This window comes from Canis lupus, chromosome 7, assembly GCF_003254725.2.
Source record: "Canis lupus dingo isolate Sandy chromosome 7, ASM325472v2, whole genome shotgun sequence".
Classification (NCBI taxonomy): domain Eukaryota; kingdom Metazoa; phylum Chordata; class Mammalia; order Carnivora; family Canidae; genus Canis; species Canis lupus.
Genome location: NC_064249.1, coordinates 41,093,591 through 41,162,847, shown reverse-complemented (window position 1 = coordinate 41,162,847; position 69,257 = coordinate 41,093,591). Strand labels below are relative to the sequence as shown.

The 69,257-nt window shown below is 55.6% G+C and overlaps 1 protein-coding gene and 2 long non-coding RNA genes across 7 annotated transcripts in view; all 3 read right to left on the bottom strand.

The window, feature by feature from the left end:
• LOC125755440 (uncharacterized) overlaps positions 1–5,806 on the bottom strand; it is a 7,033-nt gene extending 1,227 nt beyond the window's left edge. Inside the window, exons 1-2 of the long non-coding RNA XR_007412021.1 lie at positions 5,522–5,806; positions 3,155–3,226 (exon numbers count right to left, since the gene is read on the bottom strand). This is a non-coding gene — a long non-coding RNA (uncharacterized LOC125755440). The remainder of the gene's footprint in view (positions 1–3,154; positions 3,227–5,521) is intronic.
• Positions 5,807–30,593: 24,787 nt separating this feature from the next.
• LOC112648893 (uncharacterized) lies at positions 30,594–32,123 on the bottom strand. Its single transcript, XR_003129386.3, has 2 exons — positions 31,671–32,123; positions 30,594–30,975 (listed from the first exon to the last, which is right to left on the bottom strand). It is a non-coding gene; the product is annotated as an uncharacterized LOC112648893 (long non-coding RNA).
• A 2,153-nt stretch (positions 32,124–34,276) lies between these two features.
• MEF2D (myocyte enhancer factor 2D) lies at positions 34,277–65,115 on the bottom strand. 5 transcript variants are annotated; one of them, XM_025430830.3, is made up of 12 exons: positions 64,696–65,115; positions 49,274–49,465; positions 48,497–48,700; positions 46,874–47,008; positions 45,901–46,111; positions 45,657–45,713; positions 44,042–44,232; positions 43,649–43,669; positions 42,411–42,540; positions 38,835–39,078; positions 38,146–38,452; positions 34,277–37,898 (listed from the first exon to the last, which is right to left on the bottom strand). In XM_025430830.3, the coding sequence occupies exons 2-12, from the start codon at positions 49,325–49,327 to the stop codon at positions 37,887–37,889; spliced, it is 1,566 nt and encodes a 521-aa protein (XP_025286615.1). In that variant the 5' UTR covers positions 49,328–49,465; positions 64,696–65,115; the 3' UTR covers positions 34,277–37,886. The 5 variants fall into 5 exon arrangements, with proteins under 5 accessions (XP_025286615.1, XP_025286612.1, XP_025286614.1 ...); XM_025430827.3 differs by lacking the exon at positions 46,874–47,008 and adding an exon at positions 47,056–47,193 and having other exon boundaries at positions 64,696–65,108; XM_025430829.3 differs by lacking the exons at positions 46,874–47,008; positions 64,696–65,115 and adding exons at positions 47,056–47,193; positions 52,055–52,203.
• Positions 65,116–69,257: the final 4,142 nt, after the last annotated feature.

The following is a 69,257-nucleotide window of genomic DNA, read 5'->3' as shown; positions in this document are numbered from 1 at the left end:
GGGCATTCTCAGGGCTGTGCTTGGCACAGTTTTTCCACCTCTGTCAGCCTCCAGAGGGTCTCAGGACCCAAGGAAAGCCCAAGGGAAAGTCTTTCTAGAAGGTTCCACAGCATCAATTCTTTACCCTCTCAGAACTAGGAGCATGTCAGGCAGAAGTGGAGAAAGAAAGAGACAAAGTGTCCACTGCCTACTTCCTTCCCTCCCTCTCCCAGGTGCTCCTACAGCTCAGAATGGAGCACTGGGGGAGCACTGGGGCCTCTGTTGCCTTAGTAGTAGCAGAAAACTAGAATTCTCCCCCAACACTCTCACAGCTAGACCTACCCTACTGGTATGCTGCCAAATGCATTCCCTAAGGCATCCTCCATACCAGGCCCTGGAGAAACTATAGGCTCCTTCAGTCTTTCAGCTTCCTGCCTACAAACCTCCTCAAATAATTCCAGGTACATGACCTCACACCCCAATACTCTCTAGATATTCCAGCCACCCTAGATTGTGCCAACACTTCACATATACCACCCACTTCCCCTACAAATATTCTCCAATTTGTCCCCCACAAGATCCCTTAAAAGCACCTAAAGCATGCTTTCTTCCCTTCCTTCTCCCCTCACCCAGTGCCTGTGAGGCTGGGGCCAGCATGTGAGAAAGAGCTGACCATCCTGTTAGCCAAAACCATCCTCTTTTTTCTGTCACCAATTCCAACCAGGTCCCCTGTCCTCATGGGCCCCAGTTTATCTCCACAATCCCTTACTCTGGAGTTACCCAGTGAGCACAGCAAGAGGCAGCAGGACCAGCGTAATCCCTCCTCTTTCAGCCACAGCTGTATTTTTGCTGGGGATGAGGTGGGGGTTAGACTCAAAAAGGCTTCTTTGCCCCATGGAGACACTCTCTTCTCCACCCCTATTGGCCAAAATCAGACTCTGCTGGACCTTCTAAAAAACTGAGATCTGGAAAGAAATGGGTACATTTCCAAATTCCTCCCAAATACCTAGATAAGGAGCTAGATCCTCCACCTCTTGCTGTGGTTTTGGGTTCTGCAGAAGAATCTTGGCCTAAGCAGTGGCCCCCACAGAAGAAAATGGAGATTAGTTTAGATTGGAATCACCCTCTCCGGCCAGGTTCCTGATAAAGCAATTTTTTGTCTGGTTTGGTTTTGTCTGGACTTGACAACCTGACCCTCCAGGGTTCCTGCTCACAGGGGAGTAGGGTCTCTGTCTCCATTCCAACAGGGATGGAGCTATAAGCCCTGAAAGAAGCAAACTCCCCACCATCATGTTCACTGGGCTTGCTTTGTATAGGAAACCATGTTACAGTTGGTTTCCAAAAGGACACTACGTGGAGGGAAGCAAATGAGACAGCCCTCCAGGGCAGAGCAGCGTCATACAGACTCGGTCTAGAGGGTCTAATGCTACACCTAAAGCAGTGCCCAGGAAAGAGTGAGTTAACAAGGGGATGTGTGTGTGCCCTCCTGTGGACCTAGTGTCCTATAAGTGGAAAGGGAGGGTGTTGACAAAGCATGTCCAGCATGGGATCTGCGTGGGTGGGGGGGGGGGAGAGGCAGGGCGACCATGTTGTGTTTTAGTGACTATTCGGCAGGTCCTTTGACCACCAGAGACCTTTCTACTATCTAGAACTGGATACAGCAGGCCTGAGAGAGGCTGCCAGCTGGAGCAAAATGGGTGCATTTTGTCCCCCTCCTGCTTGGCCTGCCAGCCTCAGTCTCCCCAGGAAGGCCTCCGCTGGAGCCCACAGCACTCTCTGTTGAGGTGGAGGTTCTACAGAGCTGTGGCCTGCAGATCCCACCGGAGTTCTTCCAGGGAAATTCTGAGGTACTGTGGGGAGAGCCCCCCAAGTCCCTGGCATTGATGTGAGCTTGTAAGTGTCTCCATCAGCTTACAGCCTGCATTCTTTGCCTGTGCCTGTCCCCACCCCCATCCCTACAGTCCTGGTGCGCACCCATTGTCTGTGCCTGAAGAGCCCTATGTACGGAAAAACATGGCCTGAATTATGCTCTCAGGACGCAGCTTTTGGACAGCTTTTTATAATTTGGGTCCAAAATACATTTTGGCATTAAGCCACTCTCTTGAAACATTCAGGTAATTAAATAAAAAGCATAATTTTTCTTTGTTTCAATTATCAGATTAATTTGCCTTGAAGACACAGATGAAAGCTGCATGTGGAGGAGGGTAGGTTCAGGTATTTATTTTTGCCTTATAAATGCATCATTTTTATGAACATTATCACACATTATTCTTTGGCTATAGAATATTTGCATTGTCTGTGGGATGGTGACACATAAAAGCAAGAACGGGAAATTAAAAAAATGCTGAAGCTGTGAAAAAAAAATCTATCTCCATATGGACAGAGGAGGTTAGAGGGCATGGGGACAACTTGGAAGATTTTGTCCCTGGGGGTGTCACCCTTCCCTCCCCATGAGAGTGTTTTTCTCCTGCTGAGAGGCCAGCCTGAGAATTCCTCAGGCCTCTCTAAGCACTGCCTCCCTGCCTGCCCTCAGTTCTTAAACCCATAACTGAGCTGAGCGCAGGCCTCAAAGCCCTATGGAGTCAGGGAGGTAAGGACGAGGTGACAGAGACTGTAGAAGGTCCACCACCAGTGAGTGGTCTCCTTGAGGGACAAAAGCATGAGCGTGTAAGGGTGCACACACACACACACACACACACACGTGCAAACACAAACCTATGTACTAAGACAAATGCCACCACATTTCCATGGCACTCCCAGCAAGAGCCTCTGAAGCTTCCAGGGGCAGGGTCCGCACATACCTTTGCGGTGTGCATGCTTCCCAGACCTCCACTCACTACAACCCACACTGCTCTCCTTTCTCACCTCTGTCACCCAGGTACAGACATCTGCATCCCCACCCCAGGGTCAAAGGGCTGCCCACGCCCCCAGGAAGCTCTGAGAGAAGAGGAAGAGTCCCTGACTCCCCAGTGCCTCTCCTCCCTCTCACAGAACTGGGGTCTTCCATTCCCATCATCAATGACTCCACAGGTCTTACTACCATCAGAGGGGAGTACAGGCCTGGCCCCACAACTAGAGGAGGCAAGGTGGGGAGAATAGGGGAACACAGAGGTGGTGCAGGGCCAGCTCCTCCCGCCCCCCCCCATTGAAAACAAACAAATAAGAAAATAAATACCCTAAAAGCCAAGGTGGCCACCCACGATGACACCAGAACCGGGGCTGCCTGCTGCTTCTTGGATGCCCGGCCCTGTCAAGGAAGAGAATGTGAAGGTTAAAGTGGCTCCAGTTCTCTCCCTTGCATTCCACCACCTCTCTGCCATCCTCTGTGGCCCAGCACTGAGCTTCGGGGCAGGTGGGGGGGGGTGTCAGCGGGGAGCAGCCTTGCCATGCAGGAGGGCAGCCCCCCCCCCACCCGCCGCCTGGCCAGCCCCAGTCTGGGTGGACAGCGATAACTCATCCCCCCCCACCCCACTCACAACCTGCTCTGCCTCCATCTGAACCTAAGGCTCCGGCTTGGCGATCCTGGCTCCAGCCAGTCCTGCTAACTTGAACCTGCAAAGAATAGTCCCTTGCCCAGTGGACACTCTCTCCTCCCAGCTCCCCGCTGCTTGGGGCAGAATGGAGGATCTGGGGGCAAGGAGACATTTCTGTGTGTCCAGCTCCAACTGCACAGCAAACTGTAAAGTGCTCTACACTGAAGATACAGCCAGTCACGCTCCGCCTCTAGCTTTCTCACCCTTCCATCCATAAGAGCAGATCCTGGAGCTGTCAAGTCCTCCCCTGTCTCACATACACAAAAGGTGAGAATACAAAGCAGCTTTTTAAATTTTAATGTTGGGTATGGAACCTAGTCTCAATATTTTTATAGTCTCATTTTTCCCGGTATTTTGCTTTCAGGCTAAATTTTGATTTAGGGGAATGATGTGGGTGATCCAGCCCCTGATAGACTAAGAGAAGTGCATTCACATGTGTGTGCGTGCATGCGGGTGTATGCGTGTGTGTGTGTGCACATGTGTGTGTTGGGGTAAGTTGGTGAATCCTCCTGCCTCAAACTCAATCCACAACTATTCACCTTCTTTTTTTAATTAGGAAGATAATCTATCTTAATGCAGAGGAAATCATAAAAAGGAAAGGCTACGGAGTGGGAGTAAGTAAATCTTCCATCGAAGCCTGATTTCTAGGAGCCGTGCTTTGAGTGCCCCCTGCCCACCTCTCACGGCCACAAATGCCCACCAGTCCCACAGCTGCAGCTCAACCAGCCTGTTCATTCATAAAGGGATCTCTCCATCTGAAATGATCCTCACACTAGAGGGGCCAACACCCCCACACACACTGCAACTTGCAGACTGGCTAGAAAATATTTGGGGAGTCTCCAGCTCCTTCTTCCACCCTCGTCAAAAAGAGGCGTGGGGTCCCTGTAGCAGCAGCACCTATCTCTGCTGAGCCCTGCCCTGCACCCCGTGCCTCGGGGGGGGGGGGGGGAACACGGTGACAAGGACCGCACCCCAGGAGACATGGAACATGTGTGTGCATGTTCAGGCAGCCTCAGCCTCTCCCAGAAATCTGGTCTCTGGAGAACCAGAAATAGTCTGCAGGCCTCCAAGCCCCCACTGCCTCCACAGGAGTCCCAGCCTGTCTCCCAGAAAGCCTCGTGTGGGTAGGGACAGGACTGAAAATTGTGCCTTCTCTCTACATCTCCTGGCCCTTCTTAAAAATTAAGAAATAAAAGCCAGCCTCAGATGGGGCTGGTGAAGGCTGGCAGAGCTTGAGCACCTGGCCCCAACCCCACGCTGGCCTTTCAGCTCCCTGAACCCTCCTCCCACCTGCCAGCTCATGGGAAAAGCAGAGAGGAAGGTAGAATGAAAGTCATCTAAATTCTATAAAAATGCTTTTGGGTTTTTTTCTGATTCTAGCCCCCACTTGTTTGGGAATGTGGCTCCTCCCCAGCCCCCAGCCCCACTCCCCCAGCTCCTCAGACTTTGTCCCCACGCGCAGAGAGGACCGGAGCCGGAGAGGAAAGAGGTCAGGAGTCCAAATACAGAACTGTCTTTCTCCTCCCTCCCGGCCTGGCTAGTCTTCCTTCCTGCCCCTCCTCTGGTATAAGCATTAAGATGTTGGCCGTCTGGTGGAAAGAGGGAGGGGTGGATTAATAGGATCAGTAGCACCGTGACCCTAAAGCCCCCCCAATCCCATTGACAAACTTGGTGAGCTGTCTGCCTTCAGCTGGGCGGGGAAGGAGGGGACCAGGAGGCGCTCTGGCGAGGGGCAGGGCCGCTGCCTGAGCCCAGGGCCACCCTGGAAGCCCCCGGAGCAGGGAGCAGGAGTGAGCAGAGACCCCACTCTGCCAGCCCCTGCTCCGCACACATGCTCCACTCTGTGGGTCACCCCCTAAATCTTTTATCAGCCGTTCCTTCTTGTGATTGCTGTGCCTGTCTCCATTAGCGGGTGAGCAAAGTAGGGCGCCCGGACTTAATTCAGGGGTCCCACCCCAGCCCAGCCCAGATGTCCAAGGGAGCAAGGACCCTCCCGAATGGCCACTCACCTGGCTTCTGTGAGGAGGAGAGCCGGCTTGGTGGCCCCTGCCGATGGACTGCCTCTCTCCAGCTCCTGCCTCCTGAGGCGGGGCGGGGTGGGGGGGCAGGAGGGGAGATGCAGCTCCGGTGACGTAGCATCTGTCTGTCCATTCAGGAATTCCGCTCGCCTCTCTCTCTCTCTCTCTCTCCCTTCATCCTGGAAGGCAGCGAAGAGGGGGTGCTGCCCCTGTCTGGAGACACCACAACCACCAAAATGACAGCCGGCCGGGAAGCCCTCCTTCCTCTCCGAGGCCTCGGTGGGAAGGGATCTATGGCACAGCCCCTGGCCCCCACCCCCTCCTCTTGCCTTTTTCAACCTGAGGCAGGAAGAAGGGGCTAAGGAAAGCTATTGTTCCTCCAGGCCAATCTCATCCCCCGAGGAAGCAAGACAGAGGGTGTGACAGACACACACCGTCCCCAGGTTCTTGCCAGGTCCAGCCGAAATTTTCCAACTTGAGTGCGTGGCTGGATGACTGGCGTGCAGTGGGGGGAGCCGAGCTGGACAGGAGTGACAGCAAGAGGACACTCTGCTGTCTGCTGGGGTCCCTGGGCCCTCCTACCCAGCCTCCCGCAGGCCCGGGCCCAGTTAGCTCCAGGAGTCCCAAATCCATGTCCTCCTTGCGGAGGAGAAAGTGACTTGGGAGATGCCAGCGACCGAGGGGGGCCAAGGTGGGGGCTGCGGAGGCCAGCGTTTGGACGTCTAGACGGGAGACCGGAGGGGTGTGACCACGGATTCAAAGTGGGAGATAAATCATCTCATTCTCAGAGGAGGGAGAGCCATTGGGGGCTGGTTTCCAGGGCTGGGGTCCCGATGTTTGCTGGATGCCGGGGGCCCAGGACGGCACAATGGCCGGGTCTTCCCAGTCACCCCCAGCCGCCCCGCCCGCTCTTCCTCGGCCGGCCTGGGAACTTAGTCTGAGCTCGCCGACGTGACAGACAGCAGGCCTGCATGCTAATGAAGTTTGTCTCAAGTTCATTGTCAAAGCCCCCCCCTCCCCTCCTCTCTCATACACAAATCTCCCTCCAACTTTTGTCCCACAGACCTGGAGGCCACTTGAGTCCCTGCCGGCTCCCTCTCCCCTCCCCCACTGTGTTCAGTGTCCCCCGCATTACCTCCCTTAGCTGGGGGGTGGGCTCTCCCCTCTCCCCGTGCCTTCCCAGCCACCTTCCGGCCTTCATCCCCAAGCTCTGAAAGGGGGATTCTGAGGGCTTAGGTCAGAGTCCTAGGCCTAGAGCTTCCTTCCGCACCCCAGAGTGGGGAGACCAAGGGGGGGGCAGGCTGCCCCCCCAGCTCCCCTCCCCTCATTCCTCCCATTATTATTATTTTGCTCTCCCCTTGATTACATCTGCTTCACTAGCTCAGAAATAAAGATCCTTTGAGACTAATTTTGCGCCCCCAGCTCCCCACCCCTTCCCTCCTCCTTCCCTCTAGGCCTGGGCTCCCTTCAGCTCCTTTCTCACCGGCTGGAAGACATTGAGCTCCTTGTCTGGGGGCTGGGGGGCTGATGGGAGGGGTGCCAGTGGCATGGAGGGGGTCTCTCCAACTCTGGGACGTGTCCAGCAATCCAAACCTGTCCTCCCTTTGTTCCTGCAAATCTCTTCACACTGTCCCCACCCTCTCTAGTCTGCCTTTCTCCCAGTAACCAGGGGCTAGGGGAGGAGGGGAGGAGGACCCTGAACTCACTCCACCCCTCAATTCTGGGGAAGTGGGGGAGAAAAGGGAGAAAAAAAAACCCCGAATCCCCCCCTCATTAGCCAGAAAGGAATCAAAAGGGGATAATTATAATTAAAGGCAGACAGCTGTGGATGGAGTCTTTTATGTTCCTCCGGGCCTCCTCCCACCTCTGCCACCATCCCCCAAACATCTGCAGGGCTCCAGGAGCACCTTCTCCCTGTTGTGGTCCTGAGAGCGAGTGAGTGAAGGGGGGTGGGCCCGAGCCTGGAGTCCGAGGTGTGGGTGCAGCTCTGGGAAAGGGGACCCCAGAGCCAAGACTTTCTCACACATCTCAGCAGTCCCAGGGCCAGGAGGCGCCCTCTTGCCGTGCTGCAGTCTACACCCCGAAGTGTGGGCCTGGAGGTGGTGAGAGCATTCCGGTAACAATAACTAATTCAATGGTTTGGGGAAAATTTTTTATTTTCCTAAAGCCAGTAATAATTTATTCATGATCATCTCAATACTAAACATTACATATAACCCAGAATATTTCCGCATTCAGGCCCCCTCTTTCCGAACACAGGAGGGGTAGCCGAAAGCCGGAAGAGCGAGGGTCTCTGAGGGCTGTGTTGTAACAAAGAGAGGCTCACAGATTTAGGGTACACGTAAATGCACACACACACATACTTTATAATTTGGGGTGGTGTTGCTAGGCCTCGCTCTGCTATCCATGTATTTATAGAACTTGATCATAGGCCAGAACAGCAGGGTAATTATAGCATTATTAGCATATATGCAAATCAAATAACCTATATATGCTGAATGGAAGCAAATTATTATTTATTTCTCTCCCCATCTCCTTCCCTGGTATCAGCTCTGGTTCCTCAGAGCGGCACACCAGCAATTATCTGACACGGGGAGAGGGGACTGCCGTAGGGGAGGAGGGGGCCAAGGGAGTAGGACATTTTACTCTGTGTTATTCTGGGAAGAGTGGGGAGGGGCTCTGTGAGAAGTCTTTGAATTAACAAAGAGGGGGTGGGGTGAGTGTGAAGAGACAGAGACCCTGGGCAGAGACAGCCAAAGCCAGCGAAGCTGTGAAGAGTGTCAGAGAGGGACGAGGAGACAGACCCTCAGTTCAAGGAGCAGAAAAGCAGAGACAAGAGTGGCAAAGGCACACAGAGAGGGGCACAGAGAATCCATGGCACCTGGAGAGAAAACCCCGGGCCTGTTTCTCTGGAGGGCGGGCCTGAACTCTCTGGGTTCACTCAATCCTGGGACGTGGGGCGTAGGGCCCCAGGCGCTGTCCTTCTGTCACTGGAGCATGCCCCCTTCCCACCCCCTCCACCTTGTTTGTACCACCTGGTAAATAGTCAGAGGATCCAAGCAGAAGCTGTTGGCCCTTGTGTCATCATAGCTGCCTGCTGGCTGGGTGACCACACAGCGGGGTGGACAGGGTGGGACTCCAGCTCCTCCCCTCCCCCCAGCACATCCTGGCGCTGTCAGGCTCTCCTCCCAGATGTCCCTAGGTGCCTCGGGCTCTAAGGAGTCCCCAGCTCCCTCCTTATATCTTGCCTTTTCTTACTCTGATGTTATATTTTTACCACATCTGAGACTGGGAAGCAGGACCTCTCAGGGTTTATTGCTTTTCCTTCATATTGTTCCCAGGACTTGCCCAACTGACCTGGGGACCTCTTCCCCTCCTGGCCAGGTGGGATTCCACTGGCCCACGGCCTCACCAATGTCCTTCCCTCTAGTCCATCCCCTGAGTGGAATAAAGTAGTGTCTCTGTGTGGCTCCTTACATCCCTAGAGATACTTGCATCTCCACCACATTGCCAACACAACCCCCCAGGCACTGCTAGCAATGTGGCCATCTCGCTAACTCTGTGTCAGTAAAGCCATTGCCCACCTGAGGCAAACTTCAAAGAAGGCAATATTGTGGGGGGGAGGGTATCAAAACTGCAGCAGAGGAGTCCGAGGGCCCAATTGTTCTTGAGTGGCATAATGAAGAAGGGGAAGGGTCCTTGAAAGAAACAGACAGAGACACCCAGAGAGACAGCTGCTGAAAGACTGCAAGAAAACAAACTTTTGAGGCCATACTTAGATTTTTACACAAACATGAAAACGTGCTATCACATAACTATACAAAGACCAGCAAGATGGATGGGCTTTATCACCAATGACCTCCCATTTACGAAATGCATTCGTATTTTTATCTGCTCCTGGATCTGGTTGTGTTTCTTTGTGGCCACATAATACAGAACAGTCAAAGCGCTGAAGAAGCAATGAAAGGAAGGCCGACAAATGGAGCAGAGAGAGAAACTGAGAGAGGCAAAGACCAAGACCAAGAAAGGCACCCTGAAGCCAGTCAAAGACAGGGCAACCAGAGAGGGTGACAGCTGGCCAGCCCCAGGGGCCAAGCCTGCCCTTCTCTATCCCACGCTAGAGACCTCAGACATGGCCCTTACTTTTGCCTGTTTCTCCTCCAGACTCAGTCCTGACTTTGGTGAACCGATCTGCAGCTTCTTCTGGCATTCGCCCGGATCCATCTGAAGTCGTCTGAACAAGGGCCACACCCTTCCCAGAGCTGCCCAGAAGACATCTGGCTTCAAGCAGGAACTCTGGCATTTCTCTTTCAAGCTCTGTGCTTCTCTACTTCTATGGTTCTCGCCTAGAATAACTGAGCTCCAAACCTATGGAGTTCTGCGTGTGCACATAAATAGCTCTTAGCCCATCTTCTCTCCTACAAGATCAATGTCCCCAGTAGACTGACTGGACTTCTGTAACCACACCTTGCCTGCCTCTTGCCCCGGTAAGGTTGTCAGGACCTAGTGGAGCAGGTCCATATATGGCATGAACGGATTTATGTTTTCATCCAGCATGGTCTGTGCACATCGACACCTGCCTGCAGCCAGGCTCCACCATCCACCAGGCATATCTGGCCACCATGTGTGCTGCTGTACCTGGGGGCACCTTCCAGACCCAGGACTTTTGGGGCATGCTCCAGAGGGTCTTTTACCTCAGAGGTTATCCCCAAAGCTGTCAGAAAAAAAATCTTGTTTTTGTAATTTGATGATAGATCTGATACATACAGTTTCCCCACAATCCAGCTTTTCACTGCAGAGCTCCCATGGCACCAATCACATCTGCCCTGGGAAGGACACCAGACTTCGCCACAGAGGTTCTGGCTGGCATGCCAGCTTGATCCCAATGCCCATGAGCTGGAGAGGGCTGTTCTACTCTACACCTTCCTAGGTGTGTTTTGGTAACTATATTTATATACAGATGTTACTTTTATTCCTAGAACCGCATATATCTTTTCTGCTCCTTTTCAGAAAAATAATAGTCTCTATGTAGGCACCTGGCTCAACCCCAGCACCATGTGTGATACATGTAGCTCAGAATACACACTGGCACACAGATCGCCTGCCTGATACTCTAACAGAGTGCCATTTTCTTGGTGCAGTGCTGGCTTCTGCCTGCTTCGCAGACGTTTCTCCAGGGCTGATGCTCATTTCTGAGGCTCAGGCTCCCAGATTTGGGCTGGATCACTCAGCTAAACAAGCAGCCAGTATTCCCCACCTTTGGAACCCCTGCAACCCTAGTGGAGGCAGAGGTGCTGAAACTTGATGGCTGTGTATCTGGCCACGGCTGTGCCTGTGGTGACACCAGGTGGGTTCCCTTCCCACTGTCCTGCTGGGAGGGTCACACTGTGATGGTTTGAGTTAGCGTTGAAATCCCTCTGAGCTGCTGAGTGTGTGCAAGTAGGTTTATGTGTCTGAGTCATGTCTATTTGCAGCACACAATGATGTGTGTGCGAGTTGGTGTGCATATACTGTGATCACTTATGTGTCCATCATGGCCCCGCTCTGCAAGTGTGGTGTGTTCTTGTGGTTTGAGGCTACGCATGGGACATTTGTTGATCTCCGTGTTTGCTGGTGCGTGTCTAGGGGCCCCTCAGTCCAGCGGAGTGAGGCGTGGGCCTGTCCCTCTGCCCACCTTGGCGCCAGGCCACGCCTGTGGAACATGCCAGTGCCTCTGCTCCAGCGGCGCTCTCCCAGCGCCAGCAGCAGCTCGGCTCCCGCTTCCCACCAAATTCTGGCCTGGGGTGCTCCAGGCGGGCGGGGGTGTGTGGGGACAAGATGGGGCGTCGCTCCCTCTTGGGGCATACTGGAGCCTCTGGCACCTGGGAGGACGGGACAGCCATGAGCGGCAACCCTGAGCAGAGAAAGACAGGAGGGACTCGGAAACAGAGAAAGGAGAGAACAAAATCCATTTGAAAAGGAATCAAATGTTAAAACAAAAGGGATAAAATAACGTTAAATGAAATAAAAGGGAAACAGCAAAGATCTTAAAAACGTTAAATTAAATGATAAGAAGGGCAAGATGACAAAATGGAAAAGAAAAGTCTCCAAGGCGCCCGAGGGGAGGAGCCAAGACCGAGCGCTGTGGAGTTGGAGTTGGGGGGAGCTGTGGGAAACGGGGACCACAGGATGGGGGGCTGCAGGAAGTGGCAGGGTGGGAAACGGGGAGGTGCAGAGTCTGGAGGCTTCAGAATCCCGGGGGCGCGGGAAGCAGGGAGCTGCGGCAATCCGCGACTCGGGAATTTGGGGGTTGCAGGAAGCCAGGGGTCGCGGGAAGCGGGGGTGGGGGAGTTGGGGTGGTGGTGGAGGTGGTGGTGGTGGTGTGTACCGGATCCGGGTGGGGGCCACGGAAGCTAGGAGACTGCAAGAACCGGGAGGGGAGAGGGGTGCTCAGGATGCAGAGGGGATGCCGGGGTCAGAATCTAGGGGCACGAGAAGCCGGGTGGATGCGGGATTGGGGGCTGCAGAATTCAGGGCACTGGGGGAAGGAGGAGGCGCGGGATCTGAGGCGCTTCGGGAACCGGGGGGATGGGGTCCCCGAGCCGTGGGAAGCGGGGGCCGCGGTGTCTCCTCCGGTGGCCGCTCACTCTCCTGACCCGTGTCAGGCGAAAAGCCCGCTGGAGGCTGTGCGGGTGTCCCCTCCTTCCCCCCCACCCCCCATCTCTGACGCCAAGCCCATCCCGGGGGAAATAAAGCCAGGAACCACCTCTCTCTTCCACAGCCATCCCCCAGGCTCAGCCGTCTCCCGAGTTCGAGTTTTTGGCCGCCAGGCCCTTGTAGACGCTGTCTCCGGATTCCCGGCGCCAAGCAGTGGACCGAGAAGCGGGGACCTCTGAGGACGGGAGGGGGGTTGGGCGGGGGGCAGGCGTCGAGGGCTGCCACGGCCCCACTCCCCCGCTTCGGCCCCGCTGGCTGCCAGCCCCAGGTGGGAGGGTCCGGCCGAGAGCGCCGGGCGGGGGAGCTGAGGAATCAGTAATCGGAGAAGCTGGGGCATAGGGAAGCCTGGAGACCTAGGGCAAGGAAGACCAGACCGACAGAGCCAGGAGCCAGGGGAGGAAGAGAGGACGGGAGAAGGAGATCCCGGGAAATGCGGAGGAGAGAGGACACCCGGACCAGAGGGGTGGAAGGACGGTGGGCCCCTCTGGGAGTCTGGCCAGAGGCCTTGAGACCCTCCCTTCCTCCAGTGGGCTGGGGGCCCTTCCCTTATTTCTCTGAAGCTGCCCAGTTCTACCCTTAGACCTAGGTTTCCAGGGGCTGAGGGAGCCAGGCTCCAAAGAATCAGGGCCCTGTAGAGCATGTGGACCCTGTCTGTGGCTCCCCCAAGCAGGGAAGGGGATGGAGAAGTCAGGGAAGCTCAGTGTTCCAGGGCCCAGAGCAGGAACCTAAGTGGGCAGCCAGCCCAGGAGCCCTGGGCCTAGGACCTAGGTGTAGGGCGTTCACCTAGGTGAACTGAGAGACCACCTCAGTCCAGAGCTTAGCATCTTAGCTAAGTCCCAGCTGACTTCAGTGTCAGGTGGCCTTTCTTTCGCTCTCAGAACACCTCAACAAATACCTCCCAGCAGGCTCCTCCACCTCCAATGTCTGTGGGCTGGGAATGGGGGCAAGGGTGCAATGACCAGCCTAGCCGCCTTGGCCACACCCTTACTTCCACCCCTCTCCTCCTCCATGAAGGGAGGGAATATGACCAACCCAGATCTGGTGGGTCAATCCTACCCCAGAATATTTTGGACTTGATCAGTAAATGTATTGTGTCTTAATTGGGGGCAGAGGATGAGCTAACCGGAGAGAAAACCCTTACCGGTGGGGGTAGGTGAGGAGTGGAGTGCTTCCATGGGAGAAATCCAGGGAAACAGGGATCAGGAAGGTGTCCTGGGAGAGTCCTTGCCCCGAGGTGAATATCCAGGCACAGGCATTCCTGGGTAGAGGATCAATAAGAAAGTTAGGAAGCCTGGTGGAGGGGTGCATGGGTATTAGGAAGAGCGCAGTCTGCAATGGCAGCCCCACCACTTAACTGACAGTGTGACTCTGAGCCAGTTCCCTAAACTCTCTGAGCTTCTCTTCCATACAGGTAAAATGGAGGAGAGAAAACCTACTTCCCTGGGCTGTGAATTCAGTGAATGAACGAACGTGCCCAGTGTATGCTGACTAGGCTCTTCACGGACACTCAAGAAATTTAGACTTCGTCCAATTCAGGATTGTCCTGTCAACTTTGTGATTTTTGTATTAGAGGGAGAGGAGTAGAGAGGGTGGTAGGGACGGGGTGGCTGTAGCTTTGCTGCCTCTCCACTTTGCCTTCTTGTTTTAGCCAGTCTGCAAATCCCTGTGTCAGCTCAAGTTATCTCAAAAAACATAAATAAATAAAATCATACATTAAGGGTCCCTAGCTGGCTCAGATGGTAGAGCACGTGACTCTTGATCTCAGGGTCGTGAGTTCAAGCTCCCTGTTGGTTAGACAACTTAAAAAATAAAGTTTCAAATGCATACATTACAAAGTATGCATCTGTAAAAACTGCTAAAATGAAGTAAAATGTCTTAATATATTGAAGTATCCTGAAATAAAATATTGCACAAGTCGAATTTCTCCTGGACTCACCCTTTCCCATCCACCCCCAAGTCACCTGCTCAGTCTCTTACTCAGCGGGGTTAGAATTTCTTTTTTTTGGGGGGGGGGTTAGAATTTCTGTTTGCAGTTGAGTGAGTCCAGCTACCCTCCTTCCCTACTGCAGCTTCCCTCACTTACGTACTTACTTTCAAAGAATTTATTTATTTATTTTTACAAAATCCTTTTTAAAAGATTTTATTTATTTATTCATGAGAGACAAAGAGAAAGAAAGACAGAGACACAGGCAGAAGAATTGCGGTTTCTGTGTATGGAAAAATGCATATCTTGATAATTTGTGTTTGGGCTTTTAATTCCCCCCAATTAAATCTGTGAATTGATTACAATCAGATACTTGTTCAAAAATGACTTACAGTTCTGACAGGAGTTAAATGTTGAAATGAATACACAAGGTATGCAGTAGTTCAGAGAAGTACTTCACAGCGTGCGTGATCCCCGCTGTTGAGCTTCATTCCCTCCTCGGTCGCAGGTCGCACTAACCTGGGGGCCTCAGCAAGTCTCCAGCCCTGTCTAGACCTGCTTCCCGAGTTTTCTGATGCCCCCCTCATTCGGTTGTTCGAGATCCAAAACACATTCTGAACATCCAAGTTTCTTTATACACTGCAGTGTACCATGGGGATGAAGATGAGATACAAGGCGGGCAGCCTCCATGACCTGACTTGCTGCACCACCCCTCACACTGACTGGGGCTCCCATATGCCCCCACCTCCGCGGCCCAGATTCTCCAGATGCAGGGGCTCCTAGGCCTGGCAGCGCTTGGGTTCTGAGGTATAGAGGTGAGTGAGGAGGGTGAAGGGCTGGGCAGAGTGGTTCATTATCACCCTATCTCCTCTTTCACAGTTCTCCTCGCCCAGCCCCTGCTCCCCGTGGCGGCTGCCCTGCCCCCTCCCCCTGGCCTAGGCTCCGGCTTCTCCCCAGTGTGTGGAGCGGAGGGTCCTCCCCGAGCTGCGGGGCTGGGGCTGGGCAACAGATTGGAAGTCTAGTGGGAGGGATACAATTTGGATCCTAAGGAGAATTTCCTGACCTTTCCAAGGCGGGGGATCCGATAGCATTCTCTCCTCGAGGAAGAGTCAGTCCCCCGAAAGCCCTGAAAGAGTGGAAAGGATGGGGTGCAGGGGGCGGTAGCTAAGACCCCTCAGCAGTCCAGAGTGGGGGGGGGGGTAGGGGGCAGAGAAGGAGGAGGGAGCCGGGAGTAAGGAGCTCTGAGAGGACACAGGGGCAGTTCTGATTTCTGTGCTCTCTCAAGGGCTGGCGTCAACGGCGCAGCTAACGAACTCCTTCCCGAATTCTCTGTTCGGGATTGGGCTGCTCCCAGAGGGGGGTCCTTTCTAACAAGTTGCCCCTAGGCCCTGCCCCTCCCTCCACAGGAGTGGGAGCCGCCAAAGGTTCGGGGAATATAATGGATCATTTTCCAATTTACCAGGGTCTTAGAGATTACGCCGCTAATCCCATCAAAGACCATCTGCTTACATTGTCCCTCCTGAGCCAAAATAAATAGATCCTTTACTCCCTCCACTTCAACTCCTCTGGGGTATTGTCGCGGGAGAAAGTTCGACAAGGCCCATCCCATTTCCCCCTCCCTCCTGCTGCGGGATGGACAGAAAAGGAGAAAACAAACTTAGCTTGTCTGAGGGGTGAAAGGTCACTTATGCTCTGGCGCTGCATTCTTCTCGGGAGGCTGCGACGCTGGGAATCCAGGAGGGTGGTGGCCGGCCGGGGCCTCCCGGGATCAGCCCCCGCAGGGTGTGAGGACTCTGCCCGATCGGCTACTCCCCTCCCCCCCCGCAGCATCGGCCCATTTGGAGTCTCTCCCACCTGGGACTGCTGGGGAATAGTTAACTTGGATCCAGGCTTCACCCCTCCTGGCCAGAACTGTGGGACAGGACAGGGAAATGCACAGAGACACTAGTTCGATTCCATCTAAAAGTTATTTATTCTATTGGCTTTGCACACTTATTCTCTTGTTTGTTATTACTCTGTCGCCGAAAGGGGCTTTATAAATGGGGGAGAGAGGCTTCAGGGGAGCCTGGTAGGGAGCCCAGACTGGAACCCGGAGGGTCGGATGCAGGCAAATCTGGCTCCAGGCATCACTTACAGAAGAAGACACTGCCAGAGACAATAAATGAGATACAAAACGGGGTGAGAGAACGAGGGTCGGGCCTCCCCCATCCCCAGAAAGGAGGCATCTAAGCAAAGACTTACAGGTGAGAGGGTTATTCAAGAGAGGATGGGGAGAAAGAGTCCCACACACAAGGAACGCAGCATCTTCCATGGGTCCCTCTGCCATGGCCACTTCTACTCCATACTGTCCCTCAGATTCCACTTTTAGCTGCTTTGTAACCAGCTCAAAAACCTGAAAGGGGGAATCTCTGGGTGGCTCAGCGGTTTAGCACCGCCCTCAGCCCAGGGCCTGATCCTGGAGTCTTGGGATCAAGTCCCACGTCGGGCTCCCTGTGTGGAGCCTGCTTCTCCCTCTGCCTGTATCTCTGCCTCTCTCTGTGTGTGTTTCTCATGAATAAATAAATAAAATCTTAAAAAAAAAAAAAAAACCTGAGGGGATCTCTGGGTTCCTCAGGGGTTTGGTACCTGCTTTCAGCCCAGGGTGTGATCCTGGAGTCCCAGGATCGAGTCCCGCATCGGGCTCCCTGCATGGAGCCTGCTTCTCCCTCTGCCTGTGTCTCTCTCCGTGTCTCTCAGGAATAAATAAAAAAATAAAATAAAATAAAATAAAACTGATTTCCCCTTTTATTTATGTTTTGATTTCCCCTTTAAAAAAAAAAACCTGAAAGGGCTATTACTTAAAAAAACAAAACAAAACAAAACAAAAAAACCCCAGTCTTCTCTCCTATTTGGGGGCACCTTGCTGGCTCCATCAATAGAGTACATGACTCTTGATCTTGGGGTCTTGAGTTTAAGCCCCATGTTGAGCGCAGAGCTTACTTTAAAAAAAAAAAAAAAAAAAGGAAAGATAAAAAAAAGAACCTAATGCGCTCCCAACAGCCTGTGCTAACCTCTGCAGGACAGTGTGCAGGTCTCTCCAGCTTTGCCAACAGCTGCCTGTTTGGGGCAACTGCCCCAGACACACTTGGTAACCAGAAGGGCACATGTTTTGCTGTTAAAAAGCAGCAGAATGGCAGAAACAACACAGTCATGAGTCAGTGCCAGCTCTGATGAGTGATCCTGGGTCTGGACCCTCCATTCCCTCATGTGTAAAACAGATAATGCCCACTTCATAGGACTACTACAAACATTCAGTGAGACAGCTCACAGTTCTTGGCAGGTGCTCCATACAAAACTATGTGTGACACAGACTGGGACTGAGCCCCAGTACCGCAGGAAAGTTAAGATTTGCTCAAGAAATGTTACTGCGATGTGTAAGGTATTCATACGTGTAGAGACAAATTATGAATTTCCTAGTTGTAAGATTTGCTCATTTGGCAAATGTTTGCTGGATACCTGTATGTCCAAAGCACTACAGAACACGAAAGGGAATGAGGAATCTGCACTAATTAAAGAGTGCAGACAAGGATACAAATTGCTGGCATGCGTAGTGGGACATGATATGTGCCCAGAAAATAAGAGAAATTCTGTGCAGAGAGAAAAAGATAATGTTTAGTTAGGGTGATGGGAAATCAAGAAAGGTTTCTCTTTTTTAAAGATTTTATTTATTTATTCATCACACACACACACACACACACACAAGCAGAAACACAGGCAGAGGGAGAAGCAGGCCCCATGCAGGGAGTCCGATGTGGAACTCCATCCTGGATCTCTAGGATCAGGCCCTGGCCTGAAGGCAGCACTAAACTGCTGAGCTACCTGGGCTGCCCAAGAAAGGTTTCATTAAAGAGGTGGCATGGGGTGGTGATCCCTGAAGGATACATAGGCCCCAACATGCAGAATGTAGGGGAAAGCAGAGCATGGGAGTGGCCACTCCCGAGGAGAATGTGTACCAGTAAGACTTGAACGTTTGTGTAAATACAAGTTCATTATGAGCCAGTAACATTGTAGAACTGCTAAAAGCTAATGCCATCTTTGGCTGCATTAGGGAGAATCACCTCCAGATCAAGAAAGATGAAGAATGTCACTAGACTTTGCACTGAGCTCATCTTAGTGAGCTAGTGGTGTGTAACAGCCTTGAGAAGAAGATCAGCCAAAAACAGCCATGGGGCTCTGCCCTGTGCAAGGCTGCAACCGAGGGAGGCTTTCTCCTCAGCAAAGTGCAGGAGATAATTACTGCACAGCCAGTGAGCGCACCCAAGCTGGTATGAAAACATCTGCCCAATGGGAGATACCCTGAAATCATTCTTGAAAAAGAGCAACTAACTCTTCAAAAGCAAAGCTTTGTGAAGAAGCCATGGGGACAAGCGGTGGCCTCTTACCATTGGCAGGTGTGATACCCAAGGGGGGCCGGCTCAGTTAGCAGCTCAGGAGGAGAACCAGGAGTTGCAGGTAAGGAAATGTACTACGTTTGGTGTGAGGAAGAATATTCCAATGGCCAGAAGAGACCAAATAGAATGTTTGGTCAAGAATGGTCACCCATTGGGAATCCCTGGGTGGCTCAGTGGTTTGGTGCCTGCCTTCGGCCAGGGGCGTGATCCTGGAGTCCTTGGATAGAGTCCCACATCGGGCTCCCTGCATGGAGCCTGCTTCTCTCTCTGCCTGTGTCTCTGCCTCTCTCTCTCTCTCTCACACACACACACAAATATTCTTTAGAAAAAAAAAGAATTAGACAATGCAGGTAAAAGTTCTTATAAACTATAAAATATGGCAGATAGCAATAGCAATGATAGACATTGACCGAATTGTATTTCTGTGTTTCAAGCGCTTTATATGCATTGTATAACGACAGTAAGTGTTACAGCAGTTCAGTCAAAGAGAAAGATGGGAAGAAGTGAGGTCTGGAGGAAGCAGGAGGACCAAGGAGGACCAGGGAGTCCCAGCTCACAGACAGAGAAGACAGGATGAAGGTAGTGGTCTTCAATCTATTGTGCTAAAGGAAACTGGGCAGGGCATCACTTGGCTGCATGTCCATGATGGCTCTACTCAAACAAGAGGTTGAGCTGAGCAATAGGAGGAGTAGAAATGGCCCAGAATGGGGATCTCATCTTGGAGTTACAAAAGCAACCAGAGTGAGGCCAAAAAGAAGGCGGCCTCTTCCACTGGAACCATGTCTATCACCCAGAACATTTGCACTGCGATGGCACAGAAGCATTTTAGGGTGTCCTGGCTGAGATGGGGTTTTCTCAATGGCCCCTGGCTTTTGGTAGAGCTTTCTTTCCTGTAGCAAAGAACCAATACTTGATGGAAGCATAAAATGAAGAGTGTCCATTAGCTACATGCCTGATTTCTGCTTTGCTGAGAAACGTTCCAGGCTTTCTATATATGAGTGATCTGGAGGAGAGATGTCTGACGGATTCTGGGGCAGGAATGGGTGAGGTAGTAACATCCTCAGGGTACCATTATTTTATTTAAAAAAAAAAAAAAAAGATTTGCAACCGGTTCTTTTCCTGATCAATCTGAGTTGGGGAGTCCTATCCAGATGCCCCCTTACCCTAATCCAGATTTCTCATACAGTGTTCCAAACTTCCCCTTTTTTGTACCCTTTTCAAAGCTGGAAAACTAATCCTAGGGGCTCTTTGAAAATAACCCTAGAGAGTATCCATTTGGCTCCCGGCCAGGTCTCTTCCCCCCAGCCCGCCTGGTGCCTTTACCAGGAGAGAGGGTGGGAAGGGGAAGCAGTGGCTAAAGTCGGGGGATGCTGATGGGGTGCCCCAAGGGTTCCCAGCAGCTGGGAAGTCATGCGCCCCATGGTTTGTTGCCTTGTGCTGCCACCTAGTGTCCTCAAATCTTAAAATACCTTACCCTCGGGAGGGATGTTTCATTCACTTGCTCACCCATGCAGATTCACATATACATTCATGCTTGTATGAACTTCGTCTTTTAGCAAAAATGCACTAAGCCTTCCTTGTAGCCCAGCTGTGGAGCAGGTCGGCCCCCCTCCAATTTGTTTCTGGGCTTCTCTCTCCCTCTGCCCCTTTCTCCCGGTTAACAGAGGCTCCAGCTTTTCTCCAGATATTCCAGGTAACGTTACTTCCAATCCCTCTCGCTACACTCAGGCTCATTTCTTTTCCTGAGCAGGAGTGGTTTTCTTGCTGACAGTGAGTTTCCAACCTAAGGCCCAAGGTCGTGGGAGTGAAGAGCATTCACTGAAAAGACAATGGGAGCAAGAAATGATACACTATGAGATCAGACACAGGTATGATCTTGGGGCATCTTGTAGTTGGTAAATGGCTTCGATTTACTTTAGGCTGTTTCACATTTATAGCAGCCTACGCAGGCTTGCAAGGCCGGGATCAGGAGCCCCCTTTCACAGGTGAGGACAGTTGAGCTGTTAGCTAATTGGTGGCAAAGCTGGGGCGGGGGTCCTGGGCCTCTTGGCTCCCATTCAGGGTCCGTTCCTCTGGAGAGGGGGCCGTCTGCTAGAGGAGCTCGGAAACAGCGAGCCCCCGAGCCCGGTGCATGCCCAGAGGGGGAGCGACAGGGACCTGGCAGTGGCGGCATCACAAGACAGCAATGTGCTATTACAGAGCGTGGACCCCTCGCTGGCGTGTCTGCGGCCGCGGGGGTCACCGGCCCAGGTTCGGCTCAGGTTCACTCCTGCGCGAGCGCTGGAACTCCTATGGCATAAGTGCTCCTCCTGGTGGCCAGGGCGGGCACCGTCCTCCTCCACGGGGAGAGCGAGGAGAGGGGCGGAAGGAGCGGTAGGAGGGGCTGGGCAGGGCAGGGCCAGGCGGGAGGCTAGAAGTGATGTTATTGCACACTGATGTGCATTTCCAGGAAAGCTGACACATTCATAAGAAAATGTAAACAGATAAAACCCATTTTGAATGTATTTGATGTATTTCTACCGTTGGTATGACACCTAACATTGACTGAGCTCTGAATCTTTGCCAGGCACTGTTCCGCTGCTGTAATGCTTTCCCGGCCAGCCGGCCAGCCATATAGGAGTTCTCACAACTCTGGGGGCGTGTGCTGAGCCATCCTTCTAAGTGGTGGGGCTGGGCTGGAACCAGACCCATCTGGCTCCAGGCCTGAAACACCACTTCCCTCTACTCAACAACACTCACCATACAACTGACCATGAAAGCAGGAGAACCATAGTTATGGCAGAAGTCAGTGGGAAAGAGTAGTCTCTCCTCTTAGGGGTATCTCTGATCTCTTCCAGCTTCCAGGAATGACCATCCCTGAAGGCAATTTAGTTGAGAAACAGCTCACCTGATGGCCTGGAATGTGGAAGTTGAAGGGTTTACAAGAATGGGCCAGATGTTTTTACTGGTTCCAATCAGCCAAACTAAAATTTACACACAATACACGCCTCCTCTGGACGCTGCCTGGTAGTAGGGGGTAGTATGGAAGAGACAAGGAGAGCCGAGCAATAGTTTGTTTCCTCTGAGAATGTAAGAGACTAGTCAAGGAGACAAACATTTACAAAAATAGCCCTGAGACAAGGAAAAATATGATAAAAGCGAAAAATACTAAGAGTTGGGGTTGGAAGACGTAAAACTGATACGTCTTTGGAGGATGTGAAGGTTTATGGAGAAGTGGCATCTGAACGGGGTGGGGGGTTGGTTAACAGAAGTATGTGATCAGGATTAGGTAAGGAAGAGGGCATGAGGAGAGGGAAGCAAGAGGAAGGACAGATGCGGTGGGGGGAGTGCAGGTGTGGCCAGGGCTCAGACACACGAAGGGCACTGGGAGAACGAAAGGCTGGTGTCGGAGGGGAGCTTTGAGATCAAGCTAATGGGGTAGAAAGAACCCTGTCCAACACCAACAGCCTTTTAGGCTCTTTACTTGCAAGCAGTGGTTTGCTTGAAACTGTGCTTAAAAATAAAATCTGCCTTTCTCTGTGTCTCTCATGAATAAATAAATAAAATCTTAAAAAAATAAAATCTGTGTGATAGTTGATGAGGGCTTGCTCACTTCCAGGCAAATGGAACAAAAGCTGACTGAAGGCGTTGGTGGGCACATAGAGGGATGGACACACCTTGAACAGGCAGAGATTCGGGGGGACTGGAGACTTGCTGGAGGTGGCACAGGGGAATAGTAAGAGATGACATGGTGAAACACCACACCGAGGGTTTAGCACAACTACTCATTGAATGCTACCATTCTCTACTAGTCTCCTCATAATAGGACAGTAAACCAGCCTCAAGTGATCATTGTGAGAGGACCAGATTTGGTTATGTATGGAAGGCACTCAGCATATTGCGGGTCTGTGCTACACAACAGCTCTTGGATTGTGGTGTTGGCATTGACAGAAATGGGAAACATGGCAGGGGAGCAGGCTCCCTTGTGTGTGGGGTGGGAGGGGGCCTTGGCTAACTTGTGGGATCTGAGTGATCGCATCCAGTAGAGATGTCTAGCAGGCAACTATAAAGCTAGGTCTGGCATCCGGGAGAGTCTGAATCATTGGTGTAAAGGAGAGCACTGGTACCACAGAAGCAGGTAAGAAAACCCACAAGAGAGGGAGAGTGAGAGGGGAGGCCAAGGTTAAGGCATGCAGAGCTCTAGAGGGCACGCAGAATCACAGGTGTCTCCCAAGGGGAGAGAGCAAGGAGAGGGCAAAACCATGCTGCCAGGACACAGCCTCTCCAGAGCAGCAAGGGCACGGCCTGTGTCACAAGCTATTTACTGACTGAAGGGAGGGGGAGAGACTCAGCCTTCCAACTAGCTTTGAGATTGCTTGGGCCCCTGAAGACTGGTTTCAGGATAGAAGGGCCTAGAACCCACAGAGGCAACTGGGATCAAAAGACACTTCCTGATTACTCCTGGAAGAAATTTGATGACGAAGGAAGGAGAAAAGAAGGCTGTAGTTTGAGAGGGTAAGAGGGGTGACAGGACTCTTTCTTTCCTACATAGGATAAATTTGCGTATGTTTGCTTGCTTGTTGGAAAGGGAAGACAGTACTGGTGTTCTTGGCAGCTGATGCTGACAGAACACAAAGGTTCCAGTGTGGGGGGTACCACAGCAGTGCTCCTGGAGGGTCAGCCCTAACAAGTGGGGAGAAAAAACTCCCCAGGCAGGGAGTTATGAAAAGAGGGAGATTAGGGAAGATACTGAAGAGTCACCAGAAAGAAAGTCTGTGCACAAGAGCAGTAAAAGTGGGACAGAGCCAAGGCAAAGTGTGGAAGACTGAGAATTGTCCCTATGGGAAATCTGGTGTCACCTTCCCTTCCACCTTCCAAGTGAGTTGTGTACCTAGGGAAGCCAGGGGAGTTGTGGGACTATCCCGAAGGAAGTGTGGGGGATTGGGGAGAAAGATGGGGGCTGAGAGTTGGAGACTCAGATATAATGTATTAAATTAGCAAATAATAATAATAATAATAATATCCAGTGCTAGCAAAGATATAGGCAATGACTGGACCGTGTACTGCTTGGACAATTTTCTAGAAGGCCAATTTGACAATATTAAAAGCTTTTAAAATGCCGGACTCCTTGGCCTTCTTTTCAGTTTTAAGTGTTAAATCTAAGGAAATAGAAGATATGTATAGATACGTTCAGCGCTATGTGTAATATAAAAAACCATTTTTTAAAAATTTTTATTTATTTATGATAGTCACAGAGAGAGAGAGAGAGAGGCAGAGACATAGGCAGAGGGAGAAGCAGGCTCCATGCACCGGGAGCCCGATGTGGGATTTGATCCCGGGTCTCCAGGATCGCGCCCTGGGCCAAAGGCAGGCGCCAAACCGCTGCGCCACCCAGGGATCCCTAAAAAACCATTTTTAAAAAATGTTTTATTTATTCATTCATGAGAGACACACAGTGGCAGAGACACAGGCAGAGGGAGAAGCAGGCTCCATGCAGGGAGCCTGATGCAGGACTCAATCCCAGGACTGTGGGATCACGCCCTGAGCCAAAGGCAGATGTTCAACCACTGAACCACCCAGGCGTCCCTAAAAAACAATTTTCAACAAGGCAGGAGACTTTAGTACATGTGCAAGAAATAATACTAGGCAGCCGGGATCCCTGGGTGGCTCAGCGGTTTAGCGCCTGCCTTTAGCCCAGGGCATGATCCTGGAGTCCCCAGATCAAGTCCCGCATCCGGCTCCCTGCATAGAGCCTGCTTCTCCCTCTACCTCTCTCTCTCTTTCTGTCTGTCTCTCATGAATAAATAAATAAAACCTTTAAAAAAAAATACTAGGCAGCCACTAAAAATGTTAAAAAGCATCTATTGACATGGTAAAATGATCATGACAGTAAGTAAAAAAGGAAACCTAGTACACAAAATACATATCCTTATTCTTTTAAATATTTATTTATACACACAAGCGCGTGCACACATGCACATGGGCATGCTGTGGGTGGGGAAGAGAGGGGGAGGGAGGGTGATGGGGGAGAGGGGAAGAGAGGGGGAGAGATGGAGGGAGGGAAGTGAAAACATGTATCTGGCTTGGACAACTGCAAAATTGTGACCACCAGCTGGGATGAAGAATTAAGGAGAAATGACAGGTTTCAGCCATAAAACTACGGAGCTACCAGTGAAGTACACTGGACACACAGATGGGAGGCTCAGGGGAGACATTTTGGTCACAGACATAGAATTAAAGTCACTAGCTTGGAGGTGGCATCTTAAATCTCAGGCACAGACACTTCCCTGACAAGGAGTAAAGGAGGGAGGGCACCCAAGACAGAGCCCCCAGCAAACAACACAGTGAGCAAAAGGAGCACAGCCAGGGAAGAGCAAGAGCTCAAAGACGGCCCACAGCCCTGGTTCTGCTACACAACCCCACACCTGCACACGAGCTTGCCTCCATCTCATCACTGCAATGCACGGGCTTCCCTGCACCAGTGCTGTCCACTGTGAGAAGTCTGGAGACAATTAGCCCTTCTGACACTTCCTGTCCAGGCGGACCTATCCCTTCAACTGGCTGAGTTGTCTGTTCTCTCCCAAGGCCCCTGATCTCAGGTATTCCCTTTCTCAAGCATGTTTGGTACATCTCGTGCTGCAGGTTTGGCCACTTGGCCTGCACACATGTGAGGGCTTTCTTAATCTCAAGGACTGTTAAGTGGTGCTAATGTTTCCAACAGCTCCTGCTCCACACCCCTTCCCTACCGTGCTAAGCTTCTCTAGGGCGTGATCTGTAAAGTGTGTGCATGTAATCTCTCTGTGTGACCCCCACCACCACTGCACAACTCTCTTCCTCAGGAACTACAGCAACAGACCTTCCAGTTCTCTCTGCTCAAACTACCCTCTCAGAAGCTGCTAGCAATCTCCTTTTCTTAAAATCCAGTGGGCTTCATTTTGGCCAACACAGACTTTGATCTCTCTGCAAATTGGATGAGGCTGACTGTCCTTCTTTCTTGAGAACACTTTCCTGTTTCAATAAACACTGATGGAATACTTCTCAGTCAGGTAATAAAATTTGAAAAAGGCCAATACTTGATCTCCGAGTGTGAGGAGTTTAGCCTAGTTGGAGCAGTTCCATGAATTTAGCAACAGAGACCTCTTCCCTGGTCAGAAAAGCTTCAGTGAGATGGTGGAGGCTGACTTTAAACTGCGCTGAGCAGAGGTGCAAAGCCAACTTATAATAGGAAGAGAGGGAGCAGAATGCAACAGAGTCTGTTAAGATGTCTGTTAGAAGAGGAAAAGAAAGAACTTTCTAGAAAGTCCCTTCCAAGGAGAATGGAGCAGGATTTTCAGGATGTGAAAAGACTTGACATACTGCTAGAGTGAAGGAGATGCAAGCAGAAAGGGAGGTACTGAAAGCAGAAGACATTGTGGGGATTAGTGATGCATCCAAGTCCTAGACGACCAGGAAGGATTGGCACTGTCATCAGAGCACTGGTGTGGATGACAGAACACTTCCAGCTGCATGGATTGGAGACAGGAAGAGCTCCTCCTGGGTCCCAGGGCAGAGGGGCAAGGACCTCTGGCCAGCAGGTGTGGAGTGGTTGTTTTTTTTTTTTTTTTTAAGATTTTATTTATTTATTCATGAGACACACACAGAGAGAGGCAGAGACACAGGCAGAGAGAGAACCAGGCTCCATGTGGGAAGCCCGATGTGGGACTTGATCCTGGAACTCCAATATCACGCCCTGGGCCAAAGGCAGACACTCAACTGCTGAGCCACCCAGGCATCCCTGTGGAGTGTTTTTTTACCTGCACGGAGTCTGAAAATAATCTGAATTGGTTGTTGAATCATGAGCTTTCAAATAAAAATCTGGGTTTCTAGCTTCATTCCTAGAACTAGCCATCAGGTCTCCTAACCCAAACTCCAGGGAAAGCTCTTTCCCTTCCATGGCAGTGTGCCTTGGGCCCTGTCTGGTCCTGAGCACTCTCTATTGCCAACTACCTGCTAGGCTATCCGTCTATCTTGTTTTACTCGGTCAGCAGCTCTGCCATATTCTTCCAGCTGGGATGGATCAGCCCATGCTGTAGCCACATGCAATGACATGCAACAATACACACAACAACACAGCTTCCACATATTTTGGCAACAGGTCCTACTAACTTTCTCTTCAGAATGTGTCTTATCCAGGCTTTCCTCAGGTGACTGCCTCCACTGCTGCGGTGGAGAACCTTCTTGTCTTTATACAGTTTTGTCTTCAGCATCTGACGAACTCACAGAGCCTTAGAAGAGAGTTGTATCCAAACTTCACCCAGAGAGAAAGTTCCTTCTCCGGTACTCCTGACACTGCCAGTGATCAGCCGGCTGCTGTGTGGGTGCCTGCCTGCCTTCAGGGCAGCTCCTTTCACTGCGGGACACCCATGTAATTACAGAGTTCAGTCACTTGTCCACTCAGCAGGTGCTTACTGACCAAGTTCTCTGTCCCAGGCACAGCGCTTGGCACACTGGAGATGTGTTAACTGTAGGGGGCTCCCTAGTGGCCCTCTGCCCACTCACCTTTCCTTTGTCCTGCTGGCCTCAGGCAACTTTGGGTTTCCTGTTTTCCTTTTTCCTGTGGAAATAATATCAGCTGATATAAGGAGTAGAAATGTTCTGGAAACCAAGCATAATATAGGTAAGGCTTCCTACTTTCCTCCAACTATGTTTATTTTTGGAGGGGGGGGGTGATGCCAGTCTCATTTTTTTTTTTTTTAAAGATTTGAGAGAGAAAATCCCAAAGGACTCTGAGCTGCCCACCAGCCGATGGGCTCCATCTCATGACCCTGACATCATGACCTGAGCAGATACCAAGAGTCCATCATTTAGCCAACTGAGCTGTCCAGGCGACACCAGGCTCCCTTTAAATCATATTCCGGGGCAGCCGGGGCAGCTCAGCGGTTTAGCACCGCCTTCAGCCCAGGGCGTGATCCTGGAGACCCAGGATCGAGTCCCAGGTCAGGCTCCCTGCATGGAGCCTGCTTCTCCCTCTGCCTGTGTCTCTGCCTCTCTCTGTCTCTCATGAATAAATAATCTAAAAAAAAAAAAAATCACATTCCGCACATACGGACGAGGACCATCGATGTATGATTCACTAACCACGGTGAAATGCCTGGAAATCTACTCCGTGACCCCGGTACTAGAGGTCCCCAACAGCACCCGCCCCAACCTCCCTCCCCGGTAAAATCACCACTGAACTTCCTCTGACGTTTTTTTTTTTATTTATTTATTTATTTATTTATTTATTTATTTATTTATTTATTTATTTATTTTCTTCCGACGCTTTAAAGCGTTTTACCACATCTACCTTATTTATTTATTTATTTATTTATTTATTTATTTATTTATTTATTTATTTTCTTCCGACGCTTTAAAGCGTTTTACCACATCTACCTAAACGCTATATCGCTTAATTTTGCCTAATGTTGAAGATTGTACAAATGGTTGCGGACATCTGCAGCGCTCCGCTGTTCCTCCGCTCGTTCGTCCGGGGCGCGGGCGGACCGGCACGTGACCGCGGCTTCTGCGCCCGGAGCCGGCTGGGGTTCCTCCCCGCGGGGCCGGCTGCCGGTACCCCGGCTCGGCCGAGCTGCACGCCGAGGGCTCCGCCGCAGGGCCCCGAGGCGCTACTTCCGCTCCGGTGGCTCCGGGAGGGGCGGCGCCGAGATCACGCATGCGCACCCCGAGAGCCAGACACCGCGGCGCGCTCGCTGCGCCCCCCAGCTAGGGCTCAAGTATTTGTGTACGCAGGAGTCTTGTCCGGGCCGCGGTTGGCTGATGACCCCGTCCGTCATTGGCGTAGCCAACGGGGTGAGCCTTAAGATCCACTTCCCGCCCCACGTGGGAGCGCGGGGCGGGGCTTTGGGTCTTTGTCTGCGCCCGGGCTGCTGGGGGCTCGCCCTCCGCTTGACGGTTAGCGGTCGCTTCCGTGGCCGGCCGGGCTAGTTGGCTGGTGGCGGGCACGGGGTGAGGGCCCTGGCCGCAGTGACCACGGGGCAGCTGCCAGTCGGCCATTTATTGACCACCTGCTGTGTGCCCGGCGCCGCCCCGCGCGGCTTGTGGCCCCCTCCGCCTTAGGGGAGGTGCCGGCCGGCCGGGCCGGGGTCGCGAGCGGCAGGCCTGGCGGGCGCGTGACCTCCCGCTGGGCCGGCCTGGCGCGGCCGCGTCACCGGCTTCCGGGGGCACGTGGCGGGGCCGGACGGGGAGCGCCCTGCGGGGAGGCCGACCTGCGCCGGGCGGGGCCTGTGAGCACCGGACAGCGAGAACGCGGCCCGGGCTTGGGGGATTGCAGATCCGTGGGTCTGGCTGTGGTCAGCCCGGGCCCCCGCCCCGCCGGCCCTGCGCCCCCCCCCCCCCGCCCCGGGAGCTGCCCGAGGGGCAGTGGACCCCAGCGCACAGCCGCCTGTGTCTTCGGGCTCGGGCTGCCCAGCTGCGAGGAGTTGGTTGACGTCTGCCAACAGAAACAAGCAGGCTGTACCCGCTCCGGCAGGAGCCACTTTGGATCCTGGGGTGAGGTCACCTCTGCCCTCCTCACATCCGCTCGCTGTTCCTGAACCGTTTCCACAGTCACAAGGCTGGAGAAGTTACTCCTCCCCATGGGACTGAGGAATGAGTCAGAAGAACTGGCTGGGAGAATGGGATACCACCCTCGGCTTCCCGCCTCCCAGGAGCCACGACTCTGCGGAGAGGAGCCCCTGGGTGCTAGCCCTCCGGTGGACCGGTAGCTAAGCGCAGGAAGGGAATCCGCATCTCCTTAGCCTCGGGGATTAGGTGCTCCGCCAGGAGCTGCAAAGTGGAGGAGAAGCTGCAGAGTCACCACACCCTGAAAAAACAAACCCTTCAGGTTTGTAGCACTCCACGGTTTACAAAGAGCACGTTTGGTTAGTCTGGCTGCACACATACTGTGTGCCAGGCGCTGAGCCAGACAGACACATGGATGAGGCAGTGCTTTTTTTAGAAGGAGCTTTCAGTAGGATGGGTAGGGCAAAGTGGGAACTATAAAGTATAAAGGGGTCAGATTCCCAAGACAGGGCTCACAGCGGTGGGGAAGGGGGGGCAGGCAGGGAAGTCAGGAAAAGCTTTATGGAGGGAAAGTTATTGGAGTGGGGATCTTGAACAGCAGGACAGGTTTGTAGAGCAGTTTGGGTCCACAGACCTTAACTAAGCCATCCCTTCTTGTGTCTTTGACAAGTAGCTAACGCTTACCCAGCACTTCCTACAGGTTGGGAATGGTTTTCGTTCCTCTGGAGTATCCTTCAGGTACCTAGCTGAAAAGTGTCCTCTTCCCTTGTCAAAAAAAAAAACAGCCTTGGGCAGCCTGGGTGGCTCAGCAGTTTAGCGCTGCCTTCAGCACAGGGTGTGATCCTGGAGACCTGGGATCGAGTCCTGCGTTGGGCTCCCTGCATGGATCCTGCTTCTCCCTCTGCCTGTGTCTCTGCCTCTCTCTGTGTCTCATGAATGAATAAAGTCTTTAAAAAAAAAAAAAGAAAGAAAGAAACAGCCTCTGAGGTTGCACGGAGTGTCTCTGTGAAGGAGCACTTGGGCCTTTAGAACCAGATCTTCCTTAGGTTCCCATGCCTCTGACCCTGGTGCCTGCCCCGGGGAGCTAGAGTACCTGTGTCCCTCTCCCCACCCCTTGATGCCCCAAAGAATGCACCAATGAGTATTCCCTTGTTGAAGACTGGCACAAGACTAGGGGCACCTGGCTGGCTCAGTCGGCTGAGTGTGTCACTGTGGACCTCAGGCTCGTAAGCTGGAACCCTGAGTTGGGTATAGAGATTTCTAAAAAAAAAAAAAAAAAAAAAAATTAAAGATTAGCATAGGGGCGCCTGGGTGGCTCAGCGGTTGAGCATCTGCCTTCCACTGAGGGCGTCATCCCAGAGTCTCAGGATCGAGTCCCACATCGGGTTCCTTGCATGGAGCCTGCCTGCTTCTCCTCCCTCTGCCTAGGTCTCTGACTCTCTCTTTGTCTCATGAATAAATAAAATCTTTAAAAAGATAAAGATTAGCATAAGGCTAGTGAGACAACCAAGGCTTTAATAAAGGTAGGAGATCACAGATGAGAATTACATTTCTGGCCCATCTCACCACACAGCACGGCTCCCCATGTGCACCTCAGGGCTGACATGGCTCTCTCGCCTGGCCCCCAGCCTCCCTTCATGGTTCTTGGAGTTTGGTGTCCTGAGGTTGACGTCATGGGTGACCAGCACCAGGAATGGCTTCCCTCTTCAGAAACCTCTCCGTAGGGCAGTCCCGGTGGCTCAGCGGTTTGGCCCTGCCGTTAGTCCAGGGCGTGATCCTGGAGATCCAGGATCGAGTCCCACGTCGGGCTCCCTGCAAGGAGCTCCCTCTGCCTTGTGTCTCTGCCTCTCTCTCTCTCATGAATAAATAAATAAAATCTTTAAAAAAAAAAAAAAGAAACCTCTCTGTACCCACAGGGTGATCTACCCCACAGGCCTGAGCAGGATAACTGCCAGTGCTCTGCAGTGGCTTCCGTGTTGCCTCTCACTCAGTTCTTCCGAAACAAAACTTATCTTCTCCAGACATACCTGGGGCTGCAGCCCCACCACCCTGTCAGAATTCCAGCATGAATTTGGGAACCGCTGACCCTCCTCCCTTACCTTCCTCTTCTGTCTTCACCAGGGATTTCTCTGAGTCCTGTTATTCTACCTCTTTAATCTTTGCTAAGGGGGCCTGGCTGGCTCCATCAGGGTAGTGTGTAACTCTTGATCGCAGGGTTATGGATTGGGAGTTCGAGCCCCACATTGGTGGGATTAGAGATTACTTAAAATCTTTAAATAATAATATCTGCTAAATTCATCCTCTCACTTGTAAAGGAGCCTGACTGGGCCCCGATTCTGCATTCCCTCCACTGGTCCTCAGCACTACAGTGGGAAGGAGCTGTGCTGGCAGGAGCTTTCTGAAATGCATGTCTGACCAAGTCCCTCTTCTACATAAAACCCTTTGATGATCAAACACACCTGCAGAACAAAGTCCAAACTATGGCAGTGAGGCCCTTCACAGTGAGGCTCCCGCCTGCCTCTTCTTTCTTCCCCGTTCCTCCCCATTCCCTTGACCCGGACCACAGTCTTACATTTCTTGAGCACACCATTCTCTTTCCCAGCCCACATGCTCTTCCTGCCAGCAGGAGTGTCTCCCCTGTCCGTGTTTGCCTGGGAACGCCTCATGTCTTAGCGCCCTGCTGGAACACCCCTACCAAGCCTCCCATGATCTCTCCTGGCTTGGATTTGGGTGCGCCTCAAGTCTGATCCCACAGCCCACTCATATCCTTCCTTTGTGACATTTACTACAGACTGCTGACTCAATTGTTAACTGTTGCTTCACTTGGCTCTTGTCTAAACTGAGCTGTCTGGGTGGCTCAGCAGTTGGGCATCTGCCTTCGGCTCAGGGTGTGATTCGGGGGTCCTGGGATTGAATCCCACGTTGAGCTCCCTGTAGGGAGCCTGCTTCTCCCTCTGCCTATGTCTCTGCCTCTCTCTGTGTATCTCTCATGAATAATAAAATCTTAAAAAAAAAAATAAAACTGAGCTACCTGGAGGCAGGAGCTGTCTGGTCCCGCTGTCCACCTCCGGGGCCTCACAAAGGGGTTCACACAGAGTAGGTACTTAATACACATTGCATTTCAGACGGAAAGAGAGCAGGAGCAGAGATACCAATGATCTGTCAAGGCACGGAATGGGCTGCCTGGCTAGCCTAGGGTCCCAGGGACACACAGCAAGACACACGGACGGAGCCTGGGTGGTTGTGTTGGCTCTTTGAGGGCGCTGGGAGCCAAGCCAGGGAGTTTGGATCCTTATATGGTGGGCAGCAGAGTCCCCTGCGATGTCAGATGAGCAGAGCTGCCCCAGAGAGGGGAGGGTGGGGCCCAAGGACAGGCAGCTATGAGCTCCATGTCATAGCTGATACAAGAGCAGCCTGCAGACTGACCGCCCACAGCCACAGCTGTGAAGTGCTAGAACTGGCAGGCAAACCCCTTCTGGACTATGTCAAGCTCAGAGATCTCTGTGCAACACCCCTCAGCAGGGGGCACTGCAGTAAATAGGGCTTCAGGGCTGTTCAGGTATGAGCAGACACGCCTACATCAGGAGAGGGAGGCTATGTTGCAGACCCGATACTGAATCTGTTCACAAAGTCCACCGTGGTGCTGGACGACGCCTGGAGGCAGCATAGCATAGCGACTGGGCCTCTCTGATGGCTTCCGCCACTCCCACAGCAGGGACAGAGCACTGGGACAATCACCACCAATTTGATCTCAGGAGTGATGTGCCTGACTTGCCATTATAGTCCGCGGGCCAGTTGTGTGCGTCCAGGAAGGGGAAGAGAATGAAGTGTCTATGACACAGTAAGGCCCACCCAGGACATTGGGTGGCCATTCCCGTGGAGGAGGAGGGGCAGGCCACAGAGTCTGGGGAACAGAGATACCAAGGAGAGGGGTTCTGCTCAGGATTTGGGTGTCGCTTTAGGTTGCCTCACGGGCATTGGCATGTACATGGTGCTGGTGGGTGTCCCCTGTAGCAGTGCCTGGGGAAGCCAGAACCTGTCTCAAAGGCTGCCACCTGGGCCTCTCCTCAGAGCTGCCTCAGTGCCCACAACATGGCACCCGGGTCCCCGAGGTAGGGTGATGAGAGGAAGAGAGGTGGTAGCCACGACCCAGCCTCAGGGATCTCCTGCCTCCTGCTCTGCCAGCTGCACGGCATTGGGCACACATGCCCGCCGCGAGGCCACAAGGGCCAGGCTGGGGAACTCAAGGCCTTCAGGGAGGGGCCGGTGCGGAACTGCACCCGGGATGGCAGAAGCCTTCCTGCTGCTCCTCTCTCTCTGCCGCAGCGGAGGGAGAAGCTGCCTTCCGCAGCAGCCCCGGGAGGGAGGCAGAACAGTACAGAGCGCTGCATTTTACACATGAAGAAGCCCGGCTTGAGCACTGGGACTGACCAAGTCTGTGGCGAGCAGAGCACCGACCCCACAATGTGGACTTCGGGCACTTGTAGCCACACCGAGCCTGGGCCATACACACCCCACTGGGGGTGAGCTGGACCCAGCATCTGCCCCCCAGCAGGGCGGCACCAGGCTGGGTGGCTCCTAGGGATGCCTTCGGAGAGCAGGGGGAGGCTCCCTGGCACGTGTAAGCACCCCGGATGGACAAGAGGGCGGAGGTCCCTGCGGGCCAGTTCCTGCTGCAGAAAGCACCTCTGGGGGATCCCTGGGTGGCGCAGCGGTTTGGCGCCTGCCTTTGGCCCAGGGCACGGTCCTGGAGACCCGGGATCGAGTCCCATGTTGGGCTCCCGGTGCATGGAGCTTGCTTCTCCCTCTGCCTGTGTCTCTGCCTCTCTCTCTCTCTGTGTGACTATCATAAATAAATAAAAATTAAAAAAAAAAAAAAAAAAGCGCCTCTGATGGTCGAAGCCCTGCCGCCCTGCCCCCCCCACTCCCACTTGTTCCTGACCTGGCCTCGGAGCTGCTTCTGTGCTTCCTGGGTCCCAGGATCACTCGAACGGCTTCCCACGGGACAACTGTCTCTGTGCTGGGCCGCCTCTGCTTCTGAACCTAGAGGACACTCTCACCCGAGATCTGAAAGCACCCCCGCCCCCAGCTGAGGTGACACTTGGGCCTCTGCAGTGGCAGGCCACACAGGCCTCTCCTCCGCTAACCGCGCCAAAGAAACCAGAACCCAAGCCCAAGTATCAGAAATGTGTATTCTTTTTCTTTTAATAGTAAACCTCTTTACAACAAATATAGTGAAAGAGTTTTCAAACAAAACTCATAAGAATCCCGAGAACTTTTGTCTTCTTATTGTGTAGAATACTAAGAAAGCATCACCATACAGCACGGAAAGAAATATTGAAAACAAATCAACAGCCACACACTTGGACTCGCCCTGCCCAGGACCCAGGAGCAGCCCCAGGAGTGTGGGTGATTGTCAGGTTTGGGGGGCACCTCCATGCCTCCCCTCCCTCCCCCTTCCCTCTGGGACTTGAACGGGGAAGACAAAGAGAATCCAGATTCTCCATAGAACATTGCAGCCCCCTGCCCCCACACAAATGCCACGCCCTCCACCATTGCTTAGTGGGTGGAAAGAGGTGGCAGAGGAGAGGACAGGAGGTCCCAGGCTCCAGGTCTCTCCTCTGCCACGATAGCCTAAATTTACCCCCACCCCACCCCAGGGGATTCCAAAGAGTCAGTTAAAAATATATAGATATAGATATTTCTAGATACACTTTTACATCATTTCTCTCTCTCCAAACAAATAAATAATCATCAAGAGAAGGTGCATTACTTCCTTCCTGTCTAAGGTGGGGAGGGCTGGGTAGAGGTCAGGGGTCAGTCTTGCTGCACAGAGTGCTCTGCCACTACCCTGGAGGGAGGGTGGTGCATCCCGGGGGAATGGGAAGGTCCTCTTGCCCACAGTCCCTGAGAGCTGTGGGATGGCTGCGAGGGGAGGGGCGTGGGATGACTCCAGTGATGACTTTGGCAAACGCCCAGTTCTTAGGAGGAAGGAGTAGGTGGAGGCAAATTTGGCTTTGTGAGAGGAAGAAATAAAGCCCCCTTGAGGTCTGGGTTCTCAGGGACCCATGCGTCTGGCCAGCCAGGAGCCCCTACCCCCAAGCGAAACCCTGGGATACTACATTGCAGATATGTCACATATTCATTCACAGACCCATCCCCACCCCCGGGGAGAGAGGACACACACACACACAAACACACACACACAGTCATCAAAAGCCAGGTTTGCCGTTACAAGGCAGAGGGCAAAACTGGTGAATATTGCACCGTGAACTGCAGAGGCTCTCGTCCCCACCGCGTGTCTAGTGGTGGCCAAGCCCAGCTTACAGAGGTGGGCGGACTGCTGGCAGGAATAGCTAGGAAGGGAAAACCAGTCACTCAAGCTCCATCGAGCACCTATCACTCACCCATTCACCCATTCAGCATTTACTGCACACCAACTACACGCCAGACACTGGGCAAGGCTCTGGGGATGCACGCGCGCGCACACACACACACACACACACACACGACTACACCCTGGCATATTTCAAGGCCCTGATCAAATCTCATCGACTCTTGAAACTCCCTCTAGGAACCCATGGAGTAGGTTGGGACATGCTGTGTACCCAGTCGGCAGGTGGGGGGTTGAACTCTGAGTAAGGAGGGATCTTGGACCAAAGAAGCAGCTTCAAGAAGGAAGAGGAACATGAGTGGCACCCTGAAAGCAGGACTGGGGTGGGGGAAGAGCGGGAAAGGGAGCCACTTGTGCGTGGAACCCAGGAGAGGCAGGGCCCCAGGGAGAAGCAAATGGGCAGCTGCCAGATCCCCCCAACTGCAGCCCAAACCAGTCAAGGCTGAGGGTAGAACAGGGCAGGGGCAGGGATGGCAGGAGGGTTGAGCTGGAGGAGGGTGGAGCTGGGAGCCGGGGTTGTGCAGCACGGAAGCCCCTGTCCCACTGCCAAAACCCAGGCACATGCACACAGGCCCTCAGAGTTCGATTCACACACAGATTCACGTATAGTCCCAGATGGGCTCACAGACACACACGCACAAACACACACGCACACACACACGCACACCAATGTCCTCACAGACACGCTCAGGTCCACATGCGGTCACATACACCCCTGCTTCTGGTTCCTTCCCTGTGTCAAGTGTTGGAATACTGCAAGCGGCTGGGTCACAGAGGCAAGTCTGGACAGTCCCCTACCACTCAGCTGGGCCTGGCCTACCGTCCGCTGTCCCACTGGGATGAAACCCCCAGGCAGCGCTGCGTCCTGGGGCAGAGGAGCAGACACAGGTGAAGGGCTGGGGCACATTGCCACCCGCCACCTCGGGTCAGGCCACTTAGGATGGTCTGGGCGCCTGCCCCTCCAGTTTGATCTGTGATCCAGGACCCCTTGGGGTGGCAGCAGAGGTGGGGCGGGGGCAGGGAGGGCGGCGGGAACAACAGCAGAAGAGTCTCATCTGTACAGTACGGGCCGCGTGAGTCATTATTATTACAATATACTTTGACAAAAATAGAATCTCATTTCATATCAATACAACAACAACAAAAAAAAAACAGTTTCCTGGACTGTTACACTGCTAACGTTTTCCAAAGGTTGCTATTTACAATTACAGTAGCCAAGAGGGAAGGTGGGCTGCGGCCTGGGGGTGGTGGGACAGGAGGTAGCTGACCAGGAGGACGCCCAGAGCAGGGAGGTGGGGTCATGGGATCAGGAGCAGAGGAGCTAATAAGAGGGGCTGGGAGGGTCCAGGAGGAAAGGGGGAGGTGGGCCTCCTCCCACCCTCACGGCCACCCCAGCATCCCTCCTGCAAGGAAGAGTGAGCCCCCACTCACACCTGCCCCTGGATGCCAGGGTGCCGGTCCTGCTGGGCCACCTCACTGGAGCTTCCCCACATCTCCATACCCCCTGCACGTTGTGGCCAGCTCTCTGGGGCTGGGGTCAGCTGAGGGACGGGGAGCTATTGCACTGCATATCTTAGAGAAACTGCCAGGGAAGGAAGGGGCCCCAATTCACCCACAGCCCAGCTCTCGGCCCCCGCTCACAGCTCTCCATCTTTCTCTCGAAATGTGCTTCTGAGGGGCCCCCGCCTTAAAACCTGCCTCCAGCCTGATTCCCAGGCAGCCTTCCCAGCCTAAAAGCTCGGCCAGCATCCCACACCTTGGGGGTATAGCTCACGCAGAAATCCATGAGAGTGTGTGGTGTGTGTGCAGGGGCATGTGGGGGCCAGGCCTGCATATGCCCGTGGCCACAGAACAGCCCAGAAGCAGAGATCCTTTTCAGAAGCTGTGCCTCACTTCCCCCCAAAACACAAACCCACCCATCAAGCCGACTTTGGGGTTTCAGTCTATTGTAAGGGGTTTTGTTGTTTGGTAGGTTTTTTGGTTATTTCCCTCTATCTGGGGGATGGGGTGGGAGGGCTCCGCATGCAGGGCTCGACACCTGTCCTGTCCCAAAGGCCTATAGGGCTCCCCACCCCCTCCTGCAGCATATGTGTACAACGTGCAAAGTGTCCCCCCCTTCCCGCAAAAAACAGCCCCCCCCAGCCAGTAAAATGGTAGGGGGTGCAAAAAGAGGGATGGGAACATCCCCCTCTCCAAAGCCAGAATCCAAATTAAAAAAAATATAATAATAATAATAATATAATAATAATAATTATACACAAATGTAACCGTCAACAGGACATGGAGCACAAAAGGAAGTGGGGGTCGAGCGGGAGGAGCCCAGGGTGGGGAGGGGTGGGCGGTGAGATTGTCAACTCTTCGTCAGGGAGGCTGAGAGGAGGGGAGTGGGAATCGTCACTTTAATGTCTGCGGAGAGAGGAGAGAGATGGAGAACGGGGTGTCAGGGCCCCGGCCGCCAGCTAGGCGCCCCCTGTTTCCCTCTCCCCGCAGGGCCAGGACCCTGGGGGCAGGCCAGCTCTGAGGGTGCCTGAAGGGCAGACTGGCCTGCGGTGGGGCAGAGGCAGCCAGGAGGCCTCCCGGGTGGGGGCATGGGGTGGGGGCAGTCCCGGGGTGCAGCAGACACTGGCAGGCGGGAGGGGTGGCACTACAGTACCCAGGTGTCGAGCCGCATCCTCTTCACCGCGGGGCCCTCAGCCTCAGGCTCCGGGGCTGGACGCAGCAGGCCCAGCGTGGGCCCGAAGTCCCCCCGTCCGTCGTCCCGGTCCCCGGTCTCATAGGAGCTGCTGGCAGGGCTGCTGAGGCCATCTCCGGGCTCCGGGCGGGTGGCCGGGAACACGGCTGGCGGGGGCGGTGCAGGGCTCCGCTCCCGGCTGGGTGACACCGGCTCCGATTTGATGCTGATGTGGGGATGGGTGGTGACCGTGAGGGCGGCCCCCACGTGGGGCAGAGGGCTGCCCGGGCTGGGCACGAGGATGGAGCAGGGTAGGTACAGGACACAGAGGGGACGGGGTGTGGGGACGGGGGGTGGGGTGGGGAAGCGGCAGGGAGGGACAAGCACACAGAGGAGAGTCCAGGAGAGGGACCAAGTGCCGGAAGAGGGGAAAGAAGAGAAAGCCACGTTAGTTCTTTCTGTCCCGGGTGACTGGCATCCTGGTGCTCCTGGCTGGCTGGGGAGGGGCTCCGGGGGCAGGGATCTCCAGGCTGTGCTCAGTGTCCCATATCCTGTGGTCCCAGTGGGTGACAGAGCACTCCAGCCCCCAGCCCCGCTGAGCGAGGAGCCTACTCTTACTGCCCTCACCTCTGCCTCTCCCCACCCCCACCCCCCAGTGCCCCAGGACTCACATCAGGCTGCTGAGAGACACGGGGACCAAGTGGGGCTGTGGCTGTGGCTGCTGCTGCTGCTGCTGCGGTGGCTGGGGCGGCTGGGGTGGCTGCTGCGGCGGCTGGGGAGGCTGGGGCGGCTGGGGCTGGGGCGGCTGTGGCTGCTGCGCAGGCTGCGGCCAGGCGGTGACACCGCCTAGCGACAGCCCCCCGGGGGAGCTGAAGGTTGGGAGGGAGGAGAGCTCAGCGCTGCTCAGCTGGTAATCTGCAGGGGTGGGGGGAGAGGAGGGAAGCACTCAGCAGGCCCCCCAGCAGGGACTGCAGCTAAGGAAGCGGCAGGTGCCGTTCTCAGCAGGATAGAGGGGTGTTTTTTTAAAACACTGTTCACTCTTTTTTCCAGGTATAGGTAGCATTCTCAGAATGTCAACTCAAAAACAGAAGGGGAAAGAAGTCCAGAAGGTCTAACATACGTCTAATGGTCGTTTCTTCAACTGCCAAGTCTTCAGGAACCCTTCAGAGACAGAGTGGTAGTGAGGATGCCAGGGGACTGGCGCATTGAAGCGCACTGTCACCACCCTTCCACTCACGGCCATGGCCAGATCTTGGGACTGTCAACACGTAAGAGGAGGAGTGGCAAGGGTTTGAGCCATTGTGCGCACATCAACCCAGAGGACACACCTCTGGCCCTGGGGCCCTGAGGGGTAAAGGGGTGGCGAGGGGAACCTGCCCTCAGCACACTCGGCCAGGCTTCTGACACATTCCTCGTCAGGGGGTGCTCCTCACTTTCTACCATTTCTGTCTGAAGAACCTGATGTTTGCATGGCTGACACGGCGTGAAGTGTTCCCTGCTGCTGCCTGTCTGGGACAGTTTAGTAAAGATCCCCCCAAGAAGCCCAGGGTGGTGGCACTGTGGGGGCACACAGGCATACTCCACGTGGTACCCCTGCCACACCACCATGCTCTTACTCAAGGGGTCACGGGCCATGGCCCCATCTTTATGCAGGAAGACAGCACCACTGAGCAGCAGAACAAGAAGGTGAAGGGCAAGAGTGAGGCGGTCAGGAGTCCTGATTGCCTCCCTGAGGCCCCACGATCTGAGGCAAGTGACCTGCTCTCTACCTATGGGCCCTGCAGCCGTTGTAAGTGCGCACAACACTGTCTGGCACACAGGAGGCATTCCGAAGACTGGCCTGCTGCTGTTACTCATTCACAAACGAGGCAACTGCAGCTTATGTGTGGGGAGCCTTGGCTCCCAGCTGAGGCAAGACCCCTGCTCCTTGCTGACCTATGCTCCCACCTGGAGATGGTGACTGCTCGCCTCTGGTCTTATAACACTGTTAGCCAGCAGCTTTGAGATGCTCACACTTAAAAAGTAGAGCAAGGACATAAAGGAGCCCCAAGGCTCCACTACTTCCCATACTCATTTTATAGACAAGGAGGACACCCACCCTGGGAGACTGCACAACCTTGCCCATGACAGGGTGACGGGGGCTCCACTGCTCTCCCACAGGCCTCCCGGCAGCAACCAGGCCAGACCTCTGCAGCCAGTGTCAACAAGGGGCCAGGCCTGTCCCTTACCAGGGACGTCATCAGAGCCAGATCGCCCTCAGCCAGAACTTGAGCAGGGGCCAAGGACGATGAGCAGCGTGTTCACTGGGGTTTTGTTTACATATGGAGGGTATGTTTTCACCTGAAAACACCCACTGTCAAAACAGAGGCGGCTGCTGGGCTCCAGCAGCAAGAGGAACCAGAGCCCCTGGCTTCTGGAAGGATGTGAGGAAGCCCATACTTCCCAGCAGGGCCCTAAGGGCAGGCCCAGGGTCAGAATCTGCTTTCACACCAGATTGACAAATAGTCTAAAGTCTGGTCTTGCCAGGCACCTATTTGGGCTTCACGGACATGCGCTAACCTCCCCTCCAGCTTCAAGAGCCTGCGAGGCCCGGAGAAAATGGCAGGAAACTACCACCACGTTTAGGGATTCCCAAAAACAATGGCTCCTGGGACACTAGGGTAGCTCAGTGGTTGAGCATCTGCCTTTGGTTCAGGTCGTGATCCTGGGGTCCTGGGATTGAGTCCCACATTGAGCTCCCCACAGGGAGCCTGCTTCTCCCTCTGCCTCTGTCTCTGTGTCTCTTGTGAATAAATAAAATCTTTAAAAAAAAAAAAAACAAACAAATAACAAAATAATGGCTCCTGAAAAGTAGTCTGTGCTACCCTCAGGGAGCCTCAGAGACCTTCTGCACACCCACAACTTTTCCAGACGAGGAGACTGGCCCCCAGGGGCACTGCCACCTGAGGATGGCAGCAGGCATGAGGACAGGAATGTGCAGGGATTAACTACACAGTTGGCTGAGAGAACCTGGACTCAGACATACGTGGCTGGGTGGCTCCAGCTCGCACCTGCCCTAAGGGGCTGCCCAATGTCTTGGCCTGGCTTCTAGATTTTGACCCATGAGAAAGAGACAGGATTTGGGGAGGATTTGCACAGGTGCCTGGAACAGGGGCTTGGGTAAGTGGGAGAAGTTTAGGGGCTTTTTGGTCTAGTCTGAGCTCCTCACAAAACAGCCATAGCATGAGCCATCACAGGTGAGGGAATCTGCAGGTGGCTGAGGTCTTGGCAGGAGGAAACAAATGCTCCAACATGATGTGCCATGGCATTTCCTCATGGGGAAGTCTTTCCTGACCCAACAATGTGGAGTGCAAGCCAGGATGGCCGAGAGCCTCACAGACTGCTCCTGGGAGGGGACAGTGGGTGACATAGGCCAGTCAACCCCGGGGACCCAGGATGGCCTGGGCACTGGGTGTCCTGTCCGAATTCTTTATCCCTAGACCTCTCCCCTGTCTCCAAGTGGCTCTCCACCTTCACCACTCTGCCCGAGGTTCATCAGTGCCCTCCCTCCCTGCCCCATCACCCCACCAGGGAGCGCCCATGGGTAGACGCCCTCCCCTTCCTCCCTGTGCAGAGAGCTCCCTCTTGGCTTTCCTGGGAGACTGAGTAACACTTCCTGCTGGGCTTCCTCTCTCTGGCCTCCACCTGTCTTCTCTCCCTTATTTCCTTTTTTTCCAGGAAGCCCTGCAGACCAACCGTGCCCCCTTCCCAGTCCCCCACCCTGAGCATCCTGAATCATCCACTCAGCCCACCTCTGGCCTGCTTCTCCTCAGATGGGAGGGTCCCTAAGGGCAGGGACTCCTTTTTCCATTAGGTCCTATATTAAAAATGAGGATACCCAGTTATTAATTTGAATTTCAGACCAAATAATGAATAATTCTTCAACATTTTAGCAGAACGTCTTTGACGCATACATATCCTAAAAGATTATTCGTTGTTTTATTTGAAATTCAAATTTCAGTGGGCATCCTGTTTCCATCTGCCTGAATCTGGCAACCTTAATGAGGTGGGGGCTCCCCCAAATCGAATGCCTTCCTCAGACTGGAGCACCCCCCCCAGGAAACAGAAAACATCTATTCCCCTCTGGTTCCGCCCTCGCCTCAAGGCCAAGGTGCATGCAACTACACAGACGGTCAGTTGATGGATAGATGGACGGTCACTTGACGGACAGACAGGCAGGGGCTGGCTCCCCTGGCTTGAGCACTCACCTGTGTTGTAGGCAGTGGGCATGGAAGAGAAGGGGAGGCCCTGGCTGAGTAAACTTGGTGTTGCCACGGAAACCACTGGCGTGGTGAGCGAGTGGGTAGACTGGGAGGCCCCAAGGCGCTGGGCATTGTTCTGCAGGAAGAAAGGGTCTGTCACCAGGTGGCAGAAGGGTGGGCTGCTTTACCCTGGCCCTCTGTCCCAAGTCCAAGCTGGGGCCCCTGCCCCCCAAGGCCTGGGTGGACGCCTGAGCACAGAGGCCCCCGCAGACACACATGAATGCTGGCGCATTCACAGAGAGGCTGAGACCACAGAGGGAAGCATGCACACGTGCAGAGGCGCGTTGGCCCTGGGGCCTCGGAGAGCAGGCCCAGCTGTCTTCCCCACCCATCACACGGCCATACATGCCCTGCCAGAGCACTGTGGCATCTGTGCGGGGAACGCGGGGCCTGGCGTGGCGTGTGCCTGCGTGTGCGCACACACGTGTGTAGGGCTGTCGGCTCCATCTGCCGCTGAGTCACTTGTTTATTCCAGCTCCATGCCGGGGCCGAAACTGCCGCTGTGTTGGCCGCCAAAGCCCGCCTGCCTTTTCCAGCCTCTCTGGCCTCTGTGAGGGAGTTGGGGAGGGAGGAGCTCCCACCCTGCTCCTGGCTGAGGGTGAGTCTGAGGTGCATGCATGGCTGCATGTGCCTGAGCGCATGTGGTATGCACGCAGGACTGACACGGGGAGGCGGGGAGGAGATGGGGAGCCCCCACCACAGCCAACTCGGGCCTTGCCCTGGGCCTCAGCCGCCTGGGGGAGATGGCTGTCACGGTCCAGCGGGCAACCTTCCTAAGGAGGTCCCTGTCCCGGGACGGAGTCAGAGGCCACGTGGGGCCCAGCCCTCCTAAGGCAGGCATCCCGGGGTGCATCCCTGGGGCTAGCCCACTCCCCTTGTGTGCGCGCACATGCACATACCAGAGAAGGGGTGTCTGCATGAACACAGCATCGCGTAGTACAGACACCCACACACACACAGGTATGAACACATGTGTCTGACCCCAATCCCTGCCCCATTCACCACTGTACCCTGCTAGGCACTGAGCAGGACTCCTGGCAAATAACCACACACACACACACACACACCCCCACAGCACACCCACAAGGGAGAGGGCAGGAACGCAGGGACACTCATGCAGGGGTGCAGAGCCACAGCAGACCCAGAGTATGAAGCCACTGCACGCATCTCAGGGCCTCACTTACCAGATCTAAATGGTCCTCAGTCTGGGAGCAGAAATAAAACCAAGGGGCAGTTCAGTCTGCGAGCTCTGCCCTCCCCTCACACCCCTGTCCCCACAGCCACCCCATCTACCTCTCTGCATTGGAGCAGAATGGCTGTCCAGCCAAGGAGGACTCCAGAAAATGCCACATCCCAAAGCCCACCAGTTAGGAAACCTTCACAATCCAAGTCTCAAATCCCTGCCATTGTCCTCCTCAGCCAGAACCTTCTCTCCCGTCCCTTCCTACTGCCCCTGTGAGCGGCCCTTCCAGTCTCCCTCAGACAGTCCCACTGCTGGCTAACCTGCATGTCTCCTGCTGGAAGCTGGCTTTCTCCCATCCCCCAGCCCCTGCCACCTGGTGCACAGCACCACTCACCAAATGATGCATCAACCCCTTTCCTCCCTGGGAGGTGATGACCCTCAGGTCAGGCTTGCGGCTGGGGGCTCCAAGCTGGGCGCTGTGGGTAGGTGGGGGTGGAGACTTGGCAGGGATGCCCTTGTTTAGACTGTTGCCATTGGCCACGGGGAGGAGACCGGGGGACGCCCGGGCACTGACGTAGCCATTCCCTGAGAGGAAGAGATGCGGGTAAAAAGAGAGACACGGACCCAGCCCCTGGCCCGTGTGAGAGAACTCCACGCACAGGCTCACAGGGGATGCTGAGCTCTGCAGTCCTCCCCTAAACCTTCCCTGTCCTGGGAGAAGGGGAGAAGCCCCCTTACTATGGAATTATGGGTTCATCACCCTGCAGTAGGAGCGCCACGGCTGCAGGAAGGACAGGAAGCCATAGTGGCCTAGCCCCACCTGCTTCCCTCCTTTTGGTCTCACATGCCAGAAGTCCAGCACCTTCTGATCCCATGACCTGGCCCAACTGGCTCACAGAGACCCAGGCCTCTGCAAGGACCCCAGCCCCCGAGGCACACCGGCCAGGAGACGGGGTGCTGTGATTGGGACGAGCATGTGACAGGATGCTCACAGCTCTGGGGAAGATGAGCCACGCGCTGGTGGCGGTGTTGTCACTGGTAATGGGGCACTGATCACACGGCCACCACCACAATTAGACAGGTGACAACAAGCGTAATCACCACCTGTGCATCTGCTCCACACTCCACAATCTACACATGGCTCTCACGTGCATATTATCTCATTTAATCCTTAACGCTAACTGCGCAAGGCAGACAGGCCATTGATTAGTCCTGCTCACAAAACAGCAAACTCAAGGCCTGGTTTGTGGAGGCGCAATGACTTGTCCAGGGCAACACAGGTGGCCAGAGGCCAGGCCAGGGCTCCCACCCACACTCCACATACTGGGCCTGAGGACCTGAAGTGATGCCACGTCCTGAAGCCTGAAGGCCTTTCTCCGGCCCTTTCCTTGGAGAGGAAAGGGCAGTCACCATCCCCTCTACTTCCCAACCCCAGTACACAATCACTACCAAGGAGCTATTACATGTTGCCAGGGGCTTGGCTGGGGGTTCTAAGCCCAGAGAAGTAGGGACGACCACAGACACAAGTGTCACCTTGTTCCATCCCCTGAGAGCACACTGTTCCCCTGGAAGTGCAGGCCGCCTTCATCCCAATTCCCGGATCACTCCAGGAATGGCAGGAATGTCAGAGTGACGTCAATGGTGACATTCGAAGTCATAGTCACCCGCCGGACAACAGCACAGGGCAGGAGGCTGTCGGCGGCCAGGGGTCTGCGTGGGAGCGAGTTGGCAAACCACACACTCGCCCCCTCAAATCCCACCCAGGTGCCCCCACTCATCAGAGAAGACTTGCATCTTCTCCCCCAACTAGAAACATTGGTCCATTCTTCCAGTTTGCCCAGAATTCCCTGAGCCTGCATCTGATGATCACCCACACCCATCAGTGCTTCAGACGACCTCAGGTTCGACATCCAATTCGGACCCTGGAACCTTCCTCCAGTCAAATCGGGGTCCCTTGGGTCCCTGGGCCTGCGAGGCCACTGAGCAGGCAGGTGGGCAGCCGCACTCACCGACAGGGCTGGGGCAGGCTCCATTAGCACTGTTGAGTTCTCCCCCCAGCATGGCCCCTGGGAACAAACAGAATCACGGTGAGCCGCCAAGACAGCCCTTCCAGCCAGGCTCAGGGACCGCATAGCAGAAGGAGCCCAGTCCCTTCCCTCAGGAGCCACATGAGCCACAGGATGCTGTGTTGGGTGACACTCACTGCCAGCAGGAGAACCCCAAGGCCTCCAGCACCCCTCATCCCCACCTCACCTGCGCTGGCTGGCCGCTGTGGCAGGCCCGGGGACACGCTGTTCCTCTGCAGCGCTGGCTGCTGGGGGGACAGGAGCCGTGGGTCCGTGAGGGATGACGTCACCAAGGAAGGGGTGACCAGAGAGCCGCTGGGATTGCTGAACTGCAGTGAGCTCTGGTTGGACACAGGCACCGTGACAGGCATGGCAAAGTTGGGGGCTGGCACGGCTGACTAGACGGGAAATGGAGAGGAGGGGTCAGGCCAGGGGGCCCCTTACCCTGGATCCACTTTGCCTGAGAGGGCAGGCAAGTTTTCTTCTTGTTTCTGGACTATGTGTCCGAGGGCTAGCAGCTCAAGGTCTCTGCCCTGGACCTTCTGGGGTTGGGGCGGAGTACACTGGAGGGAGCGCTCTGGGACCGAGCTGTGGCCCAGAGAACAAGAACGGGCTCTGCTTACTGCAGACAGGACCAGGGACACCCAGAGGCCCCAGCGGAGGCAGGTTAGTCCTCAGCCAGGCAGGACACACAGGGAGCAGGTTAGAGGGCCTGAGTACAGACCCAAACGCACCCACACAGCTGGGAAGGGCCTGCACTGAGGGTCAGGACCCGTGGCACCTGCACTCTCTCAATCGTGCACCTCACTGCCTTCCCTAAACACTCCTGAGCATCTCAGGCCAGGGGTGTTACAGTGGGCCAACGGGCACTCTGCCCAGAGGTGACCTGCACAATGAACATGGCCCCTACTCTCGTCACCTAAAGTTCTCACGTCAACTACACACGCCTTGTGGGAGATCGGGACACTCTCCAGGCTGATGCTCTGTCCCAAGGGAGTCTCAGCAAAGGTCACGGGTGTTCTGTGACCAAGGCCAGCGGAGCCTCGGTGGTCACCGACAGCCCTGGCATGGCTTGGAGCAGCATGTCCATCAGGGGCAGTCGGGGGCCGGCGCGAAGCCACACCATGCACCACAGGGGACTGCTCCATGCGACTACTCACGGCCAGTCTATAACTCTGCATCATTTTATCAAACTCCTCGTCTATCTTTTTATACTTCTCCTCCGTCTGGGGGGTCAGGGCAAACACCTCGTCCACCTCAGGGCTCTCACACTCCCTGTGCTTCTTGTGCAGCGCCTGGGGGGGCCGGGAGGGGCCGAAGGAGACAGGTGAGTGGGGCTCACCCCGTAGCGCCGGAAGAGCCCGTCCAGCTCCTCGCTGGCGCGCCGATACTTGTCTTCCAGCAGGGGGCTCTGCTCCAGTGAGTCCTCCCCATCAGGCTCGGGGCTGTCACAGCCGTTGAAGCCCTTCTTCCTCAGCGTCTGCAACCACGCCAGGGCGTCAGCCAGCCTTCAGCCCATCTGTCCACAGGTGAGGCCCCCCACCCCGCCAGCCAGCCTCCCCGGAGCTCACCCCTGCCTGACCCTGGGGCCTTCCCACTTTGCCCCCACCTCCCTTCCTCTGGGTCCCCAGCATTTCCTGACCTCCCCTCCCCACTCTGGGGCACCGTGTGAAGGTGTGCTGGGCGGGGCCTCGGGCCCCAGGGCCCACTACACATAGCAGGCAATGCGGAATACACAGAATGTGGGAGGCAGAGCCCTGCTCCTCAGGTGACAGGTGGGGAGGGACCCTGGGGGGCCAGCCTCTGCCTGACCAGCCTCTGGAAGCTCAAGGGGGAAGGCAGTCAGGGCCTGCTGTTGCCCATTTGGTCCCTGGGTTTGGCTCACAGGGAGAGGGGGAGAGAAGGAGAGAGGGAGGCAGAGGGAGAGGAAGCCAGGTTCATTGAGCTCCTGCTATGCGACACCCCTATGCTGTCCTTGCCCAGGGGCCAGGGCTTCTCCCATGTGTCCACGCCGAGGCAGAGTGACCCCAAAGCTACCCTCTTCATGCTCAAAACATCTTCATAGAGACTTGTTTCGTCTTTAAAGTGACTAACGAATGTACAGTTTATATCCTAGTCTAGAGTAAAGCTGTTTCTCTATCATAAAACCAAGGTAACTTTCTCCAAATCTTGGGAGTTCCAGTCCCTGTCCAGGAAGGCAAGCCTGTGGCTTCCCAGGCACCTGCCTCATTGGCAGAAGCTCTGTTCCCTGAAAGCACACACACCCTCGTGTGAGAAGCAAGAACTGTCTCATTCCAGTTCCACCACACCCTCCAGAGCTCTTGCTGGGCCCGTGTCGCAGAGGTGAGTACCACGGCCCGGGGAGGCTGACCCACTGGCCCCAGGCCATGTGGTCAATAAAGGCCATCGCTGGCTTCCAAAGCCCACGTCCTTCAACAGCTTGCAATGCTGGCTCTTTCTGAAACAGGAGATTGAATCCCAGGGACCCACAAATGGACAAAGATTGAGCAGGAGAGATGGAAACAGAGGGAGACAGAGACAGAGACAGAAGAGTCAGATGCAGAAGCAGACCAAGCATGGAGAAGGAGAGAAAAAGACAGCGAGAGCGAGCCACAGAGGAGACAGAGCAGAGGGACGTCTGGCCAGCCTGACCAGCACGAGCAGATGCAGAGGGCTTGGGTGGCAGTGGGCCAGGTGGGCAACCCCACCCACCTCCTGGGCCCTGGCTCATGGGAGTAGAGGTGGGTGTGGACGGGGCAAGGGGCGCAGGGACATGGGCCCACCTCAATGATGTCGGCGTTGGTGCGGCTCTCATGTGGCTCGTTGTACTCTGTGTACTTGAGCAGGACCTTGTCCATGTCGGTGCTGGCGTACTGAAACAGCTTGTTGGAGTGGTTGAAGATGATGAGCGCAATCTCACAATCACAGAGCACGCTCAGCTCATATGCCTTCTTCATCAGCCCGAACTTGCGCTTGGTGAATGTCACCTGCAAGTGGGGGAAAGGGCGGCAAGGTCTGGCTCAGTCACAGCCTACCTGGGGGCGAGGGGTGGTGCGCTGGCCCGGGGGTGGGGGGGGACAGGCCAGCTCCTCTCTGCCCACGTATGGCCAAGACGTGGCCTGGAGCCACCTCACTGAAGAGAGAGGGTCTGGATGGACAGAACATACTGCTGAGCTGGGGGCCGTGAAGAGAGCAGGGAAGGAGATTGGAAGGGCTTCCCACATCCTCCCCTAGGATAGGAAGAGGTGGAGAATTCATCTTGGGGAAGGGGGTGTGCCCAGGCCTGGCCTGAGGCTCCTGTATGGTTCCTGGGTGGGAAGGGGGTGGGCACAGGTCCACCTGCCTACAGCAGCACATGAGCCTTAGAGTTCTGGGACACAGGGTTCCAAGAACTGCAGGGATGTGGAGGCTCCTCTCCTCCCAACTCAGTCCTTCCCCTTCCGCAATAGCCTCCAGAGGTCCCCTCCTCCTGGCAGCCCTCTTGGACTGGCAGGAAGGAGTGGAGGCAGAGGCCAGCTTCCTGCTCTCACCCACTCTATGTGCCTCCAAGACCACCTCACCTGTCGGTTCCGCTCATCAGTGATTCGCTGAATCTGAATCTTTTTCCTCCCCATCTTCTCCGGGGATCCTCAGTGCTAGGGAGGGGAGGGGATCGCTGGGTGGCAGGTCTCGGCACACCTTACACTGTGCTCATGAACGGCCTGGGACCAGGGCTCAGTTCATGGTCTGCAGGATACCTTCTGTACAGCGTCCTGGGAGAGGAGGGTCATGAGAGGACTGTGAGCCCAGCGACCGCCAGCACACAGGCTCACAGCACCCCCCAGAAAGGCTGGCGATGTCCAGCCCCATCCTCAACACCGAGACTCCCCGAGGTAGTCGCATGCCTTGGCCAGGTACAAGTTCACACCCAGGGCCTCGGGTCCAGGCTCTTTCTGCAACAACTGTGCTGCTCTCAGGTTCTAGATTGGAGCTGGCTTCCAAGGCTCTGGGTCCTGGAGAATGCCTCATGCCCTTTCGTCCCCAGAACCTGCCTTGAATAGAGACATCTGGGTTTGCCAGCTGCTACTCTGGCCTGGGATGGTCCCAGCCCCAGCCCTGTCGGGGACAACACCTGCTAAAGTAGTGCACAGCTCAAGAATACACTAGAGCAGCTCAGAGCCCTGGAGCCTGGGGTCCAAGAGTGGGGGTGGGGCTGCAGAGCCCCTCTCTCCCTTCCCACAGGGCTGCTCCACATTCTTCTGTTTTACACAATGGGCCTTGACCTAAAAGTTTCATTTGGAGAGACAGTAATGCTGCTTAAAATAAACAAACCATCCCTCCAGAGCAGAGTCTGCAAACTTTTTTGGAAAAGGGGTAGAAAATGATTATTTCAGGCCCTGTAGGTCACACGGCTCCGTACAACTACCTGGCTGCCCCTGAGGCAGGAAAGCAAACGAGGGTGGTGGAGTACCAATAAACTCAGATCTGTAACAACAGGCCCAGGGCCCCTAGGTCCATAGTTCGCTGCCTGCTGCTCCGGAGTAACATGCTGTGTCTAGGATCAGAGTTGAGTCTAGGTTCCCAACCTTGTTCATCTTGAAGCTTGGAGACAGTATAGGGCCGCTGGAGTGCACCGAGGAGGCTGCTGACAGCCAGGTGGAGGCAGGCGTCAGGCAGAGGGACCCCCATATCAAGAACCCAGAGACCAATAGTGGCCCCCACATGAAGAACCCCAATTCTGCAGCCAAGCGGGGAAGCAGTGCCTCTGCACTCTACAACTCCAAGAGGAGAGGGCACGTGGGGACAGAGGCCCAGCCTGACCCAGGAAAGGTGCCCACTCCAGGTGTGGGCAGCACCCAAACAGGCCGGGTGAGCCCTCAGGAACTGGAAGGACCCCAGGTGGGATGGAAGCATACAATGACCCCAGGGCCCCATCAGCTGCCCAGGAGAATCAGATGTGAAGACTTCTGGAGAAGATGGAGAGGGCCAGAGAGCAGGAGGCCCACACTTTCTAAGGCGGCTCTGGTTGGGTCTTAGGAAGAGAACCCACCCCTCCAGAGATCCTCTTTCACAGAGCTCCAGGCAGAGACCCTGCCGCAGAGTCCAGGGAGGTGGGTTTTCACTACCCCTGACTTGGGTCAAGGTGACAGGCACACCTGTGCTTAGGGACCCCTCCCCAGCCCCCACGTCCAGGGGCTGCTGAGTTTTCCTGGAGACTTTCCAGCCTCACTCAATCACGGCCCCCTAAGTACCACATAGACGCTGAAGTTTGGCCTTGGCATCCCAGCCAAAGAGGGCAGGGAGAGGGGAGCCAAAGATGGGGAGGGGAGTCCATGGACTTCAGAGGAGCCAGGAATACCCCTTCCCACCCTTTCCCGACACCAGGCCTGTCCCTCAGGCTCTCCCTAGCTCAGCTGGAAAGAGTTTCTGCTCTGTCCCAAGGCATTCAGGAAATGCCACTCCCTCATGGCTAGAGGGATCCTCCACCCCCTCTCCTGAGAGCCTCTTCCTCGTCCTTGACATCTCCCTGGGCCCTGGGCCTCCTACTGGCCCCTCTCACAACACCGACATAGCCCAGGTGGCCCTGAAGTCACCCCATCCCTTGCCTGTGGCCCCATCTTGGCCAAGCCCCACTTCAAAGGCCCCAGCCCAAGGACGTCAGCTTCCCGGCCTCCCAGTGCAACTCTAAAGCTGTGTTTTTCAGAGCCAGGTGGTCTGGGCTTGGCAGGGAGGGTGGAGAGGGCACGCAGAGGACGGGACTGAGAGGACAGCTATTTCAGTGAGATTCTCTAGCCTGGCCTTGAAAGCCCTGGTAGGGACCACTTAAAGCTGTCATGGCCGCGCTCCTGTGTTCAGAGCATTCACCTTCCTTCCATCACCCATTTTCCTGTCTTCCACTCACTGCCTTTTGTGCAGAAGCAAATCCTTGCTGAGATGTGGCCTCTATCAGCTTCGGGCCAATTCTCTCCCTTCCTCCAAGTGGGGATAAGAACCCTCTCTGTGCTCCCATGATCCTCCACAAAGTCATCCTGCAGCCTGCCCTCATTCCTTTGGTTCTCAGGGTACCCTGTCCTTTCCCTTCTCACACTTACCACCACAGCACATTAGTTACAACTCCGCCCTTCTACCTGATGCCTGGCTCCCAAGGAGCCGGAGCTTCACGAGGGCAGGCTCCACATCTGCCCTTTCTGCCATTCCACCCTCTGCAAGGAGGAGCTCGGGAACTGTCTCTCCGGGAAGGGACTGTTTTCCTGATGCGACCCTGTGAGAAGTCCGTCTTGTGGTCTAACTCCGGTCAGTCCTGCTGCAGGACCTACATCCTCTCACTCTGCCCCTGAACTTGGACTCCAGACACCACCTACCCTCCAAGCATGCCTGCCCCTTCAGGACAGGCCTCAATCCTCCCCATCCTCAGGCTGGCTGGTGCAGAGGGTGAGACTCTGAAGTCTTCTATGGAGCAGCCCTGAGCACATGGAGATGGAGAGGATGGGGTTGCTTAGGCAACTGTCGCCTGGCAACCAGCTCCCTGGCTGATCTCCTACACCACCCCCCCACCCCCGCTTCATGCTGGGGGAGCTGGGATGCGAGAGGGATCAGGGCTGAGGAGACAGGGAAGCCACAGAGACCCCCAAGCATCCTCTGACCAGAGGGGAGTCGGGGATGAAAAGACCAGGCCCCATATCCCCAGCCTCTGCCAGGGTAGCCCCAAGCACTTTCCTAATGCCACATTTCCAGGGCTGCCCACTGCTACTCCTACCTCCGTGCCAACACTGCCAGAGGACGAGATGCCCCTGCCTTGGGCAGTCCTTTCTCCTATCTAGCTAGAAGCCCTCCTACGGAGCAGGCTGAGTCTGTAATAATCTCTTTCCCCTTCTAACTATCTATCCACTCTACATTGCTGCAGTCTCCAAGAGCCCTGGGGCGAGAACATGAACTCACTGCTGACTTTGGAAGAAGGGAGGCTGGGGCCCGGAGGGGTGGGGTGGGGGGGGGTGGGCACAGAGAACCCTATACTGACCCTATCCAAGCTATGAAGGCCCATCCTGTCCCACTTCCCTCCTACTCAATTAGGAAGAGCCTAGTGAACAACTGGACTGCCTTAATTAGCCCTCTGTCTAATTACCTGACCCTCTGCCAGGAGCCAGAGGCCTGGGCACCTGCTCTCCAGATGTGCACCTCTTCCCTGGCCCGCACCCCTGCTTCTTTTCTTCCTCTGGGAAGCCCTCCCAGACCTGGCTTTTGGCCGTCTCTCCCAGAGCCCAGGGCTTGAGGGGGCTTAGCAAGATGCCATAGAGACAGGGGATTGCAGGATGGCTTTCCAGCTCGGGTGGCTCCCGGGCCCACCTGACCTCAGGCCACAGCTAGGACTCCTTGGGCTGGCGGCATCTGTGTCACCAAAAGTAGCCCTTGGAAGGCTCCAGCTGCTTCTGCTTCTGCTTCTCTCACTTAAGGCAGCGCTGGCAGGTCAGAGTTGGGCAGGGCGGGCCTCCTGGGGTTGGGAAGAGACCCAAAGAGCAGAGGGGGCGGGAGGAGGCGGCTGGGCTGAGTCCAAGGGAGCCAGGCACAGACCCACCTTCTGTAGGTGGCAGGGCAGTGTAGGTGGCGGCAGAGAAGCCCCCAGCAAATGAAGAACAGAGAGGACGTGGGGCAGGAGGCTCCTTCGACAGTATCTCTGACTGAGGAGGAGGGGCTGAGGGAACCAGAGGTGGTGGGAAATCCAGAGGGACCCAGAGGCCAGCCATTCGTCCAAGCCAGCCATTTGTCTAAGCCGGGATCCATACCCAATAGGAACCCACGGGTGTGTGTGTGTGTGTGGGGGGATCGACATGCAAATGAACTGCAAACAATATGCAAAACGTACCCTAAAAGGGGTCTTAGGCTGGAGGGGGCATGGGAGGAAACACAGGCCCCTGCCTCCCCCAGTTTAACACCTCTTGGTACCTGAGCAATATTCAAACCATTCTCAGGTTTCAGAATGATGTTATCTCAGTTCCTGTGTGAGGGTGGCCTGGGGCCAGTGGGGCGAGTGCGGGTGGGGGGTGGGGGGGGTGGTCAGGGCAGCCTCCAGGAGCTGCAGCTGCTGCGGCAGGGCTACCCTTCCTGGGGAGCCCAGAAGTGTCTTCTAATAGCTAGCCTCCAGCTCCTCTCTCCCACCTCCTCATGGCCCCACATCTGCTGCCCTAATCCCAGGGGCTCACGGAACCAGAAGGCATCTGCTTCCAGAGCTGCCACACCACAGCCGGTCAAAATGGAGCCAGGGCCCAGAGAGGCTGAGTGAGCAGCCTCCCATCACAGAGCGCTGGGCTTCTACCCTGTTCTCTGCACAGTGAGAAAGGCAGCTCTCATTAGGCAGGCCCTCCATCCCTTCCTCCTGGGCTGCTCTAGGCTGCAGGCTGTGGACTGCAGGGGAAGGCAGCAGGCGCTGGAGACAGCTGTCATCCCTTCCCCTTGGCTGGGCTGCAGGGCATGAAATAAGCAGCAGGCACTGGGGGAGGGGGTGACAATCCAATCCACCTGTCACCCCCACACTCAGGCGGCCTCAAGCAGCCTGCTCACTAACGAGGGAGGAGGCGTGGGTGAGGCAGACACAGAGGAGGGTGGTAGAGGGGGACGGACACACAGATGCGCAAGAGAGGCAGAGAGGCCGAGAGGAAGGCCGCGTGCAAGGGGTGGAGACAGAGATGGAGGAGCAGAGGGTCAGAGCAGAGAGGGCAAGACCCTGAGCCCCATGGGAAACAGGACTCTGAGACCTGTGCCCAGATGCTGGGCTGGGCATGCACGAGCACAACTGGAAGGCACGCAAGGCCTGCCCTCTGAACACCTGCAGTCCAGCCAACAGACAGACCAGGGGAGGGCAAGTCCACCGAGGGAGTGAGCAGGGCCAGGAGGCCCTTGGGGCCAAGAGGACTTGACCCAGACCCAGCAAGGAGGGTCTCCTGAGTGCCATCTCCATTTCCACCCCAGCGCAGGGCTCACAGCCCTCCTGGCCACTCTCAGAGTGCGGCCTCTTGCCTGGAAGCAGAGACACACTGAGGTGCACTGTGGAAGATGAGGCGGGAAGGTAAACCCAGTGACAGCCCTGTACCACATGTGCAGACAGAGGGTGCCGGGGTTCACAGCCCCTAGGGTATATGCGGGGAGCCTGCCTCCGCAAACCCTGAAGTCATGAGAAGCAGGGCTAGTGCCCCCATCCCCTACCAGCCTGCCCAGCCCAGTTCTCCCCCCGCCGCACAGCCCCCACCCTCTTCCATTCCATCCCCCTCCCCCAGCCCAGGGCTCCATTCAACCCAGAGCTCCAGAGTCTGCTCTCAAAGGTCCAGGCAATCCCTGTCCCCATCCCCATCCCCCTACCCCCAAAGTTCGGTTTGGCAGGCTCCCTTCCCAAACCCCTGGTTCCCACCATCTTCCCCTCCCTCGGGAACTCCCCTCCCCCAGCCCAGCAGCCTCAGGGTTGGGCAGGGGCTATTTTTAGCCTGGGCACTGAGCTAATTTTAACTCACTGACAGGGACCTGGGGGCGGGCTGGCGGGCTAGGGGGAGGGGGGGAACCAGTCCGGGAAAGCTGGACCTGGGCAGGGGTGGTCTCAGGTCCTGAGTGCCTGAGGAAGGCAAGCAGAGACAGGCACTGCAGCCCCAGGCTGAAGGGACAGAGAAGGACCTGCCAGAGGAGGACCCGGTGCGGCCAGCTCACCAAGCACCCTCCTCACAGCTTCCACTGGACACCTCTCCCTCGTCCCACCTCAGGCAGGATGGGGTGAGGTTCCCGCCAGGGCAAACCTCCTGGGATGGGGTCACCCTGTTCTTGGCCCAGGAGCTGCCTCTCCAGTGAGGGTCTGTCTCTGGAGCCTCCTCCACCACTTCCCTGCCCCTGCTTTTCCTTCCTGTAGTCTGGCTCCCATCCTTGCTGCAGCAGCCACTAGAGTGTCCAGCGCCCTCCAGAGGCAGCGGCCAGCCCCCCCTCAGGCTCCAGCCTTCCCCTGGTAGCTCTTAGGAGCCACCCTCCTCCCCAGATCCGCACAAGTTCCTGGAGCCACGGGCCCTGATCTCAGGAAAAGTCTGGGAATAATATACTGAATCCTAGCCGGAAAGGGCTGGGTGTGGTTGGACGATGAACAGCCCAGGAAAGCATGGGGTCTTCAGGCAGGGTTTCTAGATGCCACACAAATCACTGCGTGACCTGCAATAAGTCATTGCCCCCTCCAAGTTTTACCCCACTGATCAGTACAATGGGTGGGTGGGTGGGTGGAGGGAGGGAGGGGACAAGGTGCCCTTCCAGCCAGGACATTTGGTTCCTGTGCTCTTTCAAGAGCCTGAAAGGAAGGGAGGTGAGGAGTGGGTTACTCCATGGAGAGGTAATAGAAGAGACGGCCTGGTTGGGTCCAGGGTCCTCCAGCTTAGGGGGAAGGAGAGTGTGGAGGTCAGAGCAGTGGAGGGATGGGGCTGATAAAGGGGAAGGTGCTTTCTGAACTGTAACCCTCATGACAGATGGCAGAGGGGTCACAGAGGCTCATGGCCAGCCAGGGAGGGTGCCAGGTGGGGCACATTAGGGCCCTGCCTGCAGAGATTCAGCCCTCCCAACCTCCAAACACACCTGGATTGCCGATGAGACCCAGGGCTTGGGGTCCTGCTTCTGCTTACTAAGTAATGACTGGCCCCCAGGGTCACAATCATGGTCATTAGTGGGGCCAGTTCCAGAACCCAAGCCTGAGCCTTGCTTCATGCTCTATCCAACAGACAGATCCATAATGACTCACTACCGCTCATTTGCATAAGGATTTGCATGGTGTCTCTGACCTTATCCCATCAGGCTCAACCTCCCATTCCAGAAACTGGGCCGTCCCTGCCCAGCACATCTAGGCACCTAGGATGGAGCTCCTGGCACCTCCTCCAGAAGCCTTCTTGAACTGCCAACAACCCCATTGGCACTAAGCTCTTGGTCCAGTGTGGCCCTCTGCTCTTATCCCCCCTCTAAGCGGGGTCGGGTGTGACCACAGGATGAGGACAAGCACTGCAGCAGTGGGACGCGACAGGATTCACGGCTGCCTGGGGGCTCCCTGGGACAAACACCCTATCCCACTCTGGTGCCCATGCTGGGAGGATGGGCTGCCTGCCCTTTACTTCCACTTCTATCCTCATTTCTAAAATCCACTTCAAAAAAAAAAAATAAAATAAATAAAATCCACTTCCCAGCCACCCTCCAACTGAGAGGAGACAGCCTAGTTCAGTAGGCAAGACAGAGACTAAGCTGTAAAGGGGCTTCCAGGGCTGCATGTTTGGCCTCAAAGTCATCTCAGGGGCTCAAATATGCTGTTAGAAGTCACCCAAACAGGTATGGGCAGGTGGTAATGTCCAGGGGAATACGGAGGCCCCTGCATGACGCTCCACCCAACAGGCACCGGGAGACAACCGGTCCTTGGCCTGCGTTGAGGAGGCCGGGCAAACTGACCTCTGCTTGCCCAGTTCTAGCAGTGGCGCTTCCAACCCTAGCCTACCCAAGTGCTCTGCTCTCCTGGGAAGTCCCTCCTGCTACCTAACCTCCATCCCTCCCACTGCGGCCAGTCCTTCCAGGGCAGCCTAAACCCATTTCGGTCATCTAGATGCAAGTGGTGGCCAGGGGCCCCTGGCCATCTGAAGCGGTTGGGACGGTTAAGTGTGTCACCTTCCACCTCCCCACCCAACTTCCCTCTGGGGTCTCAGGAGACAGAAGTGAAAGTGGCAGCTGGGGCCGTGGGGGCGGGTCAGCCTGAGAGCCGTTGGGTGAGCATAATGCCACCAGTGCTGTGTCTGGGCTGCCTGCCATTGCAAGCCCGTGGGCTGATGGTTAGATCAGAGGAGGAACTTCCCATGGAAATGAGGGCGTGGGGTAACTATGGAGTGTGGACCCCTGACTGAAGGAAGAGCAGGCGGAAAAGGAAAATGTGGAGACAGTGTCAGAAGGGTACTGTCTTTCAGGGCAGCAGGCGGCTCCTTCCTTCCCGGCCACAGAGCAGGGGCAGGGCAGCTCTGGCTGAGGCAGGTGACGGGGTCTGGGCCCTGACTGCTAGAATAGGAGGGCAAGGAGAGAGGAGACAAGGAAGCACCCATCCTGACCAACGGGAGGTGGGGGCTCAGGATGTGAGGGTCTACCTACAGTCCCAGACCAGGCCCAAAGGAGGCCAATCCAATCAGAGAAAGTAAATCCTCCTAGAGACACCATGACCTCAGGGAGCCCCCGAGGATTTAAAGGGGCCGCTGTGGCAGTGGCTGGGTCTCTTCCTGACTGAAAGGACAGTCCTCTAAGCCCCTGGCAGGAGAGGGCGGGCAGTGCGGCTGCGTGGGCCTGCTGAGGCAGCCAGCCAGGCAGCTCTTACAGGATTAGCTCGCTGCTTTCAGGAAAGGTGCCAGGTGAGGCTAAGATGCCCAGCCAGATGGAGGGGGCCCAGGCGGGTGGGGGGGGGGGGTTCCTTCACACAGCTACACAAATACTTGCCCCAGAATTCAAGTCATACCCGTCCCTTTTGTGAATATACCCCACATAGACCCTGGGGCTTGCCAGCTAGGACCCCTGGCGATCAACCAGCTTTCTCTGCCTGTGACCTGGCGCCATCCCTCCTCTGAGTGGGGAAGTCCTGCCTGTTGTCTACTCTCAATCCTTCTGCTACACTCTATAACCAGGGAGCAGGTGAGAGGGCCAAGGGTTTCCTACTCTTCCCTGCCAGTCTGCCCCTCACCCCTCATCCCCTGGGCTGACAGGTGGGAGCAACCAGAGGGAGCAGCTGAGCCAGGACACCTGTCCCCACCCAGTCAATCTGGGCCCCATGGGCCTGCGGTGGGGACGGGGGGGGGGGGGGGGGTGTTCACAGGGCAGTCCGCATGGAAGCAAGCAGCTGTGGGGGCTGGAGCAAAGGGGCTCAAAGGTCAAGGAGACATGTGACTGGGAAGGCCTAAAGCCCCCCTTTTGGGCTCAGCTTCCTGCCGGGCCACCCCCAACCACTGTCCCTCCCCAGACACAGAACACATGCGTGCTCTAAAGGGAAAAACGCTAGGTCTGAGGTCACCTGCCCCATCCCCTTGCCTAGACATTACTTGATCCAACAGAGCCTGGAGCAGGAAGATTCCAGAAATGAAGCAGACCCCTCCCCTCCCCACCCACCCCCAGTGAATATTTTCTCTTGAGGTTTGGGGATGAGCTCTCTCTTATTCCTTATCCTCCCAACCCTCAACCCCAAGCATTTGCTGGCGGAGGTGGGGCAGGGAAATAATGAGGAATAAGGAAGTAAGCAGCCAAGGGATCTGCTCAGACTCATGGGGAGGTGGAGGTAGAGGCAAGGCTCTGAGACAGGGAGATAGCTGGCCAGGGAAGGAAGGCAGGGCTGGGCTCGCTGTCCCCAGCCCATCCCAGTGTCAGACTGAGCCCCAGGCCCGAGGCCCCCGCAGGACCCCCTCAGGCGGCTCCCACACACCAAGTCCCCACTGGGACACTGCCTGCCCCCACCCATCTCCTGGGTGGCTGCCTGAGCCAGTAAGTCCTGGGTCAGGCTGGAGCTGGGGTCTAGAAGGAAGGAGGCAGGCACTTCCCAGCACCTGCTCTCGAGGACCGTCCATTGCCCCCACTGATCCTCCTTCCTTTCCCAGGTGAGGCGGCTCTTTCAGAGACACGGAAGTCAAGTCATGCCCACGTCACCAGCAATGAGTGGCAGAGGTGGGCTCACCACATGCTTGGGCTCCCTCCCCCTGGGAGTTCTAGCAACTTCTTCCAGGGCAGAGTCCTAAACTCCTGGACCTGGCAGGCTCCTGTAGCCACGTCTCTTGCCTTCAGACCAGCCTGAGCTCCTTTGGCCCATCTTCCCACCTCACCTCTCATTACCCAGCCCCAGTGGGTACTAGCAGGTATCATTCAGTCTCTTTCCTGGGGCTCTCTCCCGTAGCAATCAGGGGACCATACTTTCTTAGGACACCAAAGCACTATCTTCCTCAGCTTGCCACCAAGCCTCATCCTCTGCCCGTGACCAGGGAATGCTACAGGTTCACCCTTCCAGTAATGCATCTTTTCCATCCTCCTCTTCCCCCTCCTTCCTTTGGGTCTCCCTGGGCCTCCTGCAGGGTAAGACAAAGCCCCTAAGACCTCCCAACAGGGGAAGAGGGCCTGCGAAGTCTTCTCACTCCAGTTGGCTCACATGACATGGAGGCAAGGGGCTGGAGCAGGTGCCCCCTAAGCAAGTCACTTAAATCTCTAACTGGGTTCCCCAATTATAAAAAACAGCTATTCAAAGAAACATATGAGTCTTCCTGTGTTACCATGCCCGGCACAGAGCCTGGTGCACATGGACACAAGGAACGGAAGGAAGCTTCCTCCTCTAGTTCCCAGGGATCTGAAAAGGTTTAGTTTCAGGTCTCCAAAATAAGAGCGAATGGTGCACTGCCGACAGTGAAGGTCCCTTGACCAGAGGGCAAAAACATCTCCTTTTCTATACGCTTCCCTGGTCTGCCCAGCTCCCCGGGGAGTGGCCAGAGCACCCAGCCAGAGGCACCAAGCCAAGGTCAGTGACCAGGCCTAGAGCCCAGAGCCTCCTGGGAGGGTGAGTTTAAATGAGTAAATATGGTCCCGCCTGGGTGTGGCCAGCAGCAGGCCAAGCTCTGGACAAGCTCCTCCCCTTCCAGCCTACAGGAGCAGGGAGAGAGCTCACACAGCGGGCATAAAGAGCCTCTGCTCCTGCGAAGACTATTGGGGTCCTGTGCAGTCAGTGAGCACATCCTCAGGTCTCTGAGCCCCAGGACAGGGCCAGCCGAAGCATGGTTAGGCTACCAAGAAGCTTCAGGAAAAGGAAAAATCAGATGCAAAGGGCCTTGGGGACCCTCCCCCCAGGCCAGGATCTACCCCAGGATGCCTGAGGGCTCAGAGGCAACCTTGCTACATCAGGGTAGCCTTGCTCAGCAGAGTGGATGGGTAGGAGACAGTGACCAGCACACATCACCAGGACTCCCGGGTGCTCTGACCACCATCAGGCTAGTGTTGAATCCTGTCCACCTGGAAAGCTGACTTACCCCAGGGCACTTGGTTTGAGGCGGGGGCAGAGGTGTGGGCCAGGGCCACGGGGAGGGGCACCAGGGGTGCTGCAGGGGCAGTGACAGGAGTCAGCCAGAGCTCCTCAAGGAGCAAGCCATGCTCTAGGGCTGCCCATCTATGGTCTAACCTCAATCCCTCCTGCTCCTGTCAGCTTTTCCTCTTCCAGATTGTTGCAGGCCTCTGCCTCCTCACCCCTGCTCCCCCACCCATCCCCACCCTCCAATCCCTTCATCATCTTCCCATTCACTAGTCCTCCTCACCCCCCTCGGGGTGGCAGCTACTCTACACACCCATGTGTCTGTGCTTGCACACCTTCATGCACGTGTGCCACTAAATGCTGGGTACCTGCCAGGTGCACCTGAGTATGGGACCCCCACCCAGCGCCTCTCAGAGGAGGGCAAAGGGCCCGAAGGCTCCATGACAAACTTTCCTCAGTCTCAGGCAAGGAGATGGAAGAGAAAATACCCCGGCCCCACCAGGCCAGTGTTCAAGACCTCTCAGAAAGCAGAGCTACTGAGAGCGGCTAGAGAAGAGAGCACTTCGAGATCCTGGTCTTTCCTAGGCCAAGTCAGAGCCACACCTCTCTCCTCATCCAGCTCCACCAGCGAGTGCTGCCTGGAGTCTGCACCCCATTTGGCCTGTGCAGCACTGGATAGGCTGGGTAACATCAAGCACAGCACAGCAAGGTGTCCAGCTTCCCACATAGAACTATGGGCGCCTCACACACTCTCACCATGAGTAAGTCACCAAACTGGGACAGAAGGACAGACGGTTGGCCGGACTCCGGCCCCATGACTGGCTCATAAAAGCCACCAGCAATTATAGTGATGCTGAGGCTATGCCGGCTCCTGCACCACCTCCTCCTTCCCTGTAAAAAGCGAGATAATTGCCTTAAACCCGGTGGCCTCAGAGAGTCCCTGCCATGGTCCCACAGGGTGAAGAGAGCCCCCCATCACAGTGCCACATCACCCAGAGTCCAACCCCTGACAACTCACAGGCACAGTAGAAACCAAAGGAACCCCAGTTGGATGTGTGCCCCGAGGCCAGGCCTCTATTCCCCACCCCCACCAACTCCTCTTCTCCAGCAAGGCCACCACCTTCTGGACTGGAAGGTCAGAGAAGCTAGGGACCTGGCTCCAAATGCAACCAGGGAAAATGCTGGACCCATCCGTCTGTCCCAACTCCTCTTGCTCCCACCCAGGCAGAGAAGTGGGTGATGAAGTGTCCAACACGGGGCCAGCCCACCCCAGGCCAGGGTGAGCACTGAGATTCTGCACCCGGAGCCAGCCAGGGAGGACAGACTACTCAGGTGGCCAGGGGAGGTTAGCAAAAGATGAGCGGTAGGCCAGGCCTCTCTGGGGGCGCATGAGCTAGGGATGCCCATGGCAGGGACCTTCCCGGGGAGGGTAAGAGGAGGAGGCTGGGAGGGGCTTGGTCCTAATCAATGAGGTTGTAACCTAAGGCCTCCCCTTCCCTGTGCCTGGAAGGAGCTGGGGGCCTCCTCCAGCCTCCTTCTACTGGTATTCCAGACCCCCATCCCAGGGGATTTTACACTCCACTTTCTCCCCCATCATACCTCCCAGGAAAGACCAGGGAAGATTAAAAAAAAACAAAAACAAAACAAAACAAAACAAAAAAACAAAACAAAAACCACCACCACCCTGCTGGAGAAAGATTATATAACAGCAGCCAGAAAGACTATCATATCTCCCAGTCTGTCAGAAGAGCCCAGAGCCAAGAGGGGCAGAGCTGGGAAGCCCAGGCGCCCCCAGCCCAGGAACAGCAGGTATAGAGTGGGGTAGACAGTGGGCAGTAGGTCACAGCCACCCTTCCAAGTCCTCCATCACTCTGTTCCAGGAAGTGGGTACAGGAGACAGAAGCTCTAGCCCAACCTCTCATGCCCATCCCCCAACACAGGGGTGATGATGCTCTTGGACTGGGTCCTGCTGCTCTCCTGTGACCAGGGGTTCCCAGAGCAAGGATTTTGTCTTCCGTCTTACGGCCTCTCCCGAAGGTGAAGCCATGCCTGAAAGAGTGGCACTTACACTAAAGCCCTGACACAGATCTGCTAAGTGATTTCAGGTAAAAAGCTCCACCTCTCTGGTCCCTAAAGGAGTGTGAGTGAAAAATCTTCCTTCTCCCAGAGAAACCAGAGACCCCTCACTTATGACTGTACCTGCACACACATGCATATACACACAGATGTTGGGGGTGAGGAAGATACAACAAAGAGAATATGACCACTGAGACCCCAGGGTCCAGGTGCCCGTGCTGGGCCAACTGAGAAAAAGGCCTACATAAGTTCTAGTGTCCCCCAACCACCCCACATAAACGGGTCCTCAGCCACCCTCACACTGATCCCACCCCACCCCCATCTCCTGCCCAACACACTGGGAAACCACAGGAAGGAAATTCATTCCCAGGCAGGCCGTGGGAGCTGGGACAGCCAGGCTCAGTCCCGGGGCGGGTGTGACCCAGCGGCCACAGGCGGGCTGGACATCTGTGAACACTGACATGTGCATTTTCAATGCTCTCCTTGGCTACCAAGACTTCCCCATTGGGGGGTTGAAGAGGAGTGGGAGGTGGACAGCTCCTTAACTTCAAAACACCAATCTCAGGCTGGCCTGGGCTCCCCTCCTATCTCGAGGCCAGAGCGGCCCAAGGTCACCGCCCCAGACGGCAAACTTCCCATAGTCCAGGCTGGCCCCTGAACTACCTAGGAGACCCACTAAAGGGATGAAGGAGGGGGAGGGAGGACCACCCCCCAAACCAAAGAAACTGGGCCAACAAGGAGACCTCAAAAGGGGGACTGGCCACAGGAAAGGGGGGCAGAGGATCCACCCATTGTACCCTCCCCCAACCCACCAACAATGAATGCACCCTGGAAGGGGAGGTACAGAGAACCTCCCACTCAGAAGGACAAACCTGGAATAATCTCGACAGCGGTTCCAAGTGACCCACACCCCAGAACCCTCCCCTCCACGCCTGGAGGGCTGTCAGCTGGAATCACTAAGGACAGGGCCCCTTCCCCCCTCCCCCTGAGACCCCAACCTGACCAGAGAGAGCTGCTAGGGGGCCAATACTCAAGATGCATCCTAGTCTCCTTGACGGTGCCTCCCCAAAAGCCCCCCAAACACTCCCTCGACCCCCACTCCCAGGCCAGTTCAGCCTGCCATCGGTGGAAAGAGGGACTGGAGAACTCTTGCCCAGATGTTGAACAGCTGCAAACTTCTGGCCAGGGTTTCTCCAAACGGGGCTGCTGACAAACTAGCTCGGGGGTCTTAGAATGGGGTGGGAGATCCCCAGCAAGGGTCGAGCGCGCCCACCTCCGCGGTGAGTGTACGTCCCAAGCGCACAGGCGCCGGGCCATCCCGGGCCGGACACACACACACTCACACACCCCAACCCACCACCCCGGTGTCATCTGAACAACGTCCCCCCTCCCTCCCCCGCTTCCCAAACAGCTGCGGCTCCCCCCCGCCCCCACCCTCCCGCCGCCCTCCCAGGCCCCCTTCTGCACCATTTCGGGCCAAGGAGGAGTGAACAGGCGGCGCGAGGAGGGAGAGGGAGGGAGGGCCGGCTGTTAAAATGTCAGTCGCTCCCGGCTGTCACCGGAGACCCCCTCTGAGGGTAGCGCCCCTCCGCGGCCCGCTCGCAGGCCGCCGTCCCCCCCGGACGCCCGGACACCGGCGCGACCCCGACCCCGACACACAGGGGAATAGGGCCCCCTGCACTTGTCCCCAGCCGGGGCCTCCGCACAAACACGCAGCCCCCACGCAGTCTCCCCACGAAGCCGCGTGGAAGCAGCCCGCTCCCCGAGTTCCTCCCCCCCCCCCCCCCCGAGCCACCACGACCCACCCCTCCCGGGGACGGTACGGACCACCCTCCACCCCAGCCCCAGGACGGGGTGGGGGAGGGGGCCTCTTAAAGCGGCAGGCGCTTTATTTTCCCCACTCACCGGCCCCGCTGGGGGAAGGGGGTGTCACTGCTGGGAGGGGTGGCCTTCGTCGCCGGTCCGGGGATCTTCAACACCGGGCACCCGCAGCTCCGGGCGGGGGGAATAACAAGCGAGGCCGGCGTCCGCGCGGGCCCTGGGCGGCGCCGGGGGGCCTGGGCCCCCGCCGTGGGCGCGGGGGCGGGCAGGCGCGGGGCGGGCAAGGGGGACCGGGGCCGAGCGCCCGAGCCGCCTCGGCGTTGTTGATATTTTGCTTCCTTCCTCCTTTCGGGCTCCAAAGGTAACTCCTCCAGCCCCCGGGAGTCGAGGCCGACGTAGGCACAGCTCAGCCTAGCTTGAGGGGTGGGGCCCAGGGCTGACGGACAGGCCGGTGGACCAATGAGAGGAGCCCGCGCTGGCGGGGCGGGGCCGGAGAGGGCGGGGTTGACCGTGGCCCCGCCTCGCACCTCCCGCGGCCGGCCGGGCGGGCCGGGCGCCCCACCCACCGCCCTCCAGGCTAGGCTGCGGCTCCGGGAGCGGCGGATCCCTCCGCCGGCCGGTAGGGGAGGGGAGGAGAAGGAAGGGGAGGGGGGCCGGGCTGCAGCGCTGGGAGGCGAGGCCAGCGGCCCGCGGAGGACGGCCCGCGCGGGGTGCCCCTCGGCGCTGCTGCCCCCGTGCGCTCGCCGCGGTCTTCCCGGGAGGCTCGCTAGCCGCCGCACATCAGCGCACACGAGCGCGCCCCCTCGGCTCCCAGCCCCGGGAGAGTTGGAGGTGGCCGTCGAAGTAGACGAATTCAGGGTGGACGCTGAAGGGCGACAGGACTCCGTCCCCCCACTAAGCGCGCGCCGGAGCCCAGCGGAGAGGCGGGGTCTCGTCCGGGGGTTACCTGGGGAGCTTGCCGGCTCCTCCACCTGAACCAGGCCCCTCCCCTCCCAGGCCCGGCTCGGCTGCCGCCCAGCAATTTAAAGCGACAGCTCATAGTTCTGGGGTGACCTAATCCCCAGTGCCTGCGGCTCCGGAGCACTTACAGCCGAGGGGGGCAATTTAAAGGGGCGGGACCTTAATTTCCCCCAGCACAGGAAACGCCCAAAAGCATCTTATTAAAGAAGCAGTACTAGCTCTTTTAAAAAAGATTAAAATTTAAAAATCCCTAGTTGCCCCGGGGCGTGGTGAATCCTTACCTGCCCTAGGACAGAAGTGCGGGTGCCACTACGTCTTCTCCAGTAACCCTGTTACTCCCAGACCCGGCTGCTGCCTACCTGGAGCTTTAGGAAATGATGGAGTACTTGGCTTCTATCTCTAGGAACCTTGCAGAACAGAAGCGTACTCAGTTCTTCACACGCCCTGATTTCTATCAGGTTGGGTCTGATTTACTGAACAAAGACTAGATTCTGGGTTAAGAACTGGGCTAAATTCTGGGTGAAGACTAATATGCATAGACAGAGGCAGCAAGTCATGGTGATTAAAAGCATCAATGCTGGAGTATTCCAGCTGCCTTGGTTCAGATCCTCATTCTACCATGTATTATTACCTGTGAACATGGGTACCTCATTTAACTCCCCTGTACCTCATGATCCTATGGGTAAAATGAAGGTGGTGATAATAGTACCCAACTCATAAATTCGGTGTGAAGATTAAATTAGTTTATGCAGGTAGATTGCTTAGAACAGTGCTTCATGCTACATTATAATAATTTAAGGGCCGGACTGCCAAGACTCCTTTAGGACCATCATCCCATACAAGCCTCAAAGGAGGCAAGATCAGTGGAACTGCTGGGCCAGTAGTTTGGAGGCTTGTATGTCCTAAAACGGGAGGCCAGCAGTCTCCCATTTCCTTGGCCTTGGTTTTCAACCCTTACACCCAGCCTCTCCTTTAGGAAACCTGATTTTTTTTTTTAAGATTTTATTTATTTATTCATGAGAGACACAGAGAGAGAGGCAGAGACATAGGCAGAGGGAGAAGCAGGATCCATGCAGGAGCCCGATGTGGGACTTGATCCCAGGACTCCAAGATCACACCCTGAGCCAAAGGCAGACGTTCACCTGCTGAGCCACCCGGGTGTCCCAGGAAACCTGATTTAAACAGTGCCCTGCTTTGCCCCCAAATGTAGCCTCTTGGTTCCCTGTCAGACCTGGGAGATGGAGCCCCAGCACCAGAGGATACCAGTCTTCCCTGCCAAGTAAGGCTAGCTTGCCCCCAAAGATCTCAGGCAGGCAAGGGGAGCCCATCTGCCCTGTTCTCCAGAACCATGAGAAGAACAGAGCCTTGTGCCAGGGCTGGGGCTGTGGCAGTAGCAAGATGGGAAAGTGCCGCCCCCCCCTCAAGTGGGGAACCTCCCCTCACTTGTGGCCTCTATTTTTAGTGCTTCCCCAGGCTCTAGCTGGAGAAACCGTTTAGTCATCAGGGTGTTTATTTTCCGGCTGTTTCCGACGTCGGGAAAGCAGAATGTTGAGACTGGAGAGATCCAGGGCTGCTGGAAAAGACTTCTTAGACCAGGCCTGGGAACTCAGCCTTTAGACCATTGGGTCCCATGATCATAGGAAAAAAAACAAAGTGGGCAGGGGGCACCCAAGCCCCCAGGAGACCGAGAGGGATGAGTTCTCACCCTGCCACCAGTTTTCAGGCTTTCCAAGCCAGAGTCCCCTATGGCCCCAGTTCCCCTTTAACGATTCTCTCCAAGAACATAAGCCGTCCCAGACCAAATTCTTTCCTACGCCTCATTCCCAGAAACCCCCTCCCCAGTCTCTGATGGATCTGCGCGGTGAGCCTCCCGCCAACCACGGCTCCAGCCAATCCTGAGCCGGAGGCAGGTTTTCCGGGCTGTGATTGGCTGGGTCTTCCTCCCTGCCTTGGAATGTTGGGTTCTTAACAAAGGAATGAGGAAGGAAGGTGAGTCACCTGGAAGGGTGTTAAAGGGCCAGGAGCTGGATAGAGAAGGTAAGGGAGGAAGGAGCTCAGTGAGGGAGATGAAGTATCCCAGACCTTTAGACGCTGAATGATAATTCACTAGAGAACAGAGTAGGAGAGAGTCGCAGAGGTTGACATTGCAAGCGGGGTGGAATTTACATATATTTATATTTATATTTATATTTATATTTATATTTATATTTATATTTATAGAGACAACTTCATGGAAAGGAAAGGTAGCAAATATGAGGTCTTGATTTCCATGGAGGACTAAGAAAGGATCTAGGGAGTAAAGTTGCTGGAAGTTAAATTATAATAAAAGACTTCCTGAAACTGACTCACTACATCTTTTTCTTCTAGCCCCCGCACTACCCATGCCAGAATCTTCTAGGGGGGAAAACACCCTGGCAGCTCAGGTGCTTGGGTTCCATTTTTCCTTCTGCCTCTCTGGCTCCCAACCCATCTTTTGTAGAGAAAAGTAATCTTACAGCCCAAAGTTACTATAAAATCCCGGAGGAGTCAAATGAGTGCCCACCAAAGTCCTAAGAAGTGTGTGACTTCTCTCTACAGTATCCTCTTCATAGTTTCTACAGCAGAGGGGCACCAACAGCTCCCTTTATTCACACTTCCCCAAGCACCCTAGCCCGTCTTTATTTGGAAAGGTCTTCCTCCTCCCCAACAGCTGCTTCTCTTCTGCCTGCTGTTCCAGCCTTTGCCTGGCTGCTCAGTTGACCCCTCCAGCCTTCCTCACAGCCCTCTGGACCAGTCCATCCCACCCCCACTCCATCCATCCCATCCCTTCCATTAGGCTGTTCATTCTTCCTCCCAGTTTTCCCATCTCTCCCCAAGCCTTCCACCTTGTTTGAGGGCAGAGGCCATCAGCATGAGCCTGAGGGTCCTTCTGTGTGCACATTCTCGGGGTGAGTTTGTGTATCATCCTGTGCCTCTCTGTGTATAGAGGGCTCTCTACTCCCTGTGGCTACCTCATCAGTACAATCAGACTGGATTGACATTTTTGGTTTCCAGCTTATTCTTCTTCACCAGATCCTGAGCTCCTTGAGGGCACCAGATCCTTGAGGGCAGCAGTTCAATCAGCTTTGGGATTTCAGGGCCTTGCTGGGCCTGGAGTGGAATGAACACAGCAAATGTCTGTTACATGAATCTGTGCATATCTGCGTATGTAGCTGTGTATCTTAGCTAACATTATAAAAACTTTATTGAACACCTCCTCTATTTGTCCATTGATAACTCTGTGCTAGCCCAGGGATAAGGCTCTGATCTAGGGCCCAGACAAGTCCAGCTCTGGGCCAGAAGGGGGGGCGGAGTTAAGCAGAGAGTTGTCCTAGGCTGTGCTGGCAGAGCTGTGCCCCATGCTCAGCGCCAGGGTGCCTGGGGCCAGGCCCAGGGCAAAGGGCAGAAGCTCCACCCAGGATCTGAAGGGGGCAGGAAAGGGGTGCCAAAGCCAGGTCCTCAGTCCGTGCCCCCCCTCCACAAGAGTTCCCTGCCCCAGGCTGGGCAGGATGTGGTGGCAGCTGCAAGAGGGTGGGCAGGATGTGGGGGTGGGGGCAGCTGAAACGAAGCCTGACATTCGCCTCCCCAGCTCCTCCCTCCTTCCCTCTCCCCCCCCCATCCGCCCCCTCCAGGTCACGTGCTTCCAGCCCGGGCACCAACGGACTATT

Coding starts and splice junctions, on each gene's coding strand:
- MEF2D (XM_025430827.3), bottom strand. CDS start 49,327: ATGGGGAGGAAAAAGATTCAGATTCAGCGAATCACTGATGAGCGGAAC. Junction 48,701..49,273: donor CTGATGAGCGGAACCGACAG/GTGAGGTGGTCT, acceptor CCCCACTTGCAG/GTGACATTCACCAAGCGCAA. Junction 47,194..48,496: donor CCAACGCCGACATCATTGAG/GTGGGCCCATGT, acceptor GCGTGGTTGCAG/ACGCTGAGGAAGAAGGGCTT.